The 72,089-nt window shown below is 36.9% G+C and overlaps 2 protein-coding genes across 2 annotated transcripts; one reads left to right on the forward strand and one right to left on the reverse strand.

Moving 5' to 3' along the window:
- The first annotated feature begins 12,632 nt into the window (after positions 1–12,632).
- On the forward strand, positions 12,633–13,088 carry LOC145112112 (uncharacterized). Its single transcript, XM_079048322.1, has one exon. The coding sequence runs from the start codon at positions 12,633–12,635 to the stop codon at positions 13,086–13,088; it is 456 nt and encodes a 151-aa protein (XP_078904448.1).
- Positions 13,089–39,281: 26,193 nt separating this feature from the next.
- LOC145114924 (uncharacterized) lies at positions 39,282–43,143 on the reverse strand. Its single transcript, XM_079051040.1, has 5 exons — positions 42,107–43,143; positions 41,522–41,614; positions 41,279–41,407; positions 41,095–41,149; positions 39,282–40,358 (listed from the first exon to the last, which is right to left on the reverse strand). The coding sequence occupies exons 1-5, from the start codon at positions 43,016–43,018 to the stop codon at positions 39,379–39,381; spliced, it is 2,169 nt and encodes a 722-aa protein (XP_078907166.1). The 5' UTR covers positions 43,019–43,143; the 3' UTR covers positions 39,282–39,378.
- Between the last annotated feature and the right edge of the window lie 28,946 nt (positions 43,144–72,089).

Raw genomic sequence — 72,089 nt, forward strand, 5'->3', positions numbered from 1 at the left:
CACAGGAGCCATTGTTGCCCTTGCTGCTGGATTTGACTTTAACTTCTCAAAGTTCATCCTTGACGAGCTGATTGTAAACATCAAAGGAAAAACAAGGGACAAGTTCTTGATGTATCCAAGTTTTATTCAAGTGTTCATCAACGAGCAATATCCTGCGATGGTTAAAGAAGGAGAAACTCTTGACATGAAGTCTCTTGGGCCAAAAACTGTCGGGCTAATCAAGCAAAACCGAAAGGGAAAAGTTACTTTTCAAGGAAATTATCCCTTAGTGAAGTTTAGTATGTTTGCCGATTCATGCGAGGCATCTGAGTCTCATGAGTCTTCAGACCGCGTATCTTCTGAAGATGATGTCATTCCCGAAGAAGATGTTATTTCTGTATCAGATCACGAACATAATGTAGTTACACCTGTTGCTATAGTGGCTGAAGAACATGACTTGCAATCTGTGCATGTTGAGAGTGACTACAATGAGGTAACGATGGAGGATGCAACTGAAAATGAAGGAGATGATGATTCGTTTAAAGATATTGATCTTTCAGGTTATGACAAGGATGACATTTCTTTGAATTTTGGAGGCAATGATAACCTCTTATCCAATGAAGACCTTGACTCGTTTTTTGACTGTATCCGTGATGTTGCTCATCCAGCAACGGAGATAAGGGATACAGCATATGTTCTTGAAACAATGCCTCCTACTTCCAACCAAATGGCTGACACTACAACACCTATGGAGACAACTTCAGGGATTCCTCCCCTTGAGGATGTTATTCCTACTACTGAGCCATCTGTGAGTGAACCGTTGACGACTCTGACCTCCCAGTCTCCGTTGAAAAGGAGAAGACGTGATCCATGACAGGGAGTATTCATTCCAGAACAATCTCAAGGCCATCTGACTCAACCAACAACTACTCCAACAACTACTTTTGTTGCTGATTCATTTGTACCATTCCACGAAGGACCTAGCACCATTCTTGAAGTTGGTGGTTCATCAGCTCCCTCGGTATCATCTCCTCCTAGGCCTTTTCATGATGCTGCCTCTGAGAGGCTTGCTTTGCATCTGGCCCAACAACAAAGCTCAGTGCCTTCCTCCCACGTTAAAGGAATTTCTATAGAGGAAAGCCGCTCAGGAGAGGATGATTCCACCATGCTTGAACTTAGAAAGGAGATCGGCGTGCTAAATCAGAAATACATTGAGCTTGATATTCGTGTAGCTGATCTTGAAGCCGAAAAATTTAGCTTAGCAATCGTGTTGTAGATCTTGAAGCAGATAAGACTCTGAAATTAAAGCAAATCTCTGATCTGCAAACACACCTGGGAACTTTAACTGCAAGCTACTTTGACTTGAAGAAGAAACTGGCAGAGGAACTTGGCGACAAGTTCAAATCATCCGTTCAAGAACTCAATGCTGGCCAGTCATCTCAAGATCCCCCTGTTATCCCGCCCGCTGAAAGAAGAACTCGGATTGTTGATCGTTTTGAAAAAGAACCAGTTCAAGCATCCAACGTTGTTGCACTAAAACGCGCTAAATTAGCAGCATCCAACAAGAAAAAGCAACTATTGTTCAAGAAGAGCTCAGATCAGAATGCTCCTAGAGATCAACCCAAAGTCACCGTCACTGATCTTGAAAAGAAGAAATTTGGACATAAGTACGGTGATTGATCAGGAATTGTCTCATGGGGCTTTCATGACAAGTTAAACATGTGGTTAGTGAAACGCAAAATCTCAAATGTGGAGTATTACAAAGACTTCCATGATTTCAGTTCATGGACAAGGGTTGATCTTTCAAAACTATCCAGTGCTCCATTCGCAAATCCATCACGTAATCCACGGACAACTCATTTCAAGATGTATTTGGAGAACCAAGTAAAGAAAGGATTTCCTAACATGAAGACTGCTGAGTCCTTCATTAAAAGATTCCCTGACATACTGGATCCCAAGACAAATCAGCCTTTCCAGACAGTGATGTGGCCACCGACCAATCAAGTTAGGCAGATTCCTGTTGGATAAGGTGTCTAAGTCCATAACTATTTCTGGTATGTACTTGACCCGACCCGGCATGGTCCATTTGGGTTGCATGACACCATGCAATTGGATAAACTAAAATGAGAGAAATAACACTTATGGTTTATTAATATATTATAAGTTCTAATATATTAATAATATTATTTAATTAGTTTGATCAAGAATTAATTTAGAATTAATTAAGTGATCAAAAGATAACTAATTAAATATATGGGTAGATTATGTAAATCTTCCATATATTATATAGTGGGCTAAGAGGCTCCATGGATTATCAAGTTGGGTTCCACCCATAGGATGCTCCATGGGAGTTATAAACCCATGGGTCATGGAAATGAAGAGTCATGACACATTAGGGTTTACATGGTGTAACCCTAGATGTGTCAACACTATATAAGAAACCCATTCTCCACCAAAATAGGCTACACATAAGAAACAAGAGGGCTAGAGCCGATTTTGCAAATGTAAGATTCTCTCAAAGTTTACTCCTTTGCATTTGGTGTTGTGTGAAGCATTTGAGGCATCACACTTGGGGTGCTAGGCTCACAAGGTTTCAAGGATCATAATCAACAACAAGGTAAGTTATTCTATCTTTCATTCAAGTTAAAAATGTTCCCCATGTATGCTAGATAGGAATATAACCTTGGAATTCAACTTTGCATGATTATTAGACAAACATAGATCCAAGGTTATTAGGGTTGCATGTACACTTAGGAAGTGTTAGAATGCTCAAAACCCATCAGTGGTATCAGATCCTAGGTTTGTTTATTTTTTTTTTGTGTGCAAACAGCTTGATAAAAAAAACCGTTTTTCTATTTTCTGCTCGTATGAAAGTTTGCACATTTGTTGCTGGAAATGGACTAGAAACATTACCCTAAACTGTTTTGATGTTTTAAAGCTTGTTTTAGATGGTGTAATGTTTATGATAATCCATTTACAATGGCAATTATTAAAATTACAAGTTTTTTTTAAGTGTAATTTTTGATTCTTGAAAGTGTTCATATTCATGTTCTTGAACTTATGAAGATTAGATGATCATAGGAATTGTTTGTAACCTTCATGGTTGTTTAATTCATGATCATAATGTGTTTTAATGGAGTCCATAACTTGTCCTCAAGTTATGGAAAACCAAAAGTCTCACTTTTATTAAAGCCATTAAAAGAACACAAGAGTTATAAAAATGAAGAGTCTTCATTTTTATTACTCAACTAATTCATAAGTTATAAGAAATGAAAAGTTTTGGAAGTTTACAAAACTTGCCCTCAAGTTTTGGAACATGTAAAGTCTTGATTAAAACTTTAGTTCCAACCCTTAGAATTTTAAAAGTTAAAATTCAACCCTTATACTTTATAATATTATAAGTTACTAATATATATATGTATAACGTCAAGTCGTCTTACCGCTAGTACGCCTCATTCACGAAGCCGGTCTATAAGGGGGGTATAAGGTTGTTGCCTATAAAATGGCAACTTAATGGGTGTCCACTCTCACCCACCGCTTCCTTGATCAGTGGAGGGTCGTTAGCCGAACGGGTAAGACAAGGACTTATAAATTCTCATTAAAAGTATGATGAATATTATAAAGTAACTAAATGCTTTTATTAAATTCCCAATCTTAGTTACTTTAGGAAAATGTGAATAAGGTGCTAATCCATGAAATTACACTTTACACTTTGTTTAAGTCGTTGGTGGAGCGTGTGTGGTTAACCGGCACACTAACTTGGACTTAACAAGGTAGGTAAAGGGTGACTTAAGGTTTACCATAGCATCGGTGGAGCGTGTGTGGTTTACCGGCACATCGATTGAGTGATAAACCTTGAGGGTACCAAGTGATTTGCATGGTTACTTCAGACCTCGTTTTGTGATCCTCGGTATCCCAGTCACAAAACTTGGAGGGCACACTCGAGATTGAAACATGCCTTTGAAAAGTTCATTGAATCTCAAAAGAATCTAGGAATTTCTAAGAACCAATTAAAAACCTAATATTTATATTTCGTTTTTCATGGTGGAAATTGGTGAATCGTCATTCACCTACCTTTCAAATATGTTATAGCTTGGATTACGGCATACCTCTTCTAAGTTATAATATATTGTGATTGGATCCTAGCCTTAATATTACATTTGGGTGTTTTATTAAGGACTCTCTTAATATCTAAACTAATCTTGTTCTCTTCTTTCAGATGTCTTCAAACAATGCTGCTTCTGGCTCTAATCCTAATGGCTCCTTTACCCTTATGAACTTGTGTGGGAAAGTCACTTTTGATGGATCCAACTTCAATGAATGGATCAGAAACATCAGGATGATTACCCGCTATGAGGACAAAGAATATGTCCTTGACAAGGAGCTTAAGGGGATTGATGAGACCACTGCAACTCCCCAGGAGATCGCTGACTTCCGGGCACATGAAAGGGATGCTACAAAAGTGGCATGCATCATGTTGGCCACCATGACAGCGGAACTCCAAAAGTCCTATGAGGACTTCTACCCTTTTGAAATGCACCAAGATCTGATGGAAAGATACCATCAAAGTGCACGACAAGAGAGGTATGAAATCATATGCTCTATCATAACTACCATGATGAAGGACGGGGAATCCGTCACGAGCCACATGCAGAAAATGCAAAGGTATGTGGATCGGCTGTTGAAGCGTAATGTGAACTTCCCTGAGGAGCTTGCAATAGATATCATTTTGCACTCCTTACCATCGTGCTATGATCAATTCCGCATGATATATCACATGAATAAGGAAGAGGTTACACTCAGCAAACTTCAGGGACTCCTCAAGACCGCAGAAACATGTCTTAAGGGTAAGTCGGTTGTTAACACTCCTACTCCAAACTCCGCCCCGGTTTTGGCAATCGGGAAAGGTAGAGGGAAGAAGAGGAAGAGCTCTTCGAAGGGTACCAAGGCTAGGACCCTTGATGGCTCTTCTTCAAGTGGAACCAAGAAAGGTTTTGTCACTCCTTCTTCTGACCCTAAAGAGGCTGAATGCTTCTATTGCCATGAAAAGTCACATTGGAAGCGGAACTGCCCAAAGTACCAGCAAGATGTGAAGGATGGGAAAGTTAAACCCAACCATGCAGGTATTTACACTATCTTATCTAATAACTCACCCCATTCTAACTCTTGGGTCCTTGATACCGGTTGTGGTATTCATATATGTTCTGATTTGCAGGGACTAAGAAGAAGTGAGAATGTGGAGCATGGAAGAATAAACTTAATCATGGGGAATAGGAAAGCTTTACCTGTCACCAAGATTGGAGTTTATACTTTATCGCTAAGTAGTGGGTTTAGTTTAGATTTGAATAAATGTTGTTATTCGCCAGAAATGGCAAGAAATATTATTTCCTTTCATGCATTGTATAAACAAGGTTTCACCTTTTCATTTGATAATGAAGTTGGTTCGATTAATGCTTTCTTTAATAATGTTCTTTATTTTAAAGCATTACCTTGTGATGGTGTGTATGAAACTGTATCTGTGGTTGATAACTTAGGAAATAATGTATTGTGTATTGATTCTGTTAATGATAATAACTTGGATAAAGCATCATTATGGCATTGTCGTCTTGCACATATAAGCAAGAAACGCATAGGCCAACTCCAAAAGGATGGAGTATTGGAGTCATTTGACCTAAAGTCAGATGATAGTTGCGAATCATGCTTACTTGGAAAAATGACAAAGTCACCCTTCACAGGTTCTTATGAGAGGGGTGAAGGTTTGTTGGATCTTATACACACGGATGTGTGTGGGCTCTTCAAACATGCCACAAGGGATGCTAATCGTTATTATTTGACTTTTACTGATGATTACAGTAGATATGGATATGTCTACTTAATCAAGCATAAGTCAGAGACTTTTGAGAGGTTTAAAGAGTTTAAACAGGAAGTTGAGAATCAATTGGGCAGGAACATTAAGATGCTTCGATCCGATCGAGGTGGCGAGTATCTTAGTTCAAAGTTCCTTGACTATCTTAGGGAATGTGGGATTGTCTCACAATTGACACCTCCCAGGAAACCGCAGTTGAATGGTGTAGCTGAGAGGCGTAATCGAACCTTGTTGGATATGGTTCGTTCCATGATGAGTCGAGCTTCGCTACCAATATCATTTTGGGGGTATGCCTTAGAGACTGCCGCCCATATCCTTAATCTAGTTCCCACAAAGAAAGTTGCCAAAACTCCTCATGAGATGTGGACTGGTAAAGTACCCAAACTAGACCACATTAAGATTTGGGGTTGCGAGGCTTTCGTGAGACGCGAGACTCATGATAAGCTCGAACCTCGAAGTGAGAGGTGTATTTTCATCGGCTACCTACATAAATCCTTTGGTTACATCTTCTACAGACCTAGTGAGAATGTGGTCTTTGTAGCTAGGAGGGCGTTCTTTCGAGAGAGAGAGTTCATAAGCCAAGGAGACAGTGGGAGGCAAGTTGACCTTGAAGAAATTCAAGAGTCAAGTGGTGAAGGAACTTCAAACCCTAGCACTCAACTTGAGGAGGAAACTTCTGTTGAGCCAATTGACAAGTCTGTACCTCTGAGGCGTTCCACAAGGGTTAGGAATGCACCTGAGCATTACTATGGATTCCATATTACTGCGGAAGGTGATACACTTATCTGTGATGAGACACTGATAGGTCTGGATGAACCTAACAGTTACGCGGAAGCCATGGCAGGCACTGAGTCAGCCAAGTGGAAAGAGGCAATGGACAGCGAGATACAGTCCATGTATGACAATCAAGTTTGGAACTTGGTTGAGAATGTACCAGGTCGTAAGACTGTAGGGTGCAAATGGATCTTCAAGAAGAAGACCGACATGGATGGTAATGTACACACTTATAAGGCACGACTGGTTGCAAAGGGTTTCTCACAAACTCCGGGAGTTGATTACGATGAGACCTTTTCTCCAGTGGCCAAGATTAAGTCTATTAGGGTTCTGTTAGCCATAGCCGCATTTCATGACTATGAAATATGGCAAATGGATGTCAAAACCGCTTTCCTTAATGGAAAGTTGGCTGAGGATGTTTACATGAGTCAGCCAGAGGGTTTTGTCAACACAGAGTACCCTAATAGAGTGTGTAAGCTTGAGAAATCCATTTATGGGTTAAAGCAAGCACCTCGCAGATGGAATCTTTGCTTTGATGAGAAAGTCAAGGAATTTGGCTTTTCTAGGAGTGAAGATGAATCTTGTGTATATGTCAAGGCTAGTGGGAGTATAGTTAGCTTTTTGGTATTGTATGTGGATGACATACTACTCATAGGAAATGATATCCCAACTCTACAGGAAGTTAAGTCCTGGCTTGGGAAGTGTTTCTCTATGAAGGACCTAGGAGAAGCTGCCTATATTCTAGGGATAAGGATCTTGAGAGACTGGAGTAAAAGACTAATTGGACTTAATCAGAGTACTTACTTGGATAAGGTGTTGAAGAGGTTCGGCATGCAGCACTCCAAGAAAGGAGAGTTACCCATCCAGAGTAACGCCAGATTGAGTAAGACACAAAGCCCTAGTACTGAGGCTGAGATAGCAGAAATGAGTCGAATACCTTATGCTTCGGCTGTAGGATCGATCATGTATGCTATGACGTGTACTCGACCTGATGTAGCCTTTTCTTTGAGCATGGTTAGCAGGTATCAGGGGAACCCTGGCAAGGCACACTGGACTGCGGTAAAGAATATCCTCAAGTACCTACGGAGGACTAAGGACTGGGTCCTTACCCTCGGTGGGAGTGAAGACTTGAGAGTTGTAGGGTATAGTGATGTTAGCTTTCAGACCGATAGGGATAATTTCCGCTCTCAGTCAGGCTGGGTCTTTACCTTAAATGGAGGAGCAATTTCTTGGAAGAGTTCCAAGCAAGAGACAGTGGCTGATTCAACTTGCGAATCAGAGTATATAGCAGCTAGCGAGGCAGCAAAGGAGGCGATATGGCTGAAGAACTTCATTGGAGACCTTGGAGTTGTACCAGCTATTAAAGAGCCAATGGAAATTTTCTGTGATAGTGAAAGTGCAATTGCCTTAGCCAAGGAACCAAGGGATCACGGGAGATCCAGACACATCGACAGAAAATACCATTTCATCAGACATCGAATAGAAGAAGGACTCCTCGTGGCAAAGAGGGTATCATCGGATGAGAATCCAGCAGATCCCCTCACGAAGGGACTGACTCGGGTTAAGCATCTCCAGCATGCTCGGAGCATAGGGCTGAAGGATAATATTAGATTTAGTAGTTAGATAACCTTGAAATTTGTAAAGTGTAATTGACATTAGATGATGAATAAAAGGTGTTTTATTTATGAGTAAAGTGTTGCTATCTCTTGTCGATCGTTTACTATATTTCTTTTGCATGTTTTGACTTCCAGAATAATTATGTTTGGTATATCATATTATTCGAACCTCCACAGTCAGTCATATGTCGGAAGTAGGTATGAATTAAGACTGTCATGATTGGTTGTAGAGGTCTAAGTTGTTGGACATGGCTACAACACTCATGAGTGCTCATAAGTTCTGAGCATTGGACTCAACCGACGCTCACTGGAATCACTTCATGGAATTTATCTCGAGTGATCGTGAGACGATAATATCATATAAGTCTTCAAACCTAGAGATATGATTTGTTACTTATGAGTTGGTTATGCATTGATTGTACGTTAACGCATTGGTAACTCGATGTCATAAAACGTGCTTTTGTGTATAATTCAATGAGTGGTAGAACAAACATATGAGTCGAAGTTTATCTGTTCCTTCTTGGATTAGAAGCTGATATCTGGGCCCCTCGATGATTTTGTTTTGACCTATGTACCGGGCCCGGTCAGAACTAAATTGATGTGTTCAGTTAAGTTCTATGTCAAACAAATCGGAAATCGGGAAACAAATCCTAGACAATAAGCAAGACCCTGTTCCATGTATTTGTCCGGCTGATATCTAGAACAGAGGATTATATGATCACTTATCTTAAATGGCGTATCATCATCTTCTTAGTTCCGAGAGACCTTGAAAGAGCTACGATTGCCGATCGGTTCCTGAAGTATTGCAGTTATAGTTATTAGACTTATCCAAGTGGGAGACTGTTGGATAAGGTGTCTAAGTCCATAACTATTTCTGGTATGTACTTGACCCGACCCGACATGGTCCATTTGGGTTGCATGGCACCATGCAATTGGATAAACTAAAATGAGAGAAATAACACTTATGGTTTATTAATATATTATAAGTTCTAATATATTAATAATATTATTTAATTAGTTTGATCAAGAATTAATTTAGAATTAATTAAGTGATCAAAAGATAACTAATTAAATATATGGGTAGATTATGTAAATCTTCCATATATTATATAGTGGGCTAAGAGGCTCCATGGATTATCAAGTTAGGTTCCACCCATAGGATGCTCCATGGATGCTCCATGGGAGTTATAAACCCATGGGTCATGGAAATGAAGAGTCATGACACATTAGGGTTTACATGGTGTAACCCTAGATGTGTCAACACTATATAAGAAACCCATTCTCCACCATAATAGGCTACACATAAGAAACAAGAGGGCTAGAGCCGATTTTGCAAGTGTAAGATTCTCTCAAAGTTTACTCCTTTGGATTTGGTGTTGTGTGAAGCATATGAGGCATCACACTTGGGGTGCTAGGCTCACACGGTTTCAAGGATCATAATCAACAACAAGGTAAGTTATTCTATCTTTCATTCAAGTTAAAAATGTTCCCCATGTATGCTAGATAGGAATATAACCTTGGAATTCAACTTTGCATGATTATTAGACAAACATAGATCCAAGGTTATTAGGGTTGCATGTACACTTAGGAAGTGTTAGAATGCTCAAAACCCATCAATTCCTGTGTTGCAGAATTTATGGGATGGATCTCTTGCGAAAATGCATTATTGGGTGTATGATGAAACCACTGTGTCTGCTGTCATTAAGTTTCAAGATGGTTGCTTTCGCCTGTTCGACAAAAGAGACCTACTTCAAATAAAAGTGGATGAAGAGATATTCGAGAGTGCTGCTAAAGAATACACGTCAATGGTTGTTGAGATCATCTCAAAAGAGATGTGGAGTGGCGCGATGGGGGGGTCCGATGTGCTTATCGTTGAAAAGGACTAAGTCAAAACTAGCCTCAAACCAAGGGGGGAGATTGAAGGTTCTAGTTTATGGTTTGGGCTAGGCTATCTGATGTATAGGTCTTAATGGGTATTTTGTCATGTAATAGAGTTGTTTGGATGTGTTTACGGCCAAGAGTCTGTTTACGGCCGTAAACATGTTTACGGCCGTAAACCTGTTTACGACCAGCCTTTCCCCTATATATAGGGCTTGTCATAGTCTGTTAGTGGTGGTTGTCGATTCATAGAGTTTACGATCTCTCTGTATGTGTGTCCAAGTTGTACCTGACGTTTCTTTGATATAAACGTGTGCAAAGCTTGGTTTAATCTTCTTCTACTCCATTCTAATCTTGTTTGATTGTTGTTTGTTTGATCACTGGTTTGGATCCTAGATTTCAGGGCCTTACAATTTATCACATGAATTCCTAGTTTTTATTCGTGTATCATGATGAATCAGAGTTCATCCAAGGATTCTATGGTCGGTGCCGGAGGTCAGATTCATAATCATAGCAACAATCTTAATGCTATGACCAACAGAATATTATCTCACCGACGAGGAATGTATTTCATAAGAAACAACGCATCTGAGAATTTCAACAGCAGTAACAACATGGATCTCTTCTCTCATAGTCTCACTTGTCTCCTAGCCGCCTCTTCCGACAAATCGGAGTGTACATTTACTCCTTTTTTTGTTTTCTAAGTTCTAGTACTAAGACTTTATTCGTATGCTTCATGTCTTCTATACGATTTCCTGTTGGAGGTGTATAAGCAAGATATAGCTTTGTGTTTGTGACGAGAAAGAGCAATTTGAAAACGATAGCTGGAGTATTTTGGGGACGAATCCTGGAAAACGATGTCGTTTATGTTAAGATTTTGCATGAGTAGTTTGGATTTGCAATAAACTTCTAACTTTTTGACCCTATAATATGCTTCTTCTTTGGATTTATTATAATGCTTTGATTGTTCCCACTTCTTTAATCACTACGAATATTTGTTTTACATAACAATTTCTTCTTCTTAATTGAAAATTTCTACAGTGCAAGCGAGATTAGTGAGACTTTCAGTTGGATCAGCAAAACCTGCTAAAAGCATATTAGATGATCTTCGGAATTCCAATGAAGGGGAAAAGAGTGACTACGATTGGTAAGATTTCTAGTAACTCCATGATCTTGCTTTTAGTTCAGATCTAGCTTCATTCTTTTCCAGAATCACATATATTTAATGACAGATCTGTCAAATCATATTATCTTGTTGGTAGACTACTTACATCTACCAATTCCAGTTGTGTACTAATAGATGCCCTCCTCTTCTATACACTAGCATACTACTTAACTACCCATTTCCAATTATTGTGTTTGTTGATTGATTTTCCATGAATTCTCATTGATTACCTGATATGATATAAGGTTACCATTTATTTCCCTTTTTTTACCTCACAAGTTAATCAAAATATGGTGAAATGGAAAGACTCAAAGCTGGTAACAGTTTGGTTCATGTGAAAACACAATAAAAATAACTAAAATGAATTCATTAGGCCTAACAGGTGACTAAATTGTCTGTTTATTATGATTGTAAGAAGATCCTGAACATTATGAATTTTGAAGTAGAACATGAAAGTTTTGATAATTTATAGTTATCTCCCTGGTTTATTACTAATCTCAGAGCTATTTTAAATTTTGTTGAAATTTATATCTCATTAATGTTGATGGCTTTTTAAGTGGAAATTTATATCTCAACTGTGTTTTGTTTCTTTGGGAAATGCGTTGAATCAGTGGACTATAAGAGGTGAGTTAAGTTTGACATTGATTATGGTCTTTGACTTTTTATACTCATGAAATATTAGAGAATGAGAAGGGCAGATTAGTAATTTTACAATACAAGTTATTCTATTTCCTATTTTACTCTTGCTGTATATATAGAAAAGGGATGTAATCAGATTTAGTAATGAAGAATATTTGTTCTTTCCATTTCTTGTTCATGTAATATGGTATCAGAGTAGAATCGCTCGAATTTCGCTGTTTGTTCTTGAAATTTCATCATTTTTTCTTTGATTGTCAGATTATTGTTTCCTTATATCGATTCATCTGTTCCAATGTCGACTGTTGGAAATTCTAGATCTAATTCATTTGGTTCAACAGTGTCTCCGATTAACGATCGTTTACATCCGTATTATCTTCATCACTCAGATAATCCTGGTTTTGTTTTGGTTTCTCAACCATTGATAGGTGAGAACTATCCTTCTTTGAGTCAAGCTATGTTAATCGCATTATCTGTCAAGAATAAAGTCGGTTTTATTGATGGATCGCTTCCTAAACCAAATTCTTCTGATGTTGTGATGTATAATTCATGGATGCGTAACAATAATCTAGTCATATCATGGATTCTTAATTCTGTCTCAAAGGAAATCTCTGCTAGTATCATGTTCTCAGAATCTGCTTTCGATATTTGGAATGATCTTAAGGATCGATTTCAACAAAGCAATGGTCCTCGTGTTTTTTAGATTCGGAGAGAAATAATGAATCTCGGTCAAAATCAAGATCCAGTTGGTGTTTATTTCACCAAACTCAAATCTCTATCAGAAGAATTGTCCAATTATCGGCCTCATTGTTCATGTGGAAAGTGTGATTGTGAAGGTGTCAAGAAGATAGAGGAATACTTCAAAACAGAACATGTGAAGAATTTCTTAATGGGATTAAATGATTCGTTTTCTCAAACTAGGGGACAAATATTGTTAATGGATCCATTACCAGATATCAACCGTGCTTTCTCATTGGTGGCTCAAGAAGAGAAACATAAATCAATTTCTAATGATACTCAAAACAACAATTCAATGGCATTTCTTGCTAAATCGAATAATCGCAAGCAAGTTTCAACCAATGTTCGCAGAGATCGTCCTTTTTGTTCTAATTGCAAGATTCAAGGGCATACAATTGATAAGTGTTACAAAATACATGGTTATCGACCCGGATAAAAGTCAAAAGGAAAAGTCAATCACACTGCTGCTGTTGTTGACCATGGTGAAAGTCAAACTAATCGGTCCTTAAATGATATGTTTCAAGGATTCACTCCAGCTCAGGGCCAACACTTGATGTCTTCTCTTTCAAGTCACATGATATCTGTTAATCCAAATGAGGAGACTACTACAAGTAAATTCTCTTCTTTATATGTTCATAATGGTAATCACTCTCAAGTTTGGGTTATAGATTCTGGTGCTACTCAACATATTTGTCATAATCTTGACATGTTCTTCAACAAAAGAAAGGTCAAAAATTATACTGTTACTTTTCCAAATAAAATGGTTCTTCTCCATTTCATTGTTCAGTTTGTCCCTTGCTAAACAGAAGAAATTACCATTTGTTTCTATGAATCATATGTGTAATGAATCGTTTGATTTGATCCATTGTGATATATGGGGTCCGTTTCATATACCTAGTCCTCAAGGATTTCGTTATTTTGTAACAATTGTGGATGACTACACTAGATATACATGGATTTTTCTCATAAAAAACAAGTCAGATGTTCAACAAGTTATTCCAAGATTCTACAACATGATTTTTAATCTATTCAATAAGAGTATAAAGAAATTTCGTTCAGATAATGCAAAAGAATTGGATTTTCAATATTTCTTTCATGAGAAGGGCATTTTACATCAACATTCATATGTTGCTAGACCTGAACAAAATGTAGTTGTTGAACGCAAACACCAACATTTATTAAATATTGCAAGGGCTCTAATGTTTCAAGCTACAATAACAGATCAATTTTGGCATGAATGTGTTCTTACAGCCTCTTATCTCATCAATAGAATACCTTCTGAATTACTCAAGAATCAATCACCATATTTCAGATTGTATGGTAAACAACCAGAATATTCACATCTTCGAACCTTTTGTTGTCTTGCATATGTATCTACTCTCACTGCACAAAGAACAAAATTCAGCCCTAGAGCCATAACATGTGTTTTTATGGGGTATCCACCAGAGATGAAGATTTGTTAACATCTAATAAGATGTTTTATTCTCGTGATGTTGTTTTTCATGAAGATTTGTTTCCCTTTCAAGATGGTTCTGTGATCAAGTCTAATGATCATTTTTCTCAAATTGTGGTGCCATTAGTTCTTTCAGATGAAAGTATTGAAAATCTCCAAGTTCCAAATGTTACCACTCACACACATGATAATCAAGATAATGAGCCAATTGTTGCAGAGGTTTAACCAATTCTTAGAAGGTCAACTCGACCACGAAGACAGCCATCATACCTTCGATATTTTCACTATAATGCAGTTCAAAATACACATTGCTCTTATCCTATCCAAGATTATGTTTCTTATGACAAGCTTTCTTCTACACACAAAGCTTTTGTTATGAATGTTTCAGCTAATGTTGAGCCATCTTCATATGCTAAAGCAAGTCATTTTAAAGAATGGAGAGATGTCATGTCATCTGAATTGGCTGCTATGAAAGCAAATAACACTTGGACCATTATGCCCTTACCTCCTGGTAAAAATTCAGTTAGATGTCGTTGGGTATATAAAATCAAATGTGGATCAAATGGTCAAGTGGAAAGACATAAAGCTTATTTGGTGGCTAAGTGCTTTACACAGCAAGAAGGGGTTGATTTTTTTTATACTTATTCACCGGTGGCCAAGCTTGTCACTGTAAAGATGCTTCTTGCTATAGCTGCTGAAAAGTCATGGGATTTAATCCAATTGGACGTTAATAATGCATTTCTTAATGACACATTACATGAGGAAGTCTACATGGACATTCCACCTGGTATTCATCTTCAGGGGGAACAATTACCAACAAGTTCAAAGTCTAAGCTTGTGTGTAAACTTCACAAATCTATCTATGGGTTGAAACTGGCTTCACGACAATGGTTTGAGAAGTTTTCTTATTTCATGCTTTCAGTGGGTTTTACTAAATCCCAATCAGATTATTCACTATTTCACGAAGGTCAAAATGAGAATTATGTTACTTTGTTGGTGTATGTTGATGACATTATCATCACGGGTTCGTCTTCCATTGAAATTGCCAAGCTCAAGTTACAGTTAAGTCATGTTTTTAAACTCAAGGACTTAGGCAATTTGGGTTACTTTTTTGGATTGGAAGTAGGAAAATCATCTAAAGGAATTTTTGTCCCAAAGAAATTATACATTACAGCTAATTGATGATGTTGGATTATTGGGTTCCAAACCAGTTAATACTCCAATGGATCCAAGGAAACCTTTGAATGAATTTGATGGTACTCTTTTGGATGATCCTACTTCTTACGGAAGTCTAACTGGAAGACACATTTATCTCAACATAACTCGTCCAGATATTGCTTTTGCAGTACAACAATTGTCCCAGTTTGTGTCGAATCCAAGAGATATTCACATGAATGCAACTAAACGTCTTCTGCGCTATCTAAAACAAAGTCCTGGTCAAGGTGTTTTATTTTCCAAACAATAAAATTTCCAATTGAAGGCTTTTTGTGATTCAGATTGGGGTCGATGTTTAGACACCAGAAGATCCATAACTGGGTTTTGTGTATTCTTAGGAGACTCATTGATCTCATGGCGATCCAAGAAACAACCTACTGTTTCTCGTTCCTCTGCAGAAGCAGAGTACAGGGCTATGGCATCTACTTCGTGTGAATTGATATGGCTAAAACAGTTGCTAAAAGACTTCAATATTTCCTAAAATGCCCCTGTATTGATGTTTTGTGATAATGATGTTGCTGTCAAGAATGCAACTAGTCCCACGCTTCATGAACGTACTAAGCATATCGAGATACATTGTCATTTCATTCGTGAGAAAGTGCTTGACAAATCTATTAAACTCATGCCAATTCGATCAGCTTTTCAACTAGCTGATATGTTCACAAAACCGTTGCCTTCCACGAAGATTGTACCTTTTATATCCAAGATGTTTCTCAAGAATATTTATTCTTCAGATACATCTTGAGGGGGAATATTAGAGAATGAGAAGGGCAGATTAGTAATTTTACAATACAAGTTATTCTATTTCCTATTTTACTACTGTTGGATATATAGTAAAGGGATGTAATCAGATTTAGTAATGAAGAATATTCGTTCTTTCCATTTCTTGTTCATGTAATATGAAAATATAAAAATTAGTTTTGTTTTAGGGTCTGCAATTGGGTTCACGTTGGATAGCATGTTGAAACTTACAGAGATACATGTAAGGAAAAATAGAATGACACTTATGCATTATCTTGTTTTGACCATTTATTCATGGATGCCTGTAGGTGCTTGTAGACAAACTACCTAACACTACAAGGAACGAGGCCTATACCGACGACTTTTACAGCACCTATGCCGACGACATGTCGTCGGTAAAACCTACACCGACGACTTGTCGACTGTATAAAGTCGTCGGTATAGCTCCGTCGGTAAAAGTCAAAAATGTCATCGGTATAGATGTCGTCGGTACAGATCCACCTATGCAGACTGTGAAGGCCAACCAGAGAAAGAAAAACCGACCCAAAGTTGTTGTAAATAACTTGAGCAATCAGTAACAAAGAAGAAAAGAAGGATTAAGAAGAATACGAGCTTGTCGACGGTAAAGGAGAGTCGCCGGAGGGGTAATTCTTCGTTGAGAGATCGACAGAGAAACAAAACACAGTTGTGCTGCAAATGAAGTCGATTGACTGAGATCTGCTAGGTTTAAACCCTATGCCGACGACATGTCGTCGGTATAGGGTTAGAAAAAACTACGTCGTTTCGATTTTTCCCAGGTTTGATTTTTCACGCGGATCGCCAACTCTTATTCCGACCACATGTCGTCTGGATAGATATCAACAAAACACCGTCGTTATTTTGTTTCAGCACAAACGAAAATAAATAAATCAAAATTATAAAATCCGTAACCTATACCGACGACATATCGTCGGCATAAGTTTTCAGTAGACCGCCAAAAAGCTTTTCGTTCCCGCTTAATCTATAGCAACTATAAGTCGTCGGAATAGAGTGCAGGTCAAAGATAGTTGGTCAAACTTTTCAGAACCCTGTACCGACGACATGTCGTCGGTATAGCTAACCTTTTAGCGACGACCTTTGTCGTCGGCATAGATGTCGTCGGTAAAGGATGCTTTTCTTGTAGTGTAAATATGATTTTTTTTAAGTTATCATTGGTTTTTTGTTTCTGTTTTCTGTCGAAATTGAAAGTCACATTGGAAGGACTAGTTGCCGCCCTACTAGAAAGAGGTGGTGATGACACCTGGCCTGCAATAAGGAAACTTTTTCATCAAGAAACCAAAACAACCATCTCTGACTTTTCTGATGCACTTTCTGGTTTTGAAATGGACAAAAAAAACCAATGAAGAAATGGTTTTGAAATAGACTGAAGTCAATCATTCAATCTATTATAAATTAATAATCTATAATGTATATTTATATTTCAGTCTTTAAAGTTGATGTCTGTATTGGGTTGCAAGTGGTTTGGATGTACATGGTGATAAGATTGGGGACGCATTAGTCCTAGCGTTAGTGGATCAAAAAAAAGACAAGAATACCCCCATGCAGGACCCATTGGTCTCCCGCACATGGGAAGAGGTAATTATTTGTACATTGTATTCACAACTGTGTAAATGATTATTTTTAATTGAATTTTGTGTATTATGTGCGTGCAAACAGGTTCCAGCAACAAACACACTCATAACTCCTGTTTAATGTAAATCATTATGGAGCCAATTTAAAAGAGAGACAGAGTATACTATTACTCAAGCCATTGCTTCCCAGGTATCTTTTAGAGTAAATTACCATTTTGATCCCCAAGTATCACAAATTTTTGCAATTTTTTTGGTCATTATTTGAGGTTCTTGTAACCTTTTTGGTCCCTACTCCATTTTACTTGGAACTTGGAAGAGAACTTTTTGGGACCAAAGTTGAAAAAACCAGCTACGCTGAGGGACCAAAAATGTAAATTTACTCATATCTTTTAGTTTTATGAATGAAGTGAAGTGATTCTAAGATTCTGCTTATGTTTCATGCCTTCCTGGTAATTGGTAAAAGGTTAATCTACTAGAGATGGTTTGTGATAATTGGTTTTTGTTAAATAAAGATGATGTGGCAAAAATAATAAGTCTTTCAGAGGTGGTAAAACGGGTGGGTTGGGTAACAGGTCAAAATGAGTACTTTTTTAATTTTTAGCCGCGGGTGAAAACTGGTCACATTGGCCCATCAATACCTTTTTTTTTTGTGTATTTCTGTTTTAAATTTTATCACGAGATAATGTATTGAATATGGTTAGAAAAATTGTATTAAATAAAATAATTGTCTTTATTCATTTGACCCATTTTTCTAACCATATTCAATACATTATCAATAATTGTCTTTATTCATTTGACCCATTTCCTTTATATCTATATTTTTCTTTCTAAATCAACTGTTTGGCCCATTATCAATAAATTAAAACCTGAATTTTTTAAAATGGTGGTTCTTTATTCAGGACGCATCTGCAGCTGTCTCAAAGCTTACTAGAGAAACATTTGGCCAGTATAGTGAATTCATTATTCTCTCATCTTTAAATTCTGAGGTGACAACTAATTTACTAACCTCTTCTTTTTTCTTTTGTGAAGTTGTTTGAAAGCTCTGGATTGATGCATATATCTACAGTCAAAATCACTTCTTTCTGCACTCCGCCAGCTGTCACATCAATCAATGGCTGGAACATTAAGTGGTATTTCATAAACATCAAGTCAGAAAACAGGAAGCATTAGTTTTGCATTTGAGAGAATGATATCCATTCTAGTCAATAATATCCACAATTCACACCACACATTGTCTTGTTTTGCAGGAATCCATTATGGTTGCTTGTTATTTTTGTGGGTTATCTTCTTTTCAAAGCTTTGTGGGTCCAACTAGACATATGCGGTGAATTTAGCAACGACATGGTGAGTTCCATTCCATCTAACTATATCAAATCATAAAGTCATATAATAGCAACATACTTCACAATTTGGCCCACTTAGTTCACAATTTATTTATTTATTATTTATTCTTTTTCCTGTTTCTTATATCTTTTTTTTATGCTTACAGCTTCTAGGAATTCTGTCTTTATCCACGAAGTTTCTTCCTACAGTCACAAATCTGCTTAGAAAACTAGCCGAAGAGGGGCAAAATCCTGTTGAAACCCAGCCACAAGTATTAGGGAGTTTTCAAGGGGTAGTTTCGTCATGTGGCTCACCCGGTGTAACCATGGAAAATGGAAACGGAACCGGGTACACTAGTCTCACCACACATGTCAAAGAGCAATAGGTTTACCCATCACTCATATCCATTTATTTAATCACACACTTGTACACATACATGCAAAACTCGTTTATTTACACATATATATCATTTTATGGATTTTTTTAATATATATGCAAAACTCATTTATTTATGCAGGATGGAAAGTCGGGCAATGCTTCAAGCGTTTACTTGCCATCCACGTCAGGTGGACAGCCGCCCATGACACTAAGTTCAACATTTTTACCTGGTAGACCAGGTGGCAAACCAATGACACGGAGAATTTTGTTTGACATGATATGTGAAACAAGAAGTCCTTAATAGCAATGTAGTATAAGGTTATATAGTTAGGAAAAATCCCTTAATAACAAATTTACTATCAGATCCTCATAATATCAATGTATTACAACTTTTTGATAACGTGTTTGACATGATGTTATTGGATGAAATTTATTGTTTGCTATATATTTGTTTCCATATTTTTGTATTATGTGTAAATGAGTATCGTAAAGGCAAGTCATAAAGGCATATCGTAAATTACTGCTGAAGTTTATGACACACAAATGGGTGTCATCTTCATTTACTGCTGAAGTTTATGACACACAAATGGGTGTCATCTTCATTTATGACAGAGAGTTTAATGATACGCATTGTGTGTCGTAAACGCGAGGCGTAAGGTTACGACAGGCAAATGTGTCATCTTCCTTTATGACCGGGTCTTCCTTGACACATATTTATGTGTCATATGTGGCTTTTTCGACACGCAATGCGTGTCATTAAAGGGTATTTTTGTTGTAGTGATGGCCAATCCCTTTCCATTGGGAAGAGAAGACTTTTCAAGACTTGCAATGTTGCCATTGTCAATGTCCATGGATGTTTGGGAGGTTGATCCACCAGTCAAATTTGCTTTACAGTGCGCCAAATCATTGTTGATTCAGCAGCAATAAGCAAATAGGTAAGATCAATGAGGGTCATGTCGTGGTCCATCAAATAGTAATCTTTAATGAACTCACTATATGATTCGGGAAGTGATTGAAGAACCAAGTCAACATCCAGCTTCCTTGAGACATCAACACCCAACATTCCCAGCCTGTCAATATGTAACTTCATCTCCAAGACGTGAGCACATATAGACTTTCCATCTTTGTGTTTGCTAGCCAACAGGGCTTGAGTGACCTTGAACTTTTCAAGTCGACAAACACGTGGGTCAGGGGGAACTATTGGAGGAAGTGGAGGAAGTGAAGCATGATTTCCATTTCCACGATCCAATCGTGGAAAAACATCTTCATATGGAAAGCTTTTTCCAAAGGATTCGGGAAGACCATAGTTGTTAGATTTTGACATCTACAAAAAGGGGGAAATTCAAGTTAGTTGATTTAAGTCTTTAATATAACACCCAAGTGAAATATTGAGGCTAGGACCCAACACAATATTCTACAACTCGGAAGAGGGATGCCATAATCCAGTTGCAAAATATTTGAAGGTAGGTAAATGACAATTTTCCAATTTCAACCATGAAAAACGAAAAAGAAAATTAGGTTTTAAATGAATTGAAATTCCTAGATCTTTTGAGATTCATTGAACTTTTCAATAGCATGTTTAATCTCGATTATGCCCTTCAAGTTTGTGACTGGGATATAGAGGATCACAAACAAGGTGTGAATAACCATGCAAATTAGCATGGTACTCTCGAAGTCATTTATCACCTAATCAATGTGCCGGTGAACCACACATGCTCCATTGATCTATGACAAACTACGAGCTACCCATTGCCATCCTTCATTAGCCCCATATTAGTGTGCCGGTTAACCACACACACTCCATTAATGACCAACAAGGTGCAATGTGCAATTTCATGGATTTACACCAACTTCACATTTTCCTAATGTAACTAAGATTTTGGGAATTTATAAAAGTGTTTAGTTACTTCGTCTTTTATTATACTTATAATGGAAGGTTGTGTCCTATTCTACCCGTTCGGCTAACGACCCTCCACTAGTCAAGGGTGCATTGGGTAAGAGTGGATACCCAATGGTGGTCATTTTACAAGCCGCTTCCTTAAACACCCTTATAGACCAGCTTTGTGAATGAGACATACTAACGGTAAGACTGACCTTTTACTTATACATATATAATATATTAGACCTTTGATGTTATATAGTATAAGGGTGTATTTTATACTTTTAAAATAATAAGTGGTTTAATCTATTAATAAATTATACTTTTAATTTGATTAAACTTAAACCATATTGTTATGGATATATTAATTCTCTTGTTTAATTAAACACTTAATTAATTTAATAAAATCCATATGGGTGTAATTTGAACTTTTCAAAGTACTAGGGTTTTAGAATTTAAAATTTCAAAATTAAAACTTTTAATTAAATTTTAAATTCCAAAACATGAGGACAAATTTTTAAACTTTTTCAAAATATTAAGGTTTAACTATTTAAATTTCAAAAAACTAAAACTTTTAATTTCAGACTTAAACTTTAAAACCTAAAGGGTGTAATTTAAAACTTTTCCAAAATTACTAGGTTAAATATTTGAATCAAAATAATCCTCTCTTATCCATATTTAACTATATCCACCAATTTTGATAATGATATCCATACCAATCATAAAAAATCGAATTTAGGAAAGAAAAACGAATTTTGGTAATTATCCTAATCAAAATCTGGCCAGCAAATTCGAAAATCCCGGCACCAGGTCACTCAACTCGTCGAGTCCACTATGGAACTCGTCGAGTTCATGCAACTCGTCGAGTCCATACATGGACTCGGCGAGTAAGCTAGTCAGACAACAAGTTTTTTGATTTCCTGATCTTTGGCAGTTCACTTTCGCATCTATTCAATAGAAAAACGACCTAGGCTCTGATATCACTGTTGGGTTTTGAGCATAACATCAATCCTATGGTGTACATGCACCCCTAATTGCTTTGGATCTAGGTTTTCTAATTTGAACATACAACTATGAATACCAAAGCAATAACCCTATGACTAGCATACATATATTGAAAATCACATATGATTAGGGTTAGAATCTTTACCTCTCTAGTTATGTAGCAATAAAAAGTTTAATCCTTCTTGATCTTGACTTCTGAAAGCCTAGTTCCCCAAGTGTTGCACCTCTAATGGAGTCACAAACACCCAATGCAAGGAGGATGACTTGAGAGAGAAGGATTTCGGCTAGGGTTTCTTTCTTGAATGCTTAGGCCGAAAATCCTTAGATATGGGGTCTATTTATACTTGTGGCTGCTAGGGTTTTAGTTGGAAACTCTAATATGACTGCTTAAGCCTTAAGCAGCCCATGGACATCTTCTAGAATAGCCCTTAGACGAATTCTTTATGGGCTTCCCATAGAATTCTTCCAACCTTATTCCAAGATGGTCCATCGGCCCAATTGCAACTATCAATGATTTGCAATATCAGTCCCCAATTATTTAAACAGTCTCATATGATCACCAAATTAATTTCTGATCAATACTAAATAAATAATATGATTTCCAAATAATACATTAATCTTGTAACATGTTAATAAAACCATTTTGAGTACTAATTTTGTAACATCCCGAGATTTTACAGGTATTTTGAACCCTCTTCTATCATTACCTTGCCAATTATGGTCCTTGGGGTTGGAAGTGAAGTGTCATGATAAGTTTAAGGGCAAAGTTTGCAAACTTGGGCCTAGAAGGAGTACGCTGCGCGTACATAAGAGTACGCTAAGCGTACTAAGGTCCGCCTTGGTACGCTGGGCGTACACTTGTGTACGCTGGGCGTACACTTGTGTACGCTGGGCGTACTAATGACAGGAAGAAACCCTAATATTTCGGGTTGGGGGCTATATAAACATCCTTATGGCTCATTTTCTCTCATCATTCCCAGCCTCCATCTTTCAGAAACGTCCCAAACCCTAACCTTGTGTGTGAGAGTGAGTTAGTGTGTGTTTGGAGCTCTTGAAGGTGAAGCCATTGCATCAAATAGTTGGAGAAGGAAGGCCAACTTGTAGATCTGAAGTTTTCTTGTGATTGAAGAACTCCAGAAGGTAAAAAGCTTCTAGCTTGGCAACTATTTTTAGTAGATCTTGCATTGTTTAGTTTCTTGACACATTCCTTATCCCAAAAACCCAATATGGTGCATGGTACGTTTTGGTCACTATAAGCTGTCCTTCCAGACCCTAGAAAGGGTCCTAAGTGATAAAAATAAGGTCCCATTAGTTGAATGTGTCCCATGCATCGAATAAGAAGGTCTTAATGGATTAAGACCAAGTATTAAGAGATTTATGGATGTGCAAGGTGATAAAGTTCGTAACTTTATGAGTCCTAGGCACCTTAGGTCACTGGATCTGAAGTTTGGGCTTAAGTGCTTAAGCCATTAAGCACTTAATAAGATTTTGGCAAACCATCGCGTATGCCCAACGTAAATCTAGTACGCCCAACATACTAGGTCAACCACCCCGATGGTGGTCAACATACGGACGAGTACGCCCTGCGTACCAGAGGAGTACGCCCCGTGTACGTCCTCTGTTGGGTCTTTGACAATTGGGCATCGGGTTTTGGGTTGTTTTTGGACTAATTGGATTTAGGCATTTGCTGGACTATTATGAATAAGATGTTTTGGGCCATGTTTTGATAATGGACCTTGGGATTAGGCCCAATTAGGGAGTTGGGCCCAATTTGGTAAATTGGGCCAATAATGGGCTTTACATAAGGACTTTCAAGTTAAGGACTTGGTATTGGGCCTTGGCCCAATAAAGAGAATGGACTTAATGAATTGTGTGGACACTTAGTCAAGAAGGTTATGTTGTGTATTAACTTCATATTTATTATGTAATAGTTTGGGATTCCCAGTGAGATAGCAATCAGAGATTTACAGTACTTCGGCACTACTTGCGAGGTGAGTTATCCTCACTATACTCAAGGGTCTAAGGCACCAAGGTTGGCCATTTGGATTGTTATCTGGTTATGTTATGCTAGTATGATCTGTTAGATCGGTATCCTGGTAGATAGGATGGTATTGTGTGTTATATGGCTATGATCCGTTAGACCGGTTTGTTTGTCTATAAACTGTTATATGATTATATGTTATATGTGCACATGTTTGTTTGGCGGTTGAGGCTTATCTGCTTTATGCGAAAGACAATAGACCTGGGCATTCCAACCTATTGGTTGTGGGCCGTGAGTATTCCATCCCGAGAAATGATTGGACTCATAGTATGTGGGCATTCCAACCTGTTGGTTGTGGGCCTGGGGTATTTCATCCCGAGGTTGACTGGACCCATAGTATGATGTTGATGATTATATGTGTATTGTTGTGGGTATGGGTATTTTGGGGAACTCACTAAGCTCTCGGGCTTACAGTTTCAGTTTATTGTTTTAGGTACATTAGGGGATCGCGGCAAGGCAAAGGCGTGATCGTATAGCTCCTCATATTTTTTTTATGTTTCTGGGAAAAACTTTGATATGATACATTTTGGAAATAAATTTGTAATGATTCAATGGTTTTGAAATGTCTGTAAAAGTTTAAATTTAGCATGAATTTTATGGGTGTTACAAGTTAGTATCAGAGCCTTGGTTTGAGTGAATTGGAGGAACATTCGTGTGAATCCAGTCTCAAATCAAGGAAAGATTTTCAAAATGGTTTCTAAATGGTTTTCCAAATAAGTAAAGGAGGATGGAGGATGTACGATCAGTCGGAGCCAGAAGTAGACCCCAAAATACCATACAGTTATTGGATTATGTGATATGTTATAACAACATGCTAGTACTAGGCTAGGGATCTTCAGGAATTGCATGATAGAATTGCATGATTACATGATGCCTGCTAGCCTAGGGTTCTCCTTATATGAGATTGACATCATTACTATAGTTACTTGTGTATGCATCACAGTTGTACATAATTAAGATCTTATAGCCTGAGAATGTTTGGTTTGGCCTTATGTTCTGTTCTTGTTTGATTGGGGGCTTATGGTAGGATCAGATATTCGAAATTCTATTGGGTCCAGTGTTATGTATGGCTAGCATACACTAGTGCTGCAGGGTTGGTGGAAGTTTCATTGATAGGTGGGTTGTGTGACGCTGGTAGGTCAGCTGTAAGACAGTTAGCCTTCCTCTAGGAGTGAGGTTGAGCGACCACCATGGGTATGTATATTGTTAGGGCGTTGTGGTGATACTTGAGACAAATATAGGTAGGTGTAGAAGGTAGTATGGGCCCGTACTACTAAAAGCACAAGACCCATACGCGTAGCAAGGAAGTCACAACCCCTAGGGTTTTGTCGGGAGTTGGTTCCCAGTTATGATGCGGATTGTCTGATATCTTCCTGTTATATTTTTCAGTATGGTGGTTACGAGGCGTTTTGTGACTGGATCTGGATCGGGATCAGGGGAGGGCGATCCGGAGGCCCCGATAGCGCCTGAGGTTGTCGGCCAGGCGGGGCTTGTGTTGACATAGGATCGTGTCAGGGAGATTATTCGCGATGAGGTGGTCGAGATTGTCCGGGGTCAGATTCTGGAGTTGTTCGGGACTATCAAGTCTGCTATGATGGAGTACTTCGATGACAGATACGTAGCCCTAGCTGAGACGGCTGTAACAACGACACGGGGAGGAGCTGGCCGTGTTTTTCAGTACTGGGACTTCGATAACACGAAGCCCCCGACTTTCGATGGTACTCAGGATTCTATCATAGCTATGAGGTGGTTGTCTGGCGTGGAGGGATGCTTCTTCACGTGCTCATGTCCTACTGACCAGAAGGTCAGGTGTGCCCTGAACTTGTTGAGGACTGGGGCAAAGGATTGGTGGAGATTGGTTATTGGGTCATATACAGATGACCAGAGAGCTGATGTTACTTGGGAACAGTTCAGGGAGATGTTCTGCGCTCGCTACATACCACGAGTTGAGCGCGAGTGGTTGTCACATGAGTTCTTAGCTCTGAGACAGGGTACAGAGTCGGTGACGGAGATCACCCGCATGTTTACTGAGAGGGCGATGTTTTTCCCGGAGTTTGCCTCGGAGCAGGCTCAGATGACATGTTATCAGAGCATGCTCAAGACTGAGATCCGTCAGTTTGTTTCCACTCAGCTATGTGATACACTGTTGGACTTACAGGAGGCCGCTAGGCGGCGCGAGTTGGAGATTGAGCTGCAGTTGAGGGAGCAGCGATAGGCCCCGACACAGTCATAGCCGGCGCTGAAGCGGTCTAAGACCGCTGATATCAAGACTGGGGGACAGCCAAGCCGCACTTGCGGGAAGTGCGGAAAGGCTCATTCAGGGACGTGCCGATCAGGGAGCGGGTACCACCGATGTGGCAAGCAGGGCCATTTGGTCAGGGATTGGAGGCAGCAGACTCCGACTCCCGGAGTCAGGCTTTGTTATCATTGTGAGCAGGTGGGCCATATGAAGGGCCAGTGTCCTCTACTGGCCGCCAAGCCGGCGCAGGCTCTAGCGCCGGCTACACTGAGGATTACCGATGGGAGGCAGGGTAGAGCAGATCCCCCAAAGGCTAAGGGGCGCTCCTTCCAGCTTACAGTCGAGGAGGCTAAGGCAGCACCGGATGTGGTTGCTGGTATGTTTCTACCCTCTATGTTATCTATTATATATGTTTTATTCTTATCTGTTGTATCGGTGATTAGGTACGTTTTTAGTGAACTCGTTGCCTGCGTTGGTTTTATTTGACTCGGGGGCTAGTCCGTTGTTTGTATCTCAGACATTTAGTAGGGAGTTCAGAGTGCCAGTAGGCGAGATAGAGTGTCCGTTGCGAGTCTCCATCGCCAACGAACACGGGGTTTCTGCTTCTTCGGTCTACCGAGGATGTGAGTTGAAGATCTTCGGGGTGTCCTTCCCGATAGACTTGATTCCGATTCCCATGGGGGAGGTGTGCGTGGTTGTGGGGATGGACTGGCTCAGTCGATTCGGTGCAATGATTGATTGTGAGGGTTAGCGGGTGGTAGTTCGAACCCCAAGTGGGGGAGAACTGACTGTATATGGCGAGGGCACCATAGTGGGATCAGGTTTTTCTTCAGATTCCAGGGCTCGACAGTATATTCAGCACGGGTGTGCGGGTTATCTAGCGTATGTGGTAGATACGCGGGTCAGGGATCAGACTCCAGTTTCAGACGTTTCAGTGGTTAGAGAGTTTGCTGACGTGTTCCCGGAGGAGTTACCATGGATACCTCCGAAGAGGCGGGTCGAATTCCGGATCGACCTGGTGCAGGGTGCGGCCGCTATCGACAAGGCGTCATACCGATTGGCGCCACCCGAGATGCAGGAGCCGTCATCACAGCTGCAGGAACTGCTGGGCAAGCTGTTCATTCGACCTATCAGTTCTCCATGGGGAGCACCGATCCTTTTCGTCCGGAAGAAGGACGGTTCACACCAGATGTGCATTGATTATAGGGAGTTGAACAAGATGACGATGAAGAACCGTTATCCACTCCCAAGGATAGATGATCTCTTTGATCACTTACAGGGTGGATCTTGGTTTTCCAAGATAGACTTGAGGTCGGGGTATCATCAGGTCCGGGTTAGAGAGGAGGTCATGGAGAAGACCGCGTTTCAGACTCGTTATGGACATTACGAGTTTATGGTGATGCCTTTTGGGCTCACCAACACGCCATCAGTATTTATGGACCTGATGAATGGGGTCTGCAGACCGATTCTCGATCGCTCGCTCATCGTGTTTATAGATGATATCTTGGTGTATTCCAACACCCAAGAGCAGCGCGAGGAGCACCTCAGGGAGTTATTGGGAGTTCTAAGACGGGAACAGATGTATGTCAAGTTCTTGAAGTGTGAGTGTTGGTTACGAGAGGTCCAGTTCCTCGGACATCTCGTTAACCAAGAGAGTATTTTGGTCGACCTCGCCAAAATCGAGGCAATCATGCAGTGGGAGGCGCCGATATCTCCCTCAGATATCAGAAGCTTTCTGGGATTGGCATGGTACTACCGGAGATTCATACGAGATTTCTCCAAGATTTCAGTACCCCTCACTCGTCTGGAGAGGAAGTGGGTGGATTTCCGGTGGGGCCCTGAGCAATAGAGGGCGTTTGAGACCCTCCGACAGTGTTTGTGCGTGGCTCTAGTTTTGACTCTCTCGGAGGGAGTTGAGGATTTTGTGGTGTCCTGTGATGCATCCATCACAGGTTTAGGAGCGGTCCTCATGCAGAGAAGACGAGTGATAGCGTACGCATTGCGGTAGCTGAAGCCGTATGAGACGAGATACCCTACACATGATTTGGAGTTGAGAGCGGTGGTATTCGCTCTCAAGATTTGGAGACATTACGTCTATGGGGTCCGTTGTACCATATACACGGATCACAAGAGCCTGAGACACATCATGGATATGCTAAACCTGAATAGGAGACATCGCAGGTGGCTGGATATAGTCAAGGACTACGACTGCCAGATCCTTTACCACCCCGGTAAAGCGAATGTGGTGGCGGACGCGCTGAGCCGTAAGTCAGCCGAGTCTTCCACCCCAGCGATATGTATGAGGATAGCGGTGGATTTTTCGCTTGTGAGTTTGATCAGGGATGCTCAGGTTGAGGGCATGCGACCAGAGAACTGGAAACTGGAGAGGAACAGGGGCGAGAACACCCGGTTTGTGCAGGATAGTCGGGGATTATTGACCCGATGCGGTCGGGTATGGGTTCCGATGTCTGGTGGGGTTAGACAGACAGTTATGGAGGAGGCTCACAAGTATCACTTTTCTATTCACCCGGGGGCCACCAAGATGTACCGGGACTTGAGTTTAAGTTACCGGTGGCCGTGCATGAAGCGAGAAATCGCTTGGTACGTCGAGAGGTGCTTGACCTATAGGATGGTCAAGGCCGAGCATCAGAGGCCGCATGGCCAGCTGCAGCCCCTCGAGATTCCCATGTGGAAATGAGAACATATCACGATGGACTTCATTACCAAGCTGCCGAGGACGGCAAAGGGGTTTAATGCTATATGGGTCATTGTAGATCGATTGACCAAGAGTGCCCATTTCTTGGCCATACGGGAGAGCTCATCGGCCGAGAAGTTGGCCGATGTGTATGTCTGCGAGATTGTCGCTCGACACGGGGTTCCGGTCTCCATTTTTTCCGACCGAGATGTTAGATTTACCTCCCGTTTCTGGTAGAAGTTCCACGACGAACTGGGCACGCGGCTGCACTTTAGCATGGCATTTCATCCGCAGACCGACGGTCAGAGTGAGCGGACTATTAAGACCATCGAGGATATGTTGAGGGCGTGTGTCATTGACTTCGGTGGGAGCTGGCATTCCCACCTAACCCTAGAAGAGTTCACATACAACAACAACTATCATTCCAGCATTGGCGCCCCGCCTTTCGAGCTTTTGTATGGGGGGAGATGTCGCACCCCGGTTTGTTGCGGTGAGGTTGGACACAGGGTGATGGGACGGACGGAGGTAGTCTTTCAGACTACCAAGAAGATTCAGTAGATTAGGCAGCGACTGTAGACCGCTCAGAGTCCACAGAAGAGTTACGCCGACAGACGCCGATCTGAGTTAGAGTTCCAGGTCGGTGACATGGTACTCCTGAAGGTCTCGCCATGGAAGGATGTGATCCGCTTCAGGAAGAGGGGGAAATTGGGTCCCCGATACATTGGACCGTTTAGGATCGTTACCAGGGTTGGCAAGGTGGCATACAGGCTAGAGCTACCGGAGGAGCTTTGTCGGATCCACAACACTTTTCACATTTCACAATTGCGAAAGTGCATTATGGATCAGGAGGCAGTGGTATCCTTGGATGATATTCAGGTCGATGAGCACCTGAATTACATGGAGAGGCCCTTGGCCATACTAGAGAGGCAGGTGAAGGTTCTACGGAACAAGGAGATACCTTTGGTGAAGGTACAGTGAGAGCATCGGAGGGGATCCAAGTGGACGTGGGAGCCCGAGTCCGAGATGTGGGAGCATTACCCCGATCTATTTACCGCAGCAGACTTCAAGGACGAAGTCTAGGTCAAGTGGGGGAGAATTGTAACATCCCGAGATTTTGCAGGTATTCCGAACCTTCTTCTATCATTACCTTGTCAGTTATGGTCCTTGGGGTTGGAAGTGAAGAGCCAAGATAAGTTTAAGGGCAAAGTTTGCAAACATGGGCCAAGAAGGAGTACGCTGCGCGTACATAAGAGTACGCTAAGCGTACTAAGGTCCACCTTAGTACGTTGGGCGTACACTTGTGTACGCCGGGCGTACTAATGACAGGAAGAAACCCTAATATTTCGGGTTGGGTGCTATATAAACATCCTTATGGCTCATTTTCTCTCATCATTCCCAACCTCCATCTTTCAGAAACGTCCCAAACCCTAGCCTTGTGTGTGAGAGTGAGTTAGTGTGTGTTTGGAGCTCTTAAAGGTGAAGCCATTGCATCAAATAGTTGGAGAAGGAAGGCCAACTTGTAGATCTGAAGATTTCTTGTGTTTGAGGAACTCCAGAAGGTAAAAAGCTTCTAGCTTGGCAACTATTTTTAGTAGATCTTGCATTGTTTAGTTTCTTGACACATTTCTTGTCCAAAAAACCCCAAATATGGTGCATGGTACATTTTGGTCACTATAAGTTGTACTTCCAGACCCTAGAAAGGGTCCTAAGTGATAAAAATGTGGTCCCATTAGCTGAATGTGTCCCATGCATGGAATAAGAAGGTATTAATGGATTAAGACCAAGTATTAAGAGCTTTATGGACGTCCAAAGTGATAAAGTTCGTAACTTTATGAGTCCTAGGCACCTTAGGTCACTGGATCTGAAGTTTGGGCTTAAGTACTTAAGCCATTAAGCACTTAATAAAATTTTGGCAAACCATCGCGTACGACCAGCGTGAATCCAGTACGCCCAGCGTACTGGGTCAACCACCCCGATGGTGGTCAACATTCGGACGAGTACGCCCCGCGTACCAGAGGCGTACGCCCCACGTACGTCCTCTGTTGGTCCTTTGACAATTGGGGTTCGGGTTTTGGGCTGTTTATGGACTAATTGGATTTGGGCCTTCGCTGGACTATTATGAATAAGATGTTTTGGGCCAAGTTTTGATAATGGACCTTGGGATTAGGCACAATTAGGAAGTTGGGCCTAATTTGGTAAATTGGGCCAATAATGGGCTTTACATAAGGACTTTCAAGTTAAGGACTTGGTATTGGGCCTTAGCCCAATAAAGAGAATGGACTTAATGAATTGTGTGGACACTTAGTCAAGAAGGTTATGTTGTGTATTAACTTAGTATTTGTTATGTAATAGTTCGGGATCCACGGTGAGATAGCAATCACAGATTTACAGTACTTCGGCACTACTTGCGAGGTGAGTTATCCTCACTATACTCAAGGGTCTAAGGCACCAAGCCCGTCCCTTTGGATTGTTATCTGGTTATGTTATGCTAGTATGATCTGTTAGATCGGTATCCTGGTAGATAGGCTGGTATTGTGTGTTATGTGGCTATGATCTGTTAGATCGGTTTGTTTATCTATAGACTGTTATGTGATTATCTGTTATATATGCACATGTTTGTTTGGCGGTTGAGGCTTATCTTCTTTGTGCGAAAGCCAATAGACCTGGGCATTCCAACCAGTTGGTTGTGGGCCTTGAGTATTCCATCCCGAGGATGATTAGACTCATAGTATGTGGGCATTCCAGCTTGTTGGTTGTGGGCCTGGGGTATTCCATCCCTATGTTGACTGGACCCATAGTATGTTGTTGATGATTATATGTGTATTGTTGTGGGTATGGATATTTTGGGGGAACTCACTAAGCTCCCAGGCTTACAGTTTCAGTTTATTGTTTTAGGTACATTAGGGGATCGTGGCAAGGAAAATGCGTGATTGTACAGCTCCTCATATTTTGTTTATGTTTCTGGGAAAAACTTTGATATGATACATTTTGGAAACAAGTTTGTAATGATTCAATGGTTATGAAATGATTTTAAAAGTTTAAATTTAGCATGATTTTTATGGGTGTTACAAATTTATTATTCATATAATAAATTCTACTCTCTCTCCTCCTGTCATCATATCAAGTTGCATGAGTGAAGGCAACCCAAAAGGACCATGCTAATAATCAAATCAAGTACATACCAAAAATATTTATGAGCTTAGACACCTAATCCAACACATTGGTGGTTGTAGCTGTTGGTGTTTGGAGCCGTGTTTCGGGAGTTTGATATTTCAGTTTCGATCGACATTGTGAGGTGACTTGTCCTCACTATACTGACAGGGTCGAAAGCACCAATGCTGGCCCTTCTTTTTGGATTATTATCCTGGTTATTGTATGATGATATGCTTAGTGACCTGTTAGGTCGGTATCCTGGTATATAGGATGATGTTATGTTTAGTGACCTGTTAGGTCGTATCCTGGTTTATAGGATGACACTATGATTAGTGATCTATTAGATCAGTCTGACTGTTTGTATATGCTAGCATTGTTATCTATGTGTTGATTGTGTGCTGGGGGTGGGTTGAGGCGGACCTGCTTTGTGCTGTAGGCCAACATACCCAGGGCGACCCGGATAGACCGTAGACCCAATTAGGCATATCAGTCAGGCTGAAGGCCTGGGAGGGCAGACCATATATGCTGAAGGTTCTGAGAGTGGGCCAGATAGACTGAAGGCCCAGTGAGGGCGGTCCAATCATATAGTAGACTCTATATGCATGTTGTTTGTTATGATACGGTTATGGGTTGTATGGCGTTGGTATTTTGGGGGAACTCACTAAGCTTCGGGCTTACAGTTTTGGATTTTGTTTCAGATACTTCGGATGATCGCGGGAAGGCGAAGGCGTGATCGTGCACCTCCTCGCATTTTTATGATTTGATTTCTTGGATACTCTGATATGGAACTATTTTGAAATTTTTTTGCAATAAATAATGATTTTTGAATGCTTGAAAAAGTTTTAATTTTTCATGAATTTTATGGATGTTACAATGTTTGGTATTTAACCTATAATGTATGCAGATGTGTATTTGTATATATTATGTATTTATATATATGTGTATATATATGATGGATATATATATATATATATATATATATATATATATATATATATATATATATATATATATATATATATATATATATATATATATATATATATGGGGAGTAGAATCAAATGAGAACACCAAAAAGGTTGGGAACGCGAGAACAAAGTATATTCATTTGTGATTCCACATATTCATTTGTGGAGAAAAGATAAATTTTTACGCCTTTCATTTCAATTGAAGGGAAAAAAACATATTCATGTTGATTGTGTGTAAAAATTTATCATTTCTCCACAAATGAATACATGGAATCACAAATGAATATACTCGTTCACGCGTTCTCAACCTTTTAGGTGTTCTTATTTGATTATATATATGTGTGTCTGTGTGTTGTTCATATGCAAACAAGAATATATGTGTGTATAATGTTATGATTTAATTAGGCAAGCCTTAAAATTACAATGCTATAATTAAAACAATGTAATACAGAAAATTATATATATATATATATATATATATATATATATATATATATATATATATATATATATATATATATATATATATATATATATATATATACCTTTGCTCGTCTTCATTTAAACCATGTATCGGTATCAGCAGTGCTTGGATTGCTATTTGGTTGCTTAGTGATGATAGATCCTGGAGCACCATGCTAATTTTAAAATTTCACAAAAATAAATAGATATTAACATTTACAAACTATATTGAAATTCAGTTTCACATAATTATGTACATGTATAGCATTAGCAATGGATAGTGTCTTTCAACAATATCAGTTCTTTATATCTTCATATTTTATTAATTAAATATCTATTAAAAGAAATTTTAATATTTTAAAAGAAACAATGTTAATTAACATAACTGGTAATAACTAGATTATCATAATTTCAAAGTGAGTAATATAAAGTGCAAAAATAATCATCCAATGAATTTACAAATAAATAAAAAAATTATAGTTTTGGCATCCAAAATTACAATGCCATAATTAAAAACAAAAAAGTAGGATTTTATAACTAATAATTTCATTTGAAAAAAAGTAGGATGCTATAATTCATAATGCCATGTAAAGTATAATGCTATAATTAAAAAAGAAAATAAATTAAGATTATATAATTCACAATGTTATTTAAAGTACAATGTTGTAATTAAAAAAAATGGGACGCTATATATACCATCCTACGTCTTTTTAATTATAATATTGTACTTCAAATGAAATTTTGAATTATAGTATCCTACTTTTTTTTTCAATTATAACATTGTAATTTAAATTATATTATGAATTATAATTTATAATGTCATTTAATAATCAATGCTATAACAGAAAAAAGTTGGGTAATATAATTTACAATGTCATTTAGAATACAATGCTTTAATTAAAAAAAAGTAGGATGCTATATATAGCATCCTATTTTTTTTAATTAAAGCATTGTACTTTACACGACATTGTGAATTATAGCATCCAATTGATCCTTAAACAAAAGGGGTGACCAAGGAAAGACATAATATGCATGCTAGGAGCATAAACATAAGAGACAATGCAAATTTTGGTAGTTAGTTGATTATTTTGAAATATTTAGAAAAATAAAATTAATTTTGTAATTTTTATGGTGACTAAATATTGGAGATTTATTTATATTCAAGTCTGATACCATTTATAGTTAATTTGTTATTGTGTTTCATTTTTGCATGTTTAGATCCTCACTTCCCGAGTATTAATTTGGTCAAACTCGACGATCGATCATACTCTTGGGAGTAAGTATTGAATTAAGATTGTCGTGAAGTGTTAGCGTATTTTCTATAGCAATTAGACATTGCACGGAGATTGCGGCTAACATTCACAAGTTCTTAATAGAGATTTAAGTATTAGAGAAACCTACGCTCTGAGAGATTACTTCATAGATTCAATCATGAGTAATTATGAGACAATAATATATTCTATTCTTAAAACGGAGAGACATTTGAGTTCTTTGGATATGAGTTGGTTGTGTATTAGTCTTACTCTAACGTCATCTGTAACAGGTGGTCATAACTACTAAGTCTATGTATGATTAGATGGGTAGACAAAAGCTATGTAGTCGAAGTTTATTTGTTCGTTTTCACCTTAATGATAAAAACGTTATCATGGGTCCCTCGGTGATTTGACAATGACTTTAAAGTGCTAGGTCTCGCTTGGACTGAATTGATGTGTTCAATTAGTATTCTGATTTGATCATGATAAATGTTAGTTTCATTCATTACCCATGTCTCAATTCGACCAATCGTAGTTGATGTCTTGTCCAAGTCGGAGACGGTTGGAAATAGTTGTCCAATGTCATAACTAATTGGTATAACCTTAGGAATAATAACAAAGTGCCTTTTAGGTTGCTCTTAAGAGCTAAAATAGCTAGAAATATATTTTAGAGAGTGAGATAAATAGTTTATTAATTTATTACAGATTAATAAATTAATTAGAAACTAGTTATAATTACTTATAATTAATTTAGAATTAATTAGAATTAATTTAAAGGAGATGGGATGAATGTTACTTCTTCAATAGCTAAGCAAAATGAACATTACAGATGTCCATAAGAGTGGACGATTCTGAAGAAGTCTTCCAAAATCTTTCAGGTAGATGATAAAAATAAAGATTTGAGCCATGATTAAATCTGATTATTTAATTTATTCAAATAAGTTTTATCTCGAAATTACCACAACTCTATAAAGATCCCTCTAGGCCTTAGAAAAACTGATTTTACTCTCCTTAAGGTTATGACTTCCAGAATTCTCATCCTCTCTTCTCTCATTTTTAAAGTTTTAGGGTTTTAGTCTTTTGCAGTGAGCCACTAGAGGCGTTCTACTTTGGGTACTAGACTTTCAAAAGAGCAAAAAAGGAACTCAAATTCTCCAAGGAGTCAAGTGGCAATTTTTTTTTTTCAAAAGGTTAGTAAATCAATCACTCTCCTTAGTTTACATTTCTAGTTTTCATAGTACATTGTCATAATAGTAAAACTTGTTGCAGATAAGGGATAAGATCAGAAATTTAAACAACAATATATAACATCAGGGGTAATTCTGACCACACTTTTTTATCAATATATATTACCAATCATCAGACATACTTGGATTTACATGCACTTAGATGCAGGGAATACATGAACCATTGTGGCTTTTCATTCACACTGGTTCGGAACAGGCATGTTAATTGTCACTAACTTCCATTATCTGATACCATTTACTAGCTAACATTATCATAATAATTATAACAATATCTAAGTCTAGTTCATTATCTAACATAACCCCTTAAACTACTAGACCTGGTAATATTTTTCATAAGACTTCAACTTTTGAAGCCTTCAACCATCTATCCTTCATATCAATCCAATCTTCAGAAATTGTTGTGGAGAGCATTGGTAACAGCCCCAATCAATTTATCATTTGTAATCAAATCTCCCGAAACATCATCCTTAATGAGTTCACCCGTCTGAAAGGTCATGAACATTGTATTATTAGCCTTAGATTCATCCTCATTTATAAAATTTGCATCATCATTCTAATATTCTTGTTTGTTCTTGCAATGCTTTAATGTATGGCCACATTTGTTACAATAGTAACATTGAGTTTCAGAGAGGGCAGTGGTTGTGCTCTTCCTTTAGAAGTACCCTTACCATTATCATAGTAACTTTTCTTTAATTGAACCCGAGAGTGAACAACTTTATCCATTGGAGATATATCATCAAATTTTTTCATTCAATATTCATGGGACTGAAGTATCCCCAAGAGATAAAGCAAATAAATACTTTGATTCTTCCACTGCTACAACCACATATTCGAATTTACGTGCGAGACTCCTTAGTATCTTATTAACAACCCTCTTTTCTTTAATATCTTCCCCATTCAATCTTATTTGATTCATCATGGAAATCCCCCGGTTATAACACTCTTCTATGGTTTTTGATTCTTTCGTTTTCAACCCATCAAGCTCACACGACAAGGTTTGCAAATAAACCGCTTTGACCTTATCTTTTCCCTTATATGTGTTATACAATGCATCCTAGGCCTCCTTGGAAGAATTTAATCTTGGTATCCTTTCAAAAATAGGAACATCAATTGATTGGTAAATAAGAAATAACGTCTTCCCTTTTACTTCAAATTTTTTAATTCATTCGTTTGTTCTGTAGAGGGGTTCGGTGGTTCAAACATACATTCTTTTATCAAGTTCCATAGATCATGTGATTCATACAGATCCCTCATTTACATACTCCAATGGTGGTTATTTTTACCATAAAATCGTGGGAATTGGGTTTGAAAAAGATTATCCTTAGCCATTAATAAGGAGTGAAGTGGGGTTTCAATTAAAAGTTGTTGGCTTTGATACCACTTTGTTGGAGATAAGGATAACATCATGAATTTAAATAACAAGATATAACATGAGGGATAATTCTGAACACAAACTTTTATTAATATATATTATCAACAACCAGACATATTTAGTTTTAAATGCACTTATATACAGGGAATACATGAACCATCTTGACTTTTCATTCATACTGGTTCGGAAGAGGCATGTTAACTGCTACTAACTTCCAGTAACCGAGACAATTTACTGACTCACATAATCCTAATAATAAATAACAATATCTAAGTCTTGTTTACATACCTAGATCTTAGGTGCATGTACACTTAGGGTTTATATTGAATGCTTTTGTTGCCTAATTTTCGTATATAGATGCATAGAAAACCCATCATTCTTTTACTTAGTGAAACTCAGAAACACCAATTTCTTTTATTTTATTCTCGCTTCCATCTATTTCCCTTCTTTTACATCGTTAAGTTGAACTCAAGAACACGTTGTTAGAGAGATGATAAGAGAGAGAGAGAGAGAGAGAGAGAGAGAGAGAATGGGGGGAGGAAGTGGTGATTTCTAGTGATAGTCAGCGACAGTGGGAAGTCAGCGACAACGGGAAGTGGTTTCTAGTTTCGGTGGTAGTGAGAAGTGAAGGGTTGAAAGTTCTTGAACAGAAATAGAGGAGAGAAAGGGTTATTGGTTACATTTATTTCAATAAAAGAACAAATAAAACAAGAATAAACCGGAATATTAAATGAAAATTTCAGGTTTGTAGAGACGAAACGTACACCTTTTTACGAAATAAGAGACGGACCGAGTTAATTTTTAAAAATAGGATTAAAAATGTCGTTTAGCACCTACACTAGAGATGAATCGTGTAATTTACTCTTAATTAAATGGAGAGAGAGAGAGAGAGAGAGAGAGAGAGAGAGAGAGAGAGAGAGAGAGAGAAAATAACATTGGATTTGATTAATTGTGGTGGTGACCAGACCGCAACCATCCACCACAATCATATGGGATGATTACATTGCCACATCAACCCGTTACCATACCTGAATGCCTTAATGCTGTAGCAAGACAAATTAATGAAGCCGGCACAAAAAATAGTGACAGAAATAGGTTAGGATTTGGTTTTAAGACTAATCATATGAAATTTGATTACATTATGCCATTCATTTAATTTCCAACCAAAATATGCATGATGTTTTAGTGTTTAAGAGAGCATATTGCTGTGAGTTTTTAGAATTTTGTTATGAGAGTTGAGAGTTCAATGAAGGTCTCTGTACACCAACAAGGTTCTCTAATTTTGCATTGTATATGGAACTATTTTCATTATATTTATCCCTTAATCTGTTTTCCTTTTTCCTTATTCATATGCAACTTTTCAGTGTTCTCATATTCTTGTTTAAAAATCTTCTCCAGAAGAAGTACTATAGAGGTGGTTCATTGGTCATCAATTGCTTTTCTGTTTGGTAACAACATACATTTTATACTTATGTAGTTATTTAGCTTTGGTGATGTCTTTTATCTCTAACCACCAACGAAGACTGTGGCTCAGCATAATACAATCTTGCTTATTTTATCGAAAATAGGTAATATACTTACCTTTGAAAAGCAGATTTGAACCATTTTGACACAGCTCTAATTAACAAAAGAATGATTCCAATACAATGCATAAATGTACGCAACCACATAATTGAGCACAAGAGTGGCAATTCAGTTGGGGGGTCCAGCATGAGCATTCAACAATGACTGCAGTGCTTTAACAACAATGCTCATGTTTGGTCTAAAATCAGCTTCATACTGCACACACAAAGCCGCTACTGCCGCCATCTTGGCAACTGCTTTTGGCGGGTATTCTCCATTCAGTCTAGCATCAACACACTGTTTCACGTTCTCTTCACTGAGTCTTGGTGTTGCCCAGCTGACTAGACTCTGTTGGCCACGTGGCAAAGTATGGTCAACAGGTTTTCGTCCAGTCAAGAGTTCCAGGAGAACAACTCCAAAGCTGTAAACGTCACTCTTCAAGTTTATCACTCCTGTCAAGGCATATTCAGGTGCATGATAACCAAAGGTACCAAGAACACGGGTAGAATGAAGACGTGCTGCCATGTCTGGGGTTTGTCGTGTTAAATCAATATCTCTAATCTTAGCCACATAGTCTTCAAAAAGAAGAACATTACTGGACTTCATATCTGCATGAATAATTGGAGGTTGTGTCTTCTCATGCAAGTATTCAAGCCCTTTTGCAGCCCCAACAGCAATTTTAACTCTTTGGGACCATGATAGAGCAGGACCTGGTCGTGCACCTATATAATCTTTTCGTCCATGAAGAATATCGTGTAGAGATCCAATTGAAGAGAACTCATAAGCAAGTACTCTCCAGTTACCATCTACACAATATCCAAGTAGCTCGACCACATTATCGTGTTTAAGCCTTGATACCATAGAAATCTGCGCTAAAAAGTCTTGGTCTGGTTGCTTTGTAGAGTTTACAAACTTTTTAATAGCTGCAACCTGCCCATTTCTAAGAACACCAAAGTATGTTGATCCGTAAGTTCCATCACCAATCATTGAGTCAATACCAAAGTTGTCAGCGATTTCCTTCAACTCGACCACCAGAAGAGAAGGGACAGAAATAGGCTGGATAGCAATAGCCTGTGTGTCCTTAGGTACGACCTCAGTGGTGCCATAACCTGCATTGTTTTGATATATATAGTTTACTACAGTGAAGCTATTATAGGTAAATAAATGTAAGTACGACAAATAAATGTATATCAACAAAAGACTTGTGCATGTGTTCTTCATCACAATAGTGCAAGAAACTCATGATCTCTTTCACCCAGAGGGAAAAAAGCAATGATTTTCTCATTCTTTTATGGCAAAAGGTTTTATTTTTAGTACACACTGCGGTAAGGTTATTTAATGAGCAGCGTTTCAAGTATTTGAAGTGTGTAATGTAAGTGTAATGAGTCTAAGTCACTACTTGTAATGTACACTGCAGGTGGCACAAACAACTATATGTAATCATTGTGAATCAAATAAACTCCAATTCCATTTGCATTAATGAAGCTAATTTTATTAGAAGCATCAATATTTAAAAAAAAGTAAGTATATACTAAAGTCTATCGATTAGTTTGGCTTTAGGATTCTTTTGAGCTGATTTGGTGTTGATACGACAAACTTTCAGGGTATTGATCAACACCATTTGAGCTAGTGGTGCACTATCAGATATAAGTAAATATAAGTGTGTTCCTACTATTATAAAAAGAGCTTAGGTGTGCTTCTTTTATAGTAATCTCCTTTTGGAATAGGGCAGCGGGTTCTGAAACACTTACATTTGGGGAACATCTTGAATAAATAATGTAAGTAGAGATGCATAAATATAAGTGTGTTGTTATTATTGGCAAGCCAGGCAGTGATTACACATACCTGGATCGGAGGGGTTTAAATTATTAGCAACGGAGTTTGACTGCATCTCATCAGACTACACCACAAACAAACCAAATGAGTTACACAATGGTAAATAAAATTAAATTGAAAATAGGAAAGTTGAATTTTGATCAGGTGACATCTTAAGACATTTATAAACTAGTGAATAGTAAAATGCACAAACCTTTTCCTTATTTCGTTTGTACCATTTATGACCTCTGCTTTGGCCGCTTTTCTCCTTGGTTGTGTTTCCTTCATCATGGCTACTTGACTGGTCTGGGTTTTGTGTCGAACCAGATGAATCAAGCCCAAACTGTACGACACAAAAACAAAAAAACTACATATAAGAAATCATTGAAGATATACATACAACACCCCTAAATGCATTAAAACAATGTAATACAGAAAATTATATACATATATATACCTTTGCTTGTATTCGTTTAAACCATGTAGCGGTATCAGCACTGCTTGGATTGCTATCTGGTTGCTTAGTGATGATAGATTCTGGAGCACCATGCTAATTTTAAAATTTCAAAAAAATAAATAGATATTAACATTTGCAAACTATGTTGAAATTCAGTTTCACATAATTACCTACATGTATAGCATTAGCAATTGATAGTGTCGTTCAACAATATCAGTTTTTTATATCTTCGTATTTTATTAATTAAATATCTATTAAAAGAAATTTTGATATTTTAATAGAAACAATGTTAATTAACATAACTAGTATTAACTAGATTATCATAATTTCAAAGTGACTAATATAAAGTGCAAAAATAATCATCCAATGAATTTACAAATAAATAAAAAATTATAGTTTGGGCATCCAAATTCTTAAAACTTTATCCAAAATTCAGTAATAAGATTGTCATACAATTCAGTCACTGATTATCCAATAATTTCATAGTGGATTATATGAAAATTATATAATCTTTTAGCTTAGATGAATAATCACAATCCAGCCCAAACTAAACACACGTGAGTATAAAGGAACATCATAACTTACTTGATATTTGAGCGCACTTTCAAGTATGCTCACAACGTCGGATATCAGTGGACGATCTTCCAAGTCTCTCTTCAAACACCGATAAGCTATTGTGACAAACATATCCAATGATTTGGGATTCATTCCATCTTTTATATTACCAAATATAAGATCACTTATTTTGTTTTGTGGGTAGTATTGTCGCACCAAACCTGTTAAAGACTGTTGAATGCCATTCTTTTTAGTGATACACAACCTCCCACACAACACTTCAAATAACACTACCCCAAAAGAATAAACATCTGATTCTTTTGTTAATAACCCTGTTTCGATGTATAGTGGATCACAATATCCAATAGTGCCTACGGCATTCGAGACAAGAAACGTGTACTGTTGATTGGCAGGACCAAATTTGGAGAGACCTAGATCTGAGATCTTAGCATTCCAGTTCTCATCAAGTAGGATGTTAGAACTCTTGATATCACGATGTAACACTCTTTGTTGGGTCTCACCTGGATTATGAAGGTATGCTAGTCCACGAGCCGCTCCTATGCAAATATTAAGTCGTCGAATCCAAGTTAGATCATCGTTATTGAGATATGAGTCAAGACTTCTCCTAGATGCGTATTCATACACAAGGATCTTCTCGTCGCCCTCGTCACAAAATCCTAAAAGAGAAACAATATTTTTATGCTTGTATAGAGAAAGCATGATGATCTCCTTCCAAAACTCGGGGTTTCCTTGTCCAAATTTTGGATCTAATCGCTTTAAAGCAACAACTGTTTGCCCTTTGGAATGAAGGAGATCTCCCTTGTATACTTTGCCAAACCCACCTCTACCAATGCAATTTTCATCAGCAAAGTTGTCAGTTGCTAATTTTATAGCTTCTAATTGTATCTTCAGGTGTTCAAACTTATTTATGAGATGCATCATTTTGATGATACAAATGTAACTGGAAACAAAGTTGAGAGCTTCAGGGATCGAATAGCTTGACGGCTTCAAGGAAAAGCTTGATGGTAGAAATAAAATGGATGGAAGCAACCCTTAGTCATTTTTATCGTTCTCTTTCTCACCGAAAAAGACAACTGCAAATAATTTGTTTTTTATTCATTTCGAATATTCAAAAGTACTATTTTTTCCTTTTTCAAAAATAATTATTTGAACTACTGGACTCAATAATTGTATAGGTGGGGTACAATATAATAATAATAAATAAATATAATATTATAAAGAAATATAGGGGTGGCGGAATAAACAATGCGGGTAATGGGCTTTACCAATCGTGTTACTTTTTGACGGATTAACCACAGGTTTATCAGCCACAGATCCGTTTCCCACGGATTATCCACAGGTTACTTCCCACGGATTTACTACCCACAGCCAATTTTTTCACAGATTTTACTGATGGGTCTCGTGGATAATAAAACATATTATTTTAAAAAAAATTATAAATTACATAAATCCCTATTTTTATGTAATTACCACAGATTTTATAATATAACAAAAACATAAAATACAGAAAAATATAATTTATAAACAATATTTATGATGCACACCTATAACGAAATGCACACACCTATAATTTTATAATTATTAAAAACTAGTTTAAAACTTGTATTGAATGATACACGGTTAGACAACTAAAAAAAGAATTAATACATAATAAATGACTTGCTATAAAAGAAAAAACAACAAAATTCAACTTATGAAAATGTTATAATATGAAGATTTTTTTAAAGTATAATTTTATTATAGAAAAAAATAAAAATATTATGCTATAATAGACAAATCAATAGAAGTACATTGTCATTTCTTGCCAATTATCATTTGCAGTGCAAATAAAATGACATGTACGCCATAGAAAAATGCCACTAAAAACTAAAAAAAAAAGTGACACTAAAGGCTCCTAGGAAATAGCGACACAAAAAAATGTTATTAAATGCCTTTAGTTATACTTTTTGGTTGTGTGGTTGCAATCGGTTTAAGTTTTAATGACACTTTTCTATCATGTCACTATAACATTTCTAAGTTTTAGTAGCACTATTTTTATATCACTATTTAATTACTAAAATAACTTTTATTTTAATGTTTTAGTCTTATTTTTAACACAAAATATATATACTAATAAATTAGATCCAATTTTTTAAAATTTTAAATGGAATATAAATCTACCATAATAAATGAAATTTTTTTTGTCACATGTCATCTTCTCCTTTATTTTGACACATGTCATTTTGTAGGAGTTTTAGAATTTGTATATTCCACTTGTCATTTTTTGGGGATTTCTATTTTCTTAAATTAAAATTCCATAAAATTCTAACGGATTTTATAAGGAAAGAGAGTTATTCTGTGTATTAATTTGATAATAAATTCTCATAAATGCTCCAAACGATTTGATTTTTTTATAAATGTTCCAAAAAATTATATTTTGTTATGTAAAAATTTTAATTTATAAAATATTTAATGTTTATATATTGATATTAAATTTTTAATTTTAATAAATCCGTGTAATACACGGGTTTCACAACTAGTAATAATAATAAAACAATTAAGATAATAAATGCATAACACAATATCATTACTTTAATTCAAACTTTTTCTACCAACAATATTCTTAATTTTAAAATACAAACGTCTTCGACAAAAAGTTTAATAAGTCTACATATTATGCTAATACTCAAATTAAGAAAGCGCACATCTCAAAAGATGCATGGGGATCAATATTTGCAAAACTTTCATTCCCAACTAGATTCCGCCTAATAACAAGGTATGACATAGTCCCAGCTTCAACTTCAATCACCCCTTCACCAACACTCTCCACAATCCTGTAATTTTTATATTTGAGTAATATGAATTTTAGTATTTTAAATTAAAAGAGAGCACAAACTTATAGGTAGTCGAATGAACATGCATTACCATAAGTGTTGTGATCAAGAATACATGGGAAAAGACTCTTGGATCCTTCAACAAGCATAACTGTCATTGCATAATCTATAAATTAGGTCAATAATGATGATATACCTTGTAAGCCCGAGTTTAAGAATCGGTATTGCACCGACATAAAAATCTACCACAACGGTTGATTGTAAAGGGACCATGTTAATTCCTCAAAGCCATATCAAATCTATTTAACCAAAACAAGAATATTTTTTTATGAAGGGAATAATTGCAAAAAAAAAATCTAATGCACAAAAATGTCAAATCAAATAAAAAAGAGAAATATTAAATTTAAAAAAAAAAATACTAGTGGCAAAATCACTCATTCTTCAACTTATGTTCGTTCATTTGTATTTCATCTACAACTATTGAAAAGGTCTAATTGCAAAATGTACATGTAACAATTAAATTCTACTTATGGCAATATTAATACATAAAATCACAATCTATTAATGCTAAAAGGAAAAATAAAACTCGAAACAGTATAAGGAATTTTGATATTTGTAAACTAATATAACACTACCGGATCATCAAAAAGGTAGTTTTCTTTCCTATTTCCTTCAAATTTGTTCTAGGGTTTTGTGAATTATGTATATGAATTCCTTAGTTTAATCGAAGGCAATGAACCACTTGGGGATCCTTCCTTGTAATCAGTTCAGATTTTTTAACCCTTGTTGTAAGTCATTGGAGTCATTGGGTGTGTTTTTAAGGATCTTTTGAAAGTAGGATGGCTAAATGAGTAACACAAACTAGATTATGCTTTCTGCTCTAGAATTCATCGTGCGTCTTATGAGGGATCGTGACACACTTTCTACCATGTCCCACTTTTAGCTTTGTGTTGTGTTTGTGTCTCGTGTATGGTTTAATCCTTCTCTTCCCTTTTTCTCCCTTTTTCTCCAATGATCCACATTAGGTCATTTTTGTTTAATTTTGAGCTTAGAATGTCAAGTGACCCATTGAAGTGTATTATTGTCTTTTGACACCTTGTAATGATATTAGATGATTGATTTAAGAAGTTTGGAGTATGAAGTGACATACATCAAGTTAGATGATCTTTTGTGTGACCATCTCCATTTTTTACAGTCAGAAAATACATTTTTATTTATGATTGTTTTAAAACATAGTATTCGTAATATTGCAGAATTGGTCCCATAAAAAGTATTTATGAAAAAATATTTTCATTGATTATTAAAAAATTTTGATGTCATAACTGATACAAGAAACATAAGCATAAATGTAATCATTACAGGCCTTCAAAATCTTTTATAACATGACTTATATTTCCTTGAATCTGTCATCGGATCCAAACATCATTATATTTATACTGCTTGGGAAACCTGCTGAGTACATAGAGTTGGGAAACCTGCTGAATACATAGAGTTTTTAACCCACAATAATATAATTAATTTATTTAATTATCTATTTCATATCAAACAATTAACATGATTTCCTGTACTCGTTCTCTTCTATATTCATCTCTAAGGACCTATCTAAGGATAATCATAATCATCGTTGTTGAAAGTATTGTTTCAGGGATTTCTCCGCAATACATGTCAGTAGGTTTTCTTATATATTCATCTCTAAGGACATATCCTAAGGATCATCATAATCATCATTGCTGACAGTACTATTTTGAGGAATTTTCTCTGCAATACATGTCAAGAGGAAGTAGAGTACATCCTATTAACACGTAGTTCATCACTTGCAGCTTGTGAACTTGCATGTGTTCCACTATACTGCCTACAAGAGTCCTTGCTCATCATCTATACTATGTCAGATGGCTACATCGTTTAGTACAATAGTACTAGTAAGTCAAGGCATATTATCATCATTTTCTTCTCTCATCATCCATCACCTTCATTATTTATTTATCCCTCATCGCCCATCGTTGCCTAATATACTATAGGTATGAAAATACATATACGGTAAATCATATAAGCATCATCTTATATTATTTTATCTAACACATAACATCTCAATCATAGATAATAAGAACATATAGCGTTTAATTATCTAAATACTTCATATCTATGTGTAAGATGAAAGTAACCATGCACTCACTTGTTAAAGTGGATGACTCATGAATTCGGTAGTGCTTCGCCTAACACCTTGAATTTTCCTTTGATATGACATATGTTTAATTATCACTAAGTCTTAGTCTAATATTCCTCCTGACAAATGATAGTATAGATTCCTCAATAGTCCCAATGTCTACATCATGATCTATCAAGCAAGGAGCAACTAGGTAAGACCATATTGAATGTAGGGTCCGTTTGGTATATAGAGTATACTATTTGGAAATCCCACTTTAAACACCTAACTAAATCCAGCCTAGACATCACCCCTGTAAGTAGATCGATCAATATTTTGACATGGAATCACTGATAAATCTTTTTTATAGGTTCATAATAACGATAATGAACCTAAACGTAAGTTACCTTTAAAGCATAACAAGTGTAGCTTAACTTATAGAGATTTCTAACGAAAACCGGGAAAGTCATGGGCAAAATTTAGACCCGAAAGCTTCTTATTTGCCAGGCTCTCTAGTGCTCCATACCCTAGCTAACTATTTCTAAAATCTAAAGAAATTTCTGACCATAAAACATAAGAGAGATTTAGAGAGGTTTGGGTGGATTGTGTGGAGAATGAACTGATTTCATCTCCTATATATAGCGAAAAAATTAAGGTGTGTTGCGCCTCAAATCTGTGCGCGCCGCGCACACCTATGACTTCATTCCTCTAGTTCGTTGCCACGTGTCAGGTCTATATTCGTCCGTAATGCATGCTTCTAGAACCCTTACATGCCGCGCTTAGCGCTCATATGCGCGCATTTTTCTTGTTTTTCAAAAAATCATATCTTCTTAATACGACCTTTATTTTCGACATTCTTTATATCAACGCATAGCTATCAAACAAGTACTACAACTTTTATTTAGACTTCGTCTGCTAATTATCAATCTATTTTTAAAGTTATATTTTTAACAGGCATAGACTATTAAAGTCCATATAGAAATCATAACTTTTTCGTATGACATCCATTATCGACTGTCTTTATATTGATGGAATCATATCAACAAGATCTTCGACTCACGTTTAGATTGTTTTTCCTAACAAATGACCGATTTGAATAATGGTTTCAGTGTTAACACAGATGCGCTAAAAAGTTTGAAAAATCATAACTTCCTCACATGAAGTCCGATTTTGACGTTCTCAATATGCACGCTCTCAGTTTTATGATTACAACAACTTACGTTTAGATTACTTAGGATAATAAGAAACCAATCTAAACTTCACCTTTTACAATGCGTATAGTTGTTCCAAGTTAATCACAGAACTTCAAAAAAGCATAACATCTTCATACGAAGTCGAAACCATTGTGAAGAATTGTGAACCTTCAAAGCCCATCACAATATAAACCTTCACAGCTTCAAATTGTACCACCCACATTTGCATATGAACAGTAACTTTCGCATTTGGTTAGTCATTTTCGCAGTTAAACAATAACTTTGGGTCATGTGAAGTCACTTTCGCAATTGAACAGTAACATGTAATAAAACTAACCAAAACACATTCTTTTTGGACTTTTTTGGGGTTTTTCTGAGGCTAAAACAAAAAGAAAGTAAGACTTCTTTTTAGATTTTCGATTTTTCTGAGGCTTAAAAAAAACATATTTTTGTGATTTTCAGGTTTTTGAGGTTCAAACAAAACAAAGATAAGAAAACAAAAGTAAGAAAGGTATTGAGGGTTTTTTAGATTCAAGTAAAAAATATTAAAATTGTGAAAGTGCCAAACTCCGAAAGTAGTCATTTTATGAGACGGTCGGAGCCCTCGGAGTGTGTTGCAGCGAGAAAAAGAAACTCCTCATTTTTCGAAGCCATCGTAATGTGCTTTTTTCTAAGAAAATTGAACAAAAATTGCGAGAGTGATTGATTTGCTTGTATAATTTGAAACATGAATATTTCACATTCTTTGATACACACATCATGAAACACGCTTTCTAGTGAACAACATATAACAACATATTTTCAGAAAATACTCCACTTCCAACGTGCTTTCCAGCTTTTTAAACAAGTCGCAAATAAACAGTTTCTCACACTTTTCCCACACATTGTGACCATAAAAATGATAGCTTTGCTTGTCCATTTTTTTGCAACATATTTAATGGACTTATGACAAGAAGCATTAAAGAACCATTTGGTACACTCTTCCATTGTTGCTGATGAACCCGTTTTACGAGAACTGTTGCAGTCAACATACAGATTATGCTCTTCAAAAAAGTTGTTGTCTTTATGTTCTAATGTGAGAGAAATCAACATAGAGAATAGACCATACATATTTCTTTTCTGATGCATTCCAACAACCCACCAAATACGCATCATATTCCTTTTCTAACGGATAAAACGATATAAGCCATTTTTCACATTTTCATATTACCTTTCACAAACCATTTTATTTGAAATAAATTCAGGTAATGGAATATTCCGAATAAAAAAACTGATGCTTCAAAAGGCTTATAATATTATGATGTATCCTTTCTTGATTCTGAATCATATTATGACATCAAAGTGTTTCATGTGAAGCATGATGTACAAGACAATAAAGATTCATCATATTTTGCTTTATAGGAGCACTTCAAATACTTTATAAGCACCCCTAAAAATAAGTTTCACTAATTAACATGAAGTTTTAGGAACCCACTTGAGTTTAAGAATTGGAGATGATACCTTGCAAACCCATTACTTATGAGAAAAAACTTATTAGAATAAGAACCATCTTCTGGATATTGAGAAAATTTTGATATTGGCTTCTTAGTTGGAACACAAAAACTATCAAATAAAACAACGAAACAAACATATAATCTTTTCTCATTTATCCAACTTCTAACAAATCTATCGGAACAAATTTGATAAACATGTTTTCTTTCAACATTTTTTACTTTGAAATTCGTTTGCATAACATTAGAAATGTTTTGCTTCGGCACCCGAAATTCTTGACTTTACTCTTCCTATTCATAATCTTTTTCGAAGCTCGAAGCTTCAATATAGAATTTCAAAGACAAAAGTAATCATCACAATTTGTAACATGAGCATCATAAGCCATTGGTACTCAAAGATTTTGAGTTTGGTACATTTGACACTACAAGAAAAATCCTAAATAGCTACGGAAAGTTACTATGGAGTCAAAATCCATTGCTATTTTACTACAAAATGTGACATCCCTAATTTCACGGTCAGAAAAGACCGATTTTTTTTTATGCTTTGCTTTAAAATCAGAGTACTTCTTTTATTAAAAGTGTTGCAGAATTTGTTCCCAGAAAATATGATAAGTACTTTATCAAATCATTTCCAAAGAAATTCATTTTATTCGTTTTAAAACATTTAGGATGTCATGGTCAGTACAGACACATAAGCATAAACAGAACTTACATTCATTTATACTAATGATTTACATCTCCTTTAATCTTTCAGTGAAATATGTCTTCGTATTGATACCTGTGATACAAAGAAACTGAGTGGGTCAGACTTGGGAGCCTGGTGAGCACATATGGTTTTCAACCCACAATAATACAATTATTATATTCAATCATCCAACAATCAACCCAATTACCCATCCCCATTATCTCCTTTATTTCTTAAGGATTTACCCTAAGAATCAACTATCCTTCATTCGTTCATTCCTAAGGATTGACCTAAGTAATTTATCCAAAGTCCATGGCTACCAAGATCCATACAACAGGCACCACGTCACATAGTCGCCAGGGTTTATACAATAGGCACTACGTCGCATAGTCGCCTGGGTTTATACAGTAGGCACTACGTTGCATAGTCGCCAGGTTTTATACAGTAGGCACTACGTCGCATAGTCGCCAGGGTTTATACAATAGGCACTACGTCTCATAGTCACCAGGGTTCACTAATATCATCTTTCATCTCACACCAACTATTTTATCAACCCATGTTCTTGATGGGTTTTAGACAAAAGAACATCCTATGTGCTCATGCAAACCCTAAAGCTTGGATCTAGGTTTCTCTATTATACATGCAATTCATCCAAGACTCAAGAACCCTAATCTAGCATATGTATTTCGAAATCAACATAAGAATACATATCTAGATGATTACCTCTTCTTCAATGGCTTGAATCTTCTTGTCTTTGGAGCTTAGAGTCACAAGTGTCACTCCTCTAATGGCTTACAAACACCACAAGAAAGAGGATGACTAAGGAGAAGGAAGGGAAGCACCAAAACCGTCCTAGGGTTCTTCCAAAAGAGTTCCACACATTTTTGGGGCTATAGGGGTCTTTATATCGTGAGGTAATTAGGGTTATCAGCCAGGAAACCCTAATTTGATTGCTTAGGCCCTAAGCAGCCCATGGACTCCCTTTAGAACAGCCCTTGGACGAATTCCTTATGGGCTTCCCATAGAATTCGTCCAACCTATGTTCCAAGGTGATCCATAGCCCAATTGTAACTATCTTATAATTACAATTCCATTCCCCTAAGTTTAATTAATGTCTTTTAGTCACAAAACTAATTATTAATTAATTCTTGACTAATATTAATTAAACAATATGATTTCTCCTTTAATATATTATGCATATAATATATATATTAATAAATCATAATTAATCCTCTTTCTCCATAAATCATCCTATCAAGTTGCTTTGGTGAAGGCAACCCAAAAGGACCATGCACAACCAGGTCAAGTACATGCCAAATATAGTTACAGGCTTAGACACTAATCCAACAGTCTCCCACTTGGATAAGTCTAGTAACTATAATGTAAGTACAATCCGATTAGCAATCGTAGCTCTCAAAGACGCTGTCGAACTCTGATATTATCAGCAACTTGTCCTTTAGATAAGGGATCATATATTCCTCTATTCTAGATATCGTATGAACTGAGACATGGATTTTAATCATACTCTCTGTTCATGTGTTGTTTCCCGATTTCCGATTTATATCGACTGACAACACACTACAATTGAACACATTAAATTAGTACCGGCTTGGCCAAGCGCTTAGGGTGTCATCACTAAATCATCGAGGGGCCCACAGATATCGCTTTTATCCCACTTTGGGTAAAAGGAACAGATAAACTTCGACTTAATGCTCGCTTGTACTCACTTACCGAATAACACACAACAATACGTTTTATAACACCAACTTACTGGTGCGTTTACATATTATCAATGTGCAACTGACTCGCAAGATACAACTCACACATCTCAGTTTCAAGAATATAAGATATTATCGTCTCACCAATCACTCGTGATAAAATCCATGAAGCGATCCAAGTGAGCGTGGGTTTAATCCAATACTCTAATCTTATAGCAGCACTCATGAACCCTGCAGCAAACACTTTAGACAATCTATAGTCAGATTCATGGCAGTCTTCTTTCATTCCTACTTCCAAAGAATGAGCGACTGTGGAGAGTTTGAATAATCTTATTATTTGGGAAGTCAAAACATGCAAAGTGAAACACAAGAATAATAGTAATACTATATGGCCTCAAACCTTTGAGTATAAATAAAACATTTTATTTAATCACCATATTGATTACTCATTATTTGTTGTTTCGGGTAACCAACTTCTTACTTGAATTATAACAACAATTGTCCCTTGCTCTTAGCATGCACACTATGCTTACCTATGGTCTTTACTTTGTGAATTAGTATAATTGAATAACATTTTGAATCACACTCATTTCATAATTTCCAATCCTTACCACAAGTGTGAGAATACCAAATTCTTACCACTTATAGAATATGTTAGATTCTAACATTTTATGCAACGGTCCTTTCGTAATATCATAGCGCCAAAGTCACCAAGACTTTGCCAATGAAATTACAAAGTGCTCTATTGGAGATTGTTACAAGACAATTCCATAGTCATGAAGTCTAACATTCAAAGTACATTCCTTTGATCATCCTTCTTGCATAGAAGTTTCTAATCTAGACATTGATTCTCGATATCCAACTCCCAATATGGAAACATTTCCATATTTGCCATATGACAACTCATTCTAAATAGAGTCTTATCTATTCATAATAATGTCAATATGGTCCATCCATGACTATACTTTCAACTGTCCACAAGCGACCAATCCTTGGCGAACCTTAGATTGTCCTTGACAGTTGTTTAATTATTTTAGTCAAATTCGGTTCTATTCCCTTTTTCCCTCTAAATGCCCTAGGCATTTGGAAAATTTTAGAACGGTCGAATATTATAGCATATGCAATCGATCCTATACCTGAAGCGTGTGGGATACGATTCATAATGAAAAACGTGATGCTTTACCAGTTTCTTGCTATAATATTGCCATAATATTTCTATTTGCCGTGTTCTCAAAATTCGAACTATGAAGAGGGATGCCGTAATCATAATCGAAATTTGAGAATGCAAATAATAAATATATCTTTGACTAAATTCAATTAAAATTTCTCGATCTAAGCTTTTAGATTGGAAACGATGTACAACATTCTCTCCCTTAATTATAGCAAAAACAACTTTTCAACCCCTGCAACTTTGCAAAGTGAAACTTTTGTTTTTCTATAATTAATATTTCCAACTTGCAATACTTAAGTAATAATCATGCTCCCACTAACATGATGATTATATCTATTCCATCATAACATTTATACTCCCACTAGCTTTGACACATATTCAGAAAATAGTTGGGCTTCTAAAAGACAATACTTATTGACTTCCAAAGTTCATAATTCCAATACGATGTGCTTCGATAAGCCTTTATCTAAGCTTCTCAAACTCACACACCTTTCCTCAGACAGCTCACATGTGTGTCTAAATTAATTCAGAACTTATATTACTAAGTCCCAAATGTTCAGACTAATTGCCAAATCTCACAATTCGAACTATGAAGAGGGATGTCGTAATCATAATCGAATTTGAGAATGCAATTTACATAATCGCTATCTCCTTAAAATCTCTCTTAGTGAAAGCGTTTCCTCACAATCATTTTCATGAAGGAGAGAAACCTTATGACACTTAGTTTTTATGGTGCATGTGTTCCTATCCATGTGAATTTGTCATAAGCATAATCATAAGATAATGTTTGTGACGAATTCAAACTCTTATGAACAGAACTTCTTCATTCTTAATTTCTTACCATCAAAGGTCCCACCATTGCTTCCAAGTTATTTAACAAGTACCTATGCCAGTCAATGTACTCTTATTGAATAAGGTGTTTGCCCTTATGCAACCTATTGAGAACTCGTAGAACTCATATGCATAATCAACTCAACTGGATTGGCATAGAAACAAGAATACACCAACACGATAGGTTACAATCCTCAAGTCGTGTGCTAGTGTTTAATAGGTTTACTTCTTGATTTGTTCTTGAAACTTTTCAAGATCTTTAGACTACCACTGACCTCTTGACATATTAGATTCTCTTATCAAGAAACATTTCTTGACAAAAACAAATATCCAAGAGTTAGTGTGTGTCTATATCAAGACAAAACTACGCGCAATTTGGTACTAGTTGGTCTTTGTCTTATTCAAGACATCACAACTTACCAAAATGTGTAAGTGTAAGAACATTCCTACTTAAGATATCCTTAGATGATGAATTGTAATATGGTTCTTACGATTTCCAAGACGATCATAAAACACGATACAAAAGTATTCTCCCTTCTTCTTAGATTGGAGAAACTTTTTATCTTTCTACCTTCATTGATTCTGCTTATTCGCTCTGCCATTCATTGAAACTTTTCAATGATTCAGAATTACACTTAATCTTGTAAGTATAACCACATTTACTAGACCTTTAGTAAATCATGACAAATAATGTTATTATTATTTATGGTGGACTTGACTAGTGCACAACATTGTGTACTAGTTCCTTTAGTCCTTCACTTGACTCACATACTTATGTGAACAAGGAATTAGTCTTAATTACTTAAGTACCAAGATTTCCATACATCACACAATACAAGTTGTAAGATTCCAAGTTTCTGTCCAATTGAAACTTGGGCGATGGGAATCTTTCCTTACTTAGAAAATTATGACACTTCCATAAATATCATAACTAAGAATCACATCCATTTATAGAAATACACAAACATCAATTTTTCACAACGATTTCTTTGCAAAGATATATATAAATAAGACAAACCAAAGTTTATTTTATTCATAAAAGCAGCGGAAAACACGTCCTCACAATGCAAAATCAACTGAAAAACTATGTAATCAAATATTCCTAACAATTCTATCATAACTTCCTAAGCTCAAAATCTGATCTTCGAATCTATGTGATCGCAATCCATTTCTTCGTGATCAGACTGATATCGCTCTTTCATCAAGCTTCCTCTCTTTTCCCCGATCCTTCAAAAACATCCAAATGTAATCTTATCACATCATGTATTAAGAATCAATGAATAAGAACTTAATGGAGTTAGATAGTGGATTTTACCTGAAGTAGAGCCATACTCCTTGACTCTCCCATCTCTTAGATTCCTGAGGTGATCGGGGCAGCTTTGTATCCAATGCCCCTTCTCTTGGCAGCAGAAACAGGTGGCTTCTTCTGGAACGACCACGGAAGCATGGTTGGTTGAATTACCAGACAAATATGCTTCATTACTTTGCCAAATCATTTCTGATTCAACAACAATAAGCATGTAAGTTAGGTCAATGAGGGTTGCGTCAAGATCCATCATATAATACTCTCTTATGAACTTATTATATGATTCAGGGAGTGACTGAAGAACCCAGTTTACATCCAACTTCCTTGGGAAAGTTGTACCCAACATTATCAACCTATCGATGTGTGATTTCATCCCTAGGACGTGAGCACACACGGGTTTTCCATCTTCATGTTTCATCGCCAACATGGCTTGAGTGAGCTTGAACTTTTCAAGCCTTTGAACTTGTGGGTTAGGGAGAACAATAGGAGGAGGTGGAGGAAGTGAAGCATGATCTCGTGTTCCTCAATTGAATCGTGAAATATCATCTTCATGTGGAAAGCTTGTTCCACGGGATTTGGGAAGACCATAGTTGTCGTACTTTGACATCTACAAAACGGGAGAAAATTCAAGTTAGTTGATTAATTGAGTCCTTAATAAAACACCCAAATGAGATATTAAGGCTAGGACCCAACACAATACTCTACAACTTGGGAGATGGATGCGGTAACCCAAATTGCAAAACATTTGAAGGTAAGTGAATGACGATTCACTAATTTTCCACCATGAAAAACGAAATTAAGTTTTAAATGTATTGAAAACTCCTAGATCCTTTGAGATTCATTGGACTTTTCAATGGCATGTTTAAATCTCGATATGCCCCTCGATTTGTGACTGGGATGCCGAGGATCACAAAACAGGGTATGAATAACCATGCAAACTTACATGGTGCCCCCAATGTTACAGTCATCTATTCGATGTGCCGGTTAACCACAGACGCTCCACTGTACTATGACAAACATCGAGTCACCCTTTGCTACCTTTGCTTAGAACCCATTTAGTACGTCGGTTAACCACACACGCTCCACTAACGTCTTAGCAAGGGTACAAAGTGTAATTTCATGGAATTGCATCAATTCACTTTTGCCTAAAGTAACTAAGATTGAGAATTTTTGTAAAACATTTAGTTACATTAACATTATACTTTTAATGAGGAGAGGGTTTGCCCTATCCTACCTGTTCGGCTAACGACCCTCCACCAATCAAGGAAGCGGTGGGTGAGAGTGGACACCCATTAAACGGCCATTTTATAGGCCATAACCTTATACCCCCTTATAGATCGGCTTCGTGAATGAGGCCTACTAACGGTAAGACTAGCAGTTTAAGTTATACATATATAATATTAGACTTTTAATGTTAGATATAGTATAAGGGTGTATCTTACACTTTCAAATTACACTTTTAATTTAATTAAATGTAAACCATATCATTATGGATTTATTAACTCTCCTTTAATTATACACTTAATTAATTTAATAAAACCATAAGGGTTCAATTTGAACTTTTTCAAAATTAGGGTTTTAGAATCTAACATTTTAAAATTAAACTTTTAATTAAAATCTAAATTCCAAAACTTGAGGGCAAGTTTTGAAACTTTTCAAAACTATCTAAATCAAAAAACAAATAAGGCAATTAAATAATTAATTGGTGATTATCTAGTTTTGACCTAATCCAATTTCATGCAAAATAATTGACCAAATAATTCAAATAATTTAACATTTATCAAATAAGGTAATAATTATTTAATTAGATGACAAAAATCTTTTATTTTGACAGGGATAATCATAAGTAATCAATAAAATTCGTATTTTATCAATTTGAAACAATTATGGCAATTATGCTAAGTCAAAATAGGCAAAAAATTCGAAAATCCGTAGGTCTGACAACCAAACTCGCCTAGTCACTCCCTGGACTCGCCGAGTTGGACTGACTCGCCGAGTCCAGGTACACTCGCCGAGTCGGGTCGGATAGAGGCCAGAAACTCGATTTTTAGCAGACAAACAAGCATTGCATCACATACAACAGAAACCAATCATGGCTCTGATACCACTGATGGGTTTTAGACAAAAGAACATCCTATGTGCTCATGCAAACCCTAAAACTTGGATCTAGGTTTCTCTATTGTACACGCAACTCATCCAAGACTCATGAACCCTAATCTAGCATATGTATTTCGAAATAAACATAAGAATACATATCTAGATGATTACCTCTTCTTCAAAGGCTTAAATCTTCTTGTCTTTGGAGCTTAGAGTCACAAGTGTCACTCCTCTAATGGCTTACAAACACCACAAGCAAGAGGATGACTAAGGAGAAGGAGGAGAAGCACCAAAACCGTCCTAAGGTTCTTCCAAAAGAGTTCCACATGTTTTTGGGGCTATAGGGGTCTTTATATAGTGAGGTAATTAGGGTTATCAGCTAGGAAACCCTAATTTGACTGCTTAGGCCCTGAGCAGCCCATGGACTCCCTTTAGAATAGCCCTTGGACGAATTCCTTATGGGCTTCCCATAGAATTCATCCAACCTATGTTCCAAGGTGATCCATAGCCCAATTGTAACTATCTTATAATTACAATTCCAGTCCCCTAAGTTTAATTAATGTGTTTTAGTCACAAAACTAATTATATATAATTCTTGACTAATACTAATTAAACAATATGATTTCTCCTTTAATATATTATTCATATAATATATATTAATAAATCAGAATTAATCTTCTTTCTCCATAAATCATCCTATCAAGTTGCTTTGGTGAAGACAACCCAAAAGGACCATGCATAACCGGGTCAAGTATATGCCAAATATTGTTACGGGCTTAAACACTAATCCAACAGTTCTACCCAACATTTATCTTGTAGATATAAAATACACATACAGTTTTAATCATTTAAAACCTGTATAAAACATCAAATCCATACCCATCTCAAATAAACAAACAATATATAACACATATCACGTATTTCATAGCAAACACTTCATATTTATGTGTTAGAAGAAAGTAACTACACACTCACTTGATAATACGATGATCGGACAACACTACGACTCTAAATGTAGTATTCTTCAGTGAAATCGGGATGCTTCCTTGAAAAGTGGGCCTCTCGCGGGCAGAGTTTCGGCTTGGAAACTTTACTTCTCGGGATCTTCGGGGCTTCGGGACTTGCTTCGGGTGTCGGGATTGATACCGGGGCTTCGGGGATATTTCTTGCCATGTACAAGAAAGAAAAAGGGGTGGAGAATGGTAAATTAGCAAAAGAAATCGGCAGCCCTCGAGTTCTATTTATAGGGGCTGATCCCTGCGATTACGCTGGGCGTAACTTCAGAGTACGCTGGGCGTACTCCCTCTACAAGCAGTACGCTGGGCGTACATCGAGTACGTTGGGCGTACTGGCTCGTCGACATGTAAGTTGGCCGTACTCTCCAAGTACGATGGGCGTACTAAGTGGATCAGACCAGATGCGTCATGGCTTCGGACCCGAGGCGCTCGAGTGATGGAGTAGGGCGACGTGGACCAACCCAGACCATGAACCATGAGTACGCTGGCCGTACTCCGCATTTCCAAACTTCTAAAATTCGTATCTTTCGCATACGAGCCCCGTTTTTGACGTTCTTTATATCCACGCGTAGGTGAGACTATGCTCTACAACTTTCATTTAGACTCTGTCGGCTAATTTTGAATTTGTTTTTATTATTATATTTTTAACAGGCCGGGACAGGAAAAGTCCGTTAAAAATTCATAACTTCTTCATCCGACGTCCGTTTTTGTCTGTATTTTTACCGTTGGACTACTATCGACGAGATCTTCGATTCTCGTTTAGATCGTTTTGGCTAGAAACCACTCGATCTCATATTCGAAGTTTGGGCTGCATAACGCTAAGTCGAAACTTCGAAAAATCATAACTTCCTCATACGAAGTCGGATTTAGACGTTCTTTTTATGCACGCTCTCGGTTTAACGTATTCTACGACTTCCGTTTAGATCGCTAAGGCCAAATATTGCTCTATCGTAAATTCACTATTTACGTCGCGCTGTGTCGTGCCAGTTCTGTCGCGAAACTTCGACAGGTCATAATAGGGATGTGCTTCGGGCTGGAACCGACCCGAACCGACCCGAACCCGAACATCCCGAAACCCAAATTGGATGAAAAGTGGGAACCGAAACCCGGACCGATTATACTAATACGAGACTGGTCCGGGTCGGGTAATACAGGATTCGGTTCGGTTATTAACCCGAAAGGACTGAAATAACCCAAATAAACATGTACACTATATTTTTGACCCGAATAACCCAAATTAACCGAAATGACCCAAATAACCCGAATAACCCAAATAAAAATGAAAAAAAAAATTCTACTTGTAGTTCAAGAAAATAAATATTAAACATTGATAATTCATATTCTAAAGATCCATAATTTATAGTCCAAAAATCCATAATTCATAGTCCAAAAATCCATTATTCATGATTAAACATTAAACACCCAAATTAAAATATGAATATTAAGTTTTTTGCAAAATAACAATAACCAAATACAAATTAATTATTCGAGAATATTGATTGGTTGTTTTCCCTTTCCACCTCCATTGTTTATCGCGTTTTCCAACTCTTTCCCGACGTCATCATCTTTCAAAACTTCATCAATGTTGTCCACAATTGGTTTCCTTGATTTCCTTACCCAATCTTAGGTGCAAACCAAGGCCTCTAATATATTAGCGGACAAATTTGTTCGATATGGATCTAATATCCGCCCACTTGTACTAAAAGCCCCCTCGGACGCCACAGTAAAAATTTGTAGTCCCAAAATATCTATCAACATAAACAAAGAAAGTGTTAAAATATAATTATAAAAAAAGTATACAAATAAATAAAGTTATACCTTTCGCCATAGGAGCTAGAATAGGGTAAAGAGATGCATTTTGTTTCCACCAAAGTAGAATGTCAAAATCTTTATTGTATTTAAGTGACCGCTCGTTTAGGTATCGTGTCAACTCCGTTTCTGTAGATGCCGATGGGTAATCCGCTTGTACTATTAAATCACCCATGAAGTCATTCTCGTCATCAAGCATAACTACATCTTCATGAGCACGTGTTTGACTTTGAGAAGACTCGGTATTGTCGAACTTTGCTTTGTAGAAATTAAAAAATTTCTTAATTTTTTTTTTCAATTTCCCGTATTAAGGCCTTAGCCTTCAAAGTGACTTCCGAGTTGAATACGGGAGGTTCTCCGGTATTCTTCAACTTAATCAACTTCTCAAAGGCTTGTTGAAGAAACTCGAACTTCAACTGTGGATCTAATACGATCGCAAAGTACAAAAAGTCATTTAATTTTTCAAGGTCACCCCAATACTTTTCATATTTCTCAATTATATCCTTCCCTATTCAAGCAAAATTAGGGAGTTGACACCCAATCTCTAATGTGCTTGTACACATCGCATATTTCTGCAAAAAAACGATGTGCCATAGGTTTTGTTGACGTCGATATTATGTCGGTTTTTACCCTGAATTTCTCGAGAAATTCAACCATAGCTCTACAAATTTTGAAATCTTCTTCTGCGGGGGACACAACATCTCGAACATATGTAGGATCTATTAAAATAAAATAAGTGTTAGTTAAAAAAACATAGCTTCAATACCCCATGGTTAAGGGCATATATCTCATTGAATATACAACCAAAAATAGCATAAAAATAGTGTAAAATGAATGCCAAATTGTGATCTACATGCTGGAAAAAAAATCAAGAAAATTGGACAGATAATGAAGAAGATATGGTAGTTCAAAGTGGACATAAAAATCTGCAAACATGCTGAATCACAAAAAACAGCTTCGATACCCCATGTTTAAGAGCATATATCTCATTGAATATCTCATTAAATTGTGATCTACATGCTGGAAAAAAAATCAGGCAAATTGGACATATAATGAAGAAGATATGGCAGTTCAAAGTGGACATAAAAATCTGCAAACATGCTGAATCTCAAAAAACAGCTCTGATACCCCATGTTTAAGAGCCTATATCTCATTGAATATACAACCAAAAATAGCATAAAAATAGTGTAAACTGAATGTTAACTTGTGATCTACATGCTGGAAAAAAAATCAGGCAAATTGGACAGATAATGAAGAAGATATGGCAGTTGAAAGTGGACATAAAAATCTGCATACATGCTAAATCACAAAAAACAGCTTCGATATCCCATGTTTAAGTGCCTATATCTCATTAAATATTCAACAAAAAATAGCATAAAAATAGTGTAAATTGAATGTTGAATTGTGATCTACATGCTGGAAAAAAAATCAAGTAAATTGGACAGATAATGAAGAAGATATGACAGTTCAAAGTGGACATAAAAATCTACAAACATGCTGATTTTTTTTAAAAACAAAAAACAATGGAATGAAATATGGAATTACCTTTAACTTCAAACTTTCCAAAAACCTTCTCCAACTCCACCGCAATCTTCAATAACTCGTATGTGGAGTTCCATCGGGTTGGGGAATCATTGCACAAAAACTTCTTGGATTCCACATTTAACTCTTTCATGTATTCTTTGAACCTTTGAATCCGTTGAGTGGAATTCCTAATATATCTAACGGCCTTTTGCATGCACTTAATACTAGATTGGTGTTCATCAAACTCATCCTTAACAATAAGGTTTAGGATGTGGGCCATAACCTTACGTGTAATTGTTTCCCCCCATCGTGTAAGTTTGGTAGTTTTTTCATTAGAAATTCAATTGCTTTGTCATTGGAAGTAGTATTGTCTACGGTTATGGTCATTACATTATTGATACGCCACTCTTCAAGACAAGTCAACAACGTGCGCCCAATGTCTTCTCCCCTATGACTATCTAAAGATTTAAAGTTGATAACTACTTTGTGCATGCCCCAATCTTTATCAATAAAGTGGGCCGTGACCACCACATAGCTCGATCGTTGACATGAACTTGTCCAACAATCGGTGGTCAAATGTACATTCGTTAGAGGATTACTAAAGAACTTATTCAACTTTGCCTTTTCTTCAACATAGTAATCAGCAACTCTTTTTGAAACTGTGGTTCTACAAGGCAAAACCACTTTCCCGTTCAATGCATTAGTATACTCAATAAATGCTTCATTCTCTACAAACTTGAACGGTAATTCTCCAACTACAAATAAGTTTAACAAAACTTTTTTTTATTCTTTTCTCATCATGCTTCCAAGTGCCAATACTATTCTCCCTATTTTCATTTTTTTGAAATTTAAAGTGCTTTGCTTTTTTAATTTTTCTTCTAAATTTTTTGGGTTTTGTTTTCATCTTTTTATATGTCTAATCATACTAGATGTACCGTTTTCGCCAGATTCGGTTTTGAGCAACATGTCACACCATTTGCATTTGCTATGTTGAATGTTGTTAACCTCAAGTTCATCATAATGGGCCCAACAAGCCGCTCTTTTGGCATATTTCTTCTTCTTCTTTGTTGTTTGACATTTTCCGTCTTTGTTGTCAATTTGAGTGTTATCAACCAAAACATCTTCATCATCAATCTAAAACACAATAACAAAATGATTTTAATATCATAAAATACCAAAATATGTTCTTTAGCATTGAAATACAATCATTAATCTAAATTACAATAAGACAATGATTTACAATCACATAATACATTGAAATAGATTAACAATTTTAACATAGCATATTTTATTTAATATGATATAATAGCAATGATAACACTTTGAAAGAATAACATCATAACAATTAAAAGAATAACATTAGATTAAGATAATGATGCTTACTTGAGTTTGTTGACTTAGAACCCAATTGTCCATGATTTAGAATGATTCCTTAGAGATGAAGATTGGAATTCGATTTCTTGATAGTAGAGTGTAGGTCGATTTCTTGAATGCTTGACTTGATTTTTTTTGGTGATCGATCATAGTAAACAATCGTAGGTGTGGAGGATTTTTTTTGTGTGTTGCAAAGCCGCTCGATGAGTCGATGGAACTCAATTGCTTAATCGACAAAGTGGAAACCGGGAATGATGATCGATTGATCGACTAGGGTAAACTGGAGTTTTTTTTGAAACTTTGATGATTGCGGGATACGGCAGAAGGTATCCTATTTTGCACGACTGACATGAGTTGCTACGCAATACGCACGACCAAATTGAGTAAGTGACCATTCATTTTTTGGGTCGGTCTTTTTGGCCCGATTAAATCTTTATTCGGGTAACCCGGACCGAATAACCCGAAACCCGAGAACCGACCCAAATAAATAATCCGGTCCTAATTCGGGTCCGAGTTTCGGTTTCGGTCCGGGTATTCGGTCCAAACGCACATCCATAGGTCATAACTTCTTCGTTATAACTCAGATTTCGGCATTCTTTATATATTCGGAATCCTTGTCACGACTACTACAACTTAGTTAAGATTACTCCTTCTGAATAATCTTCAATCAGAAAGTCATTTTCGACGCTTATCGTCTCTAAATTGACTAGCCCGGATCTACGGGCGTTACAATTATCTCCCCCTTAGGATGATTACGTCCCGGAATCATCAACGAAATAGGAGTTGTATAATGATTCCATACGTTATCTCTTCATCCTTGGTAATAACTGTAACTTCTATGTTTCCTTGAAAGAGTATCTAACTCTTGGACTTCTCGATAGTAGGTAGTGCTCAATCCTGCATCTACTATTCGTACTCTGTTGGACTTTCAATCGTAATTTGAGGACTCCTTCTTCTTCTTAGGATATGTACTTTCCTTTATCTATTGTAACAGACCGATGGGTCATGTTCTACCGACCTCTCATCGTATGAAGCAACGTTTAGACTCAAGTCTCTTAGAGTCAAATTCCAGAATGGAATATACCTTCCCTCATATTCTAATGTGATATAATCATATTTTAGCATGTAGCATCTCTAGCTACAAACTTCTTTATTAACGAGCGCGATGCTATCGGTCGCATTGATTTGAATCTTCTGACCTCAGTCAGATGCTACATCGAACTTGGTTCTCCGAACCACGTAACAAACTCATTGTAGTCGGACTCAATTTGGTATGACCACTAGGGTCGGAATAACAACCATCTTACTAGTCATTACCGAAACAATGGTAATGACATACTTTGAACAAAACAGAATCAATTACTAGCTTCTTGGTAGCCTTGTGACTTTCCCTGATCCAAGTGTGAGTCCTGTGCTTCCGGTAGTATCGGCCTCTACTACCATTCACACCTACTCATACTCGTCCCAAGTATTGACCCGCAGTCGACCAAGTCACCATTCATAAATCATACAATCATTCAACACATCAGATAAAAAAAACCAGAGTTTATACTATTTCTTGAAACTATTACACATAGGTTCAAGTTCACCCTATACTATGCCTCTAATAGGCTACACCACATGTTACTATTCATATTGTTACTTCATAACTTGATCTTCGGGCATCAATTCTTTACTTCTAATTCCTAGCGTTGTTATTTGCTTCGTCGAGGATCATGTGGAATGCCCTTGGCTGTGGCGGTGCGTTTTTCTTTGGGCAGTCTCTGGAAATATGCCCTTCTTCATTACATCCGTAGCACACCTTTTTGTTAGATGCGCACTTGTTGGCGTAATGCCATGTCTTCCCACATTTGTAGCAATTCATCTCCTCGCTACACTTCCCGAAGTGTTTCCTTTTACACTTCTCGCACCACTTAGCTTCATCTCTTCAGTCCAGATTTCGAGAATTTGCTTTCTTTGTTGATCAATGAAGATCCCTCATGATTCCTTTTCTCCCTAACTTCAGCTCTCTCCAAGCCCTTCTCTCTTATCAGAGTCTCGACATTCTTAGCAGCCCAGATGGCGGCCTTCAGAGTGGTTGCTTGCTTGACTATCGGGCCAAAGTCCGTTGGTAATCCGTGGGCAAACTTGTTAACCTTGGAGAGTTCAGTTTGAATTAGATCAGGAAGAAGCTTCATCTTTTCCGTGAAACTAGTAGCGTATTCAGTGATGCTCATTTTTCCATTCTTCAAATTCTGAAACTCATTATTGATTTCCAGAAGATCCTGCTCAGAGCAGTACTGCATTTTCAGTTGCACCACGAAGTCTTCCCAAGACATCTTGCTAGATTCTCCCTTGGGCATCGAATCAGCTAGCAACTTCCACCAGCTCAGTACACCATATTTTAACAGAGGGATCGCGAGCGGGGTCTTCTGTCTATTGTTTCATTCACAACTTTCAAACATTGTCTCCATCTCGGAGATCCAGTCCATAACTTGCACCGGTGTCGGGCTCCTAGAAAGACACGGTGGCTTGGATGCAATAAAATCCTTGTACTTGTACCCACGCCCATCATTTCCTCCATTGTGGTTGTTCTGTCGAACTAACGGTGGGTCGGCTTTACCAATAATCCCACTTAAGTTTCCTCCTTCTAACTACCCTCCATTCACTTCGGGCTCTTCAACTTGTATTGAAAGTTCTTCACGATTCTGCCGAAGCAGACGTCTAGTTTCTTCCATCTGACGATCCAACATCGTTTAAATCATCAATTGTACTCCAGCCATTATCATCGGCTCAGGTGGTGCTGCTGCAACAACTACTTGCTCAATCACAGGTGGTTGATTCCTGTTTTCATTCACGTTTCCAGCTCCACTCCTTGTTCTTGCCATTTTTTATCTATACACCGAATAAGGTGATTTTAGATCCTCATTCACGGTAGATATTCAAATCATCCTTATCACTCCGAAACGTTTACATGCTAGTTCTAATATCATAGTCGTACGCTTAGAATCCTAAACACATAAGGCTTCCACATCCGGTTGGCAACAGACCATAGATCCGAACAAACAATATCATATATAGCAAAAATATAGCATTTAGCACCTACAAGCATTTTAGGCATCTTTCCTAATATACTAGTGCTCGTGTCTAAAATATGGTAGACACTCATCTCACAATCATTGCTTAGCATTCTAAGTTTAAGTCTAGAAATCCTACAAATTCCTAGTTCGCTTAAACTAATGCTCTGATACCAACAACTGTGACATCCCCAATTTCACGGCCAGAAAAGACCGATTTTTGTTTGTGCTTTGCTTTAAAATCAGAGTACTTCTTTTATTAAAAGTGTTGCGGAATTTGTTCCTAGAAAACATGATAAGTACTTTATCAAAGCATTTCCAAAGAAATGCATTTTATTCGTTTTAAAACATTTGGGATGTCATGGTCAATACAGACACATAAGCATAAACAGAACTTACATTCATTTACACTAATGATTTACATCTCCTTTAATCTCTCAGTGAAATATGTCTTCGTATTGATACCTTTGATACAAAGAAACTGAGTGGGTCAGGCTTGGGAGCCTGGTAAGCACATTGGGTTTTCAACCCACAATAATACAATTATTATATTTAATCATCCAACAATCAACCCAATTACCCATCCCCATTATCTACTTTATTTCTTAAGGATTTACCCTAAGAATCAACTATCCTTCATTCGTTCATTCCTAAGGATTGACCTAAGGAATTTATCCAAAGTCTATGGCTACCAAGATCCATACAACAGGCACCACGTCACATAGTCGCCAGGGTTTATACAATAGGCACTACGTCTCATAGTCGCCAGGGTTTATACAGTAGGAACTACGTCGCATAGTCGCCAAGTTTTATACAATAGGCACTACGTCGCATAGTCGCCAGGGTTTATACAGTAGGCACTACGTCGCATAGTCTCCAGGGTTTATACAATAGGCACTACGTCTCATAGTCACCAGGGTTCACTCATAACATCTTTCGTCTCACACCAACTATTTTATCTACCCATGTTTTACCCAACATTTATCTTGTAGATATAAAATACACATATAGTTTTAATCATTTAAAACTTGTATAAAACATCAAATCCATACCCATCTCAAATAAACAAACAATATATAACACATAGCACATATTTCATAGCAAACACTTCATATTTATGTGTTAGAAGAAAGTAACTACACACTCACTTGATAATACGATGATCGGATAGCACTACAACTCTAAATGTAGTATTCTTCGGTGAAACCGGGATGCTTCCTTGAAAACTGAGCCTCTTGCGGGCAGAGTTTCGGCTTGGAAACTTTACTTCTCGGGATCTTTGGGGCTTCGGGACTTGCTTCGGTTGTCGGGATTGATACCGAGGCTTCGGGGGTATTTCTTGCCAAGTAGAAGAAAGAAAAACGGGGTGGAGAATGGTAAATTAGCAAAAGAAATCGGCAGCCCTCAAGTTCTATTTATAGGGGCTGATCCCTGCGATTACGCTGGGCGAAACTTCAGAGTACGCGGGGCGTACTCCCTCTACAAGCAGTACGCTGGGCGTACATCGAGTACGCTGGGCGTACATCGAGTACGCTGGGCGTATTGGCTCGTCGACATGTACACTGGGCGTACTAAGTGGATCAGACCAGATGCGTCACGGCTTCGGACCCGAGGCACTCGAGTGATGGAGTAGGTCGACGTGGACCAACCCAGACCATGAACCATGAGTACGCTGGGCGTACTCCGCATTTCCAAACTTCTAAAATTCGTATCTTTCGCATACGAGCTCCGTTTTTGACATTCTTTATATCCACGCATAGGTGAGACTATGCTCTACAACTTTCATTTAGACTCCGTCGGCTAATTTTGAGTTTATTTTTATTATTATATTTTTAACAGGCCGGGACAGGAAAAGTCCGTTAAAAATTCATAACTTCTTCATCCGACGTCCGTTTTCGTCTGTCTTTTTACCGTTGGACTACTATCGACGAGATCTTCGATTCTCATTTAGATCGTTTCGGCTAGAAACCACTCGATCTCATATTCGAATTTGGATTGCATACCGCTAAGTCGAAACTTCGAAAAATCATAACTTCCTGATACGAAGTCGGATTTAGACGTTCTTTTTATGCACGCTCTCGGTTTAACGTATTCTACGACTTCTGTTTAGATCGCTAAGGCCAAATATTGCTCTATCGTAAATTCACTATTTACGTCGCGCTGTGTCGTGCCGGTTCTGTCGCAAAACTTCGACAGATCATAACTTCTTCGTTATAACTCAGATTTCGGCATTCTTTATATATTCAGAATCCTTGTCACGACTACTACAACTTAGATAAGATTACTCCTTCTGAATAATCTTTCATCAGAAAGTCATTTTCGACGCTTATCGTCTCTAAATCGACTAGCCCGGATCTACGGGCGTTACACAAAATATGCTACGGAACGATTTGTCGTAGCTATTTTGCTACATAAATGGTAACGAAATTGTATTATGTAGCTAAATCTTAAATAGCTACATAAAGTTATTACGGAATCTAAATTCATAGTTATTTTACTTCGGAATATGTTACAAAATGGTTGGTTGTAACTAGTTTGCTACGGAAATGGCTACGGAATTGCATTCCGTAGCTAAATCTTGAATAGTTGCTACAAAATGAAAATGCGTAGCTAGTTTACTACAAATAATGCTACAAGTTTTTTGGTTGTAGCTAGTTCTCTATGAAACTTGTTACAAAATCCATATATGTAGCTAGTTGGCTACATAATTGGCTACGAAATAAAAATACGTAGCTAGTTAGCTATGGAATTGAGATTCATAGCTATTTTGCTAGGAAAATTTGCTACATAATAAAATTTTGTAGCTAATCTATTATGAAACTTGTTACAAAAAGGTGAATTTGTAAAATAGCTACGAAATCAAAATCCATAGTTATTTAGCTACGAAAAATTCCGTAGTCAAGTAGTTACGAAATATGTTTCTGTAGAAAAATATAGAAGATTATTGAAAAAAAATATTTAAAATAGACAATTATCTTTGAAAATCATGTTTTTTGACCAAAACATAGATTTTGCATATATGTTTCAACTTATGTCATTCAATCCTTCCTTGTGAATTTACCTTTTCAAAAAGATGATCTTGTTCTTACCAATAAAATGTAGTTTGTCTAATTCATTCATATTGAGAAATTGTAGTTAAAGCCTAAACCAAACCAACAGGAGCTATATTTCCATGAAATGTCGAATGGTAATTTCTGCAAAAGTAAGTAAGTGGTAACATCAGCAAAGGCATAAATGTGAAATGGTAATATACAAGAAAACACTCTATTAGGACTAATCCAATATTGATTAATCTGCCTTGGACAAAAAAAATTAGCATTACCCAGACTCAATTTCCATGAAACTATGATTTCATGGATCAAGGTTGAAGTATGTGAAACTGTGATTTCATGGAGCAAGGTTGAAGTATGTGAAAATTAGACATAATTCCAGAGAATCTGAGTTGATTTTGTGGCATTTTCCACGAAACTGTGATTTCATGGATCAAGGTTGAAGTATGTGAAAATTAGACATAATTCTAGAGAATCTAAGTTCATTTTGTGGCATTTAAGAAGAAAATTTTGAAATTTTGAAAACTGAACAAAATCATTTTCAAACACACATATCAAATAAACTTAACTTAAGTTAATTAATTTATGATATTGATAAGAAATCACAATCTTACAGATTTAATTTTCATGTGTTCATGAGAAATGGTGTATTGCTTGAAACCCCACACTGTCTGCTTGTTTTTGGCCTATGGTCAAATGTGATTATGTTGGCCACGACATTAATTGCAAGCAAGTTCAATAAGAAGAAGTTGATTCAGGATCAATTGACAAAATAAAGTATATAATATTCACATTAAAAATAAATATAAAACAAATTTTTATTTGAATTAAAAAGATTTATACGATCAAAATAAATTCTAATCAGTTTTAAATTCGAATTAAATATATTTTCACATTAAAAATCAATATAAAAGAAATTTTTATTTGTTGATATTAAAAGACAGATCTTCAAAAACCCTTAATGTTTTTTTAATATTTGTAATTCTATTTTTTTAGTTTTAAAAAATAGAAAACACATAGTAAGATAATGGCTTAAAATTAAATCCTTTCATATATTGATTTACCAATAAAACAAGTAAAGGGCATATGTTGCTAGGGTAAAAAAATGTGCAATATTCAATTGGAAGGTACTATTGTGCAGTATTCAATTGGAAGGTTCAAACAGCTAAAAATTGAGAAAGAAATAATCTTATTAAGGGAAAATGGGTCAAATCAGATGATCCAAATATACTTCTTCCCCAAATCAGAGGTATCCCGATCAAACTGCAGAAAATTGTTGATCATGACCTGTCGCCGATTGCATCTCTCCCTCTCTCAACCTGCCGTCGTTGCTCAGCCTCCCCATCACGTCTGAAAATTGTCGATCTCAGAAAATTGGAAGGTACTATTGTGCAGTATTTAATTGGCTTGACTTTTGATCTTTACTCATTATTTTGACCTAATTCCTCATTCCTCATTCCTTATTCCTCAGTTTCCCCCAATCTCCACTTACGTCATTATCGATCGAACATCACTCCATAGGTAGATTTTTCTCGATCGCCTTCGTCCCTTAGGTAACATTCTTTTCTATTCTGTATTTATTAGCTAATAATTTCACTTTTTTTTATGAATTTTATGAATTTCTTTCGCTTTGATTATCCTTCTATTTTGCTTTGATTCTATGATATCTATATACATATAAGCTTGATCGAGAGTTAAATTACGGTTTAGATTTTGAATTCTTCATAATCAGCTAATCTAGACTTTACAATTACTCTAAATTCTGGATTAATTCGAATGATTGATTCCCTCTTTGAGAATCGGATACCTAAATTATATGATTTGATCAATTTTATAATGTTTGCTGATTTATTGAATACTTTAGCATTGATATTATATTTATCTAATTGTTCAAGGAAAAATAAACATATAAGATAAGAGTGAGATAAGGTTATATGATGAGCCTGTTGATAATCATAAATAAGAATAAGGAATTATGGAAGCAACGTCTTTACCTTTGGGTGAATATAAGAGTCTCTACATCAAACATCCTTTTACATGATGTTATGGAAATTAAGTATTGATTGTTGTGTTGTTTCTAAAGATTGAAATGCTTATTATTATCAGGATTTGAAATTGTAATAATCATATAATAATTGAAAAAGTCTCCATCTCTTGTTATTAGAAAAGTGGTGGCCTTGTGGCCAATTTTAGAAGACACACACACACAAACAACAATGCATGCCTTAATCTAACCCAGTCCCACACCCATCTTTAGTACATGTTGTTGCTATGCAGAGAGTAGCTTTAAATGCTTCGCTTGCAATAGCGAATTAGCTATTGACACTATGAACTGTCATCCTCATCACTCATCATACCTGCACCATATCAATGACTAAACCTGTGTTTTTTCCTTAAATTTCGTTTCAATAAATCATGTTTATAAGTATCCAAGAAAATGACAGATATGAGGGCAAAATTGTAAAACATTTGGACTCGGGAAGAACCTCAATTCTTCAACTCTCTGTTATGACATTCTTTTTTACTTAATCCCGATATAGTGACTTAATGGGTTAAGCCATAAAAAATGTGAGTTAATGTATTAAGTGAGTGACCATTTCCCTGTTTTCCCTTCTATTTTTTCCTTTCAAACCCCAATCATGTTAAAATTGATAAATGTTGATGAACATTTGATATTTTCTTTTTGGAATGTGTAAAATGGTTATTTAGGCTTTGT

This window comes from Lactuca virosa, chromosome 5 (genome assembly GCF_052849685.1).
Source record: "Lactuca virosa cultivar CGN04683 chromosome 5, Lactuca_virosa_CGN04683_v6, whole genome shotgun sequence".
In the NCBI taxonomy this organism is placed as follows: domain Eukaryota; kingdom Viridiplantae; phylum Streptophyta; class Magnoliopsida; order Asterales; family Asteraceae; genus Lactuca; species Lactuca virosa.

Bases quoted from the DNA above. Each gene is read 5' to 3' on its own strand.
- LOC145112112 (XM_079048322.1), top strand. From the start codon at position 12,633: ATGAATCTCGGTCAAAATCAAGATCCAGTTGGTGTTTATTTCACCAAA.
- LOC145114924 (XM_079051040.1), bottom strand. From the start codon at position 43,018: ATGATGCATCTCATAAATAAGTTTGAACACCTGAAGATACAATTAGAA. The intron at 41,150-41,278 runs GTTTGTGCATTT...TTTGTGGTGTAG, and splicing joins ACAAACGAAATAAGGAAAAG to TCTGATGAGATGCAGTCAAA. The intron at 40,359-41,094 runs GTATGTGTAATC...AAAACAATGCAG, and splicing joins TTTAAACCCCTCCGATCCAG to GTTATGGCACCACTGAGGTC.